Raw genomic sequence first — 72,089 nt, 5'->3', positions numbered from 1 at the left:
GCTAAACCTCGAAATGGTATTTATGATATTAATGTTCAAACAAGTAATAACATATATCATCTTTCTAAGCGTAACAAAGCCGGTATGAATGAAACGCATTTAAGGCGTTGCTGAGTTGGCCACATAAGTAAGGCATGCATAAAATGGCTCCAGCCCAAGGGGATTCTTGAATCCACTAGACAGGACTCCTTTGATGATTGCGAATCTTGCTTAGCTGGAAAACTCTCAAAGCACCCCTTCACCGATGTTGGTGAACGGATCAATGGTTTTCTAGAACTCATTCATATGATGTACATGGCCCTTTCAGAACCATGTCTAGAAACCATGACTAAAACCAGCTTGATAGAAAGATAAAAGTACTTCGATCAGATCGAGGTGGTGAATACCTCAGCATTGAATTTCGAAATCATCTGAATGAGTGTGGAATAGTTTCACAAACCTCTCCACCTAACACACCCCAACTTAATGGCATGAGTGAAAGGTGAAATCGAACTCTACTTGATATGGTTCGATCGATGATATGTAGAACTAACTTGCCTCACTCCTTTTGGATCATGCTTTTATGATCGCTACCCGCATTGTCAATTTGGCTCCGACTAAAAGGTAAACAAAACCGCCATATGAGATATGGCATGGGCGTAAACCCGATTTGGAATACCTTATAGTATGGGGATATGAAGCATACATCACAAGTGATTCTGATGATAAGCTCAATCCTCAAGGCGAAAAGGTTGTTTTTCCTCGGATACTATAAAAGAAGCGGATATTATTTCTACCATCCTGATGCAAATGTGATTTCCATCAAACGGAAAGGACACTTTCTCGATGAAGAACTTCTTAATCGAGAAACTGGAAATAATGTGGTTAATCTAAAAGAAATTCAAGAACCACAAACAACCGCTAATGTAGTTGGACTGTCTGATCAACAAGTAGTTGTTGCCAATGAATCAGACATAAAACACAAGCGTTTGCAGATCTAGTAGAACTCGCAAGAATCTAATAGATGTCTATGGCATCTGAAAGGTCCCTAAGTCTTATTAGTAGCTGAGTCTATTGACGAACCTGCTAACTACGAATCTGCAATCTTAGATTCAGAATCTGAGAAATGGCAAGAAGCCATGAACGTCGAGATGCAATCTATGCATGACAATCAAGTATGAGACTTGGTTGAGCTACCCCCAAATCTCGGGCAGTAGGGAGGAAATGGATTTTCAAGAGAAAAACTGATATGCATGGAAATATACACACCTATAAAGCATGGCTAGTTGCGAAGGGTTTCACTCAAACTCAAAGTATTGACTATGATGAGACTTTCTCGCCCGTTGTTATGATTAAATCAATCAGGATATTGCTTGCCATAATTGCGTACTGTGATTACGAAACATGGCAAATGGATGTCAAAACCACCTTTCTTAATAGACATCTCTCTGAAGATGTCTATATGGTTCGGCCTAAAGGTTTCGTCGATCCTAAATATCCAACTAAGGTGTGCAAACCCAATAAGTCCATTTATGGACTCAAGCAAGCATCTTGTAGCTGGAATCTTCATTTTGACTTGAAGATCAAAGAGTTTGGTTTTGTCAAGAATGAAGATGAGGCTTGTGTTTACAGAAAGGTTAGTGGGAGCACCATATCATTCCTCATCCTGTATGTGGATGATATACTAGTCATTGGAAATAACATCCCTATGCTTAACGAAGTTAAACACTATTTAGGATCTTGTTACGCAATGAAAGATCTTTAAGAAGCTACTTGCATTCTGGGAATGAAAATGTATAGTGATAGATCTAAGCGGCTTCTAGGGCTAAGTCAAAGAACGTACATAGACAAAATGATGACACGCTTCAAGATGAAAACTCCAAGAAAGAGATGTTCCTATGACTAAAGGAACCGTGTTGAACAAATCTCAATCTCCTTCAACGGACATTGAAATTAAGCAAATGAAAGTAATTCCACATGCTTCAGCGATTGTTTCAATCATGTATGCTATGTACTAGACTTAACGTCTTGTATGCTTTAAGCATGACCAGTCGTTTTTAGCACAGTCCTGGCATTGCCCATTGGACTGCAGTAAAGAACATTCTGAGGTACTTGAGAAGAACCAAAGATATGTTCTTGGGGTTTGAAGGAGTGGAAGAGGAGCTCACTGTAAGGTGTTACACTGATGCTGACTTCCAAAGTGACCGAGATGATTTTCGCTCACAATTAGGATTCGTATTCACTCTCAATGGAGGAGCTGTCTATTGGAAAAGCTCCAAACAGAGTGTGGTGGCAGATTCAGCCACCGAATCCGAATGTATAGTTGCATCAGATGTTGCGGAAGAATCTGCTTGGATGAAGTGGTTCATCAACGACCCCGATGTGGTTTAAGTGTTCAGAAACCAATCTAGGTGTTCTGTGATAACACAGGAATCATTGCTCAAACCAAGGAGCCCAGATCACAGGGTTAAGCACATTCTAAGAAAGTTCCACAATATACGGGAAATACTGGAACGAGGTGACATCTTAATAAGCAAAATAGACACAGATCAAAACTCAGCAGACCCGTTCACTAAACCGATGTCTTAGGACAAGCATGGGAATGCTATCGGTCTTAGATTGGATAACCATTTGCTTTGATTTAGTATTTGGATGTACGAACATTCAAACAGTTATACCTTTTGAATTCACCTTTGATTTACTGGCTAAATGCAAAGTTTGAATCTTACAACTGTGTTCGATTTTTGTACGTTTAATCCATGAATCTTGTATTCTAAATTATCCGTGGTCGGTCAGACTCGTGGGAACGACTCTGAATTAAGACTATTCTGACTTTGGACTCAAGGAGTTGACTTCCAGACTCACAAACCTCATTATGAATGACGTTGGATGTAACTCGCATCAAATCATCTTCATGGATCATGGTCATAAGATGTATTTGATTTAGGTATACTCATTTAGTATCCTCTAACCTGAGATACATACTAGAACTTTCGTTTACTAAAGACTATTCTTTGATCAGTGTCCAACGTTGTCGCGTAACTGCCAGTCATAAAGGCATTGGTTGGGAATGGTTCTGAAGTTCAATGGGAGTTGTATGTAGTCAAGATGGGATTCTGTACTCTTACATTATATGTAACAGTTAGACATCTGGGCGCCCTCGTTGATTCAAACCGGTGAAGTGTAAGGCCTTACCCAAACTTACTGTGTGTTTGATTGGACCACTTTGAATATGTGAACGAGAATGATAATGATTGAATGCCATGTGAGATTGAATCTGATCCATGTCTCATTGTTCAATTGATGTCTTTTACAGAAAGGATAGATGACAAGAATTGCCATAAGTCTACTGTCTTCGTGTAGCAAACCGTTGCTAAAAAGAAGATACCTTGGTTAATGACTTTAAAGTGTCATGCCCTGTTGGAGGCAACTATGTGTAGCTAGAACACCGCTGGCTGTCTGTGTTGAGATCTTATCAGAGACCGTCCAAGTGGGAGCTGTTGGATATTATGTCCGGTTCGATAAGTCAACGCTGTCGACCGGGTCTTGACCCGTAAGAGTTACACCTTGGGCAACGAACTAAAAATCCACATAACCCATTTAATTGGTAATTACGAACCATATACGAGACAGATCATAATTATTTTTATGATCATAAGCGGGTATTGAACTGAGAGACGGGGACATGGACCGAGTGGGACAAGAACACTCTTGCATCGCCACTTGTCGCGCACCTACATCGCAGCCAATGGCATCACATGCAAGGGATCTTCTCGCCACTTGTCATGCACCTATATTGTGGCCAATCAAAGCACATGCAATTTTGCATGTTTGACACTTAGCGAAAATGCATGGGCCTTCATGATCTATATAATGGGTCTTTGGGTCTTGCATTTTTGTGTGTGTGTGTAGGATGAACAAATGTAGAGAACACAAAATGCTCTCAACAACACCCAAACACAACCGGCCACCATGCCTGCCGCGGGCCGCCGCCGTCGCCGCTGTCGCCTCCGCCGTCCAGCCGCTGACCGATGTTGTCCGCCGCTGCCAGCCGGCCCTGCCGCCGTTGTTTGTCGCGGTCTACCGCTGCTTGGCGCCGCCTCGTTCGACGCGTTTCGTTGGTTCGTTTACTAGCACTTGTTCGTTGAACCTCGGTGTCTCGACCGGTTAGTCATTAACCGAGGTATATTTTTCTCATCCGTAGTTAAATATATTTTTTACTGTGCTCGTATTTGTATGTAACCGGATCCTGTCGGGTTTCGTTTTTTTAATCACATGTTTTTATTTCCGCTGCGTTTTTATTAATTAACTTGCTTAATTAACTATCTATTATTTATTGAACCGGGTTTTGATAAATAAACTTTTAACCGATCACCACGGAAACCCCCAACAAGTTTTTCATTGTGGCATTTTATCGAACATATGGTGTCCGTACAACATTTTAAGCATCATGTACATGGGTTCTATGCACAACCTACTAGTAAACCACATAACTCCTTCAATCGACTATTTTCACATGATTCACCCATCCTATAACATGATTATCTAACAATACTCTAGCATATACGCATTCATTTATCAAATTTATACATCTACAAAATCATCATTCATCAACCTACTACTAGAACAAGTGGATTTCATCACAAATATTTAATACAACCAAAATCAAGCATAAATCATCTTCAAAATGATGATTCTAACTCATATACAAGTTCAATTCATTCAATTATCACGGATTTATCAAAACCCATTTCATCAACTAGCATCAAATCACATAATCTAACTTACCTTATGTTGGAAACTCTTAGATGATTGAGAAATTGATCACATGCATTCGAATTTCATCCAAAAACACATCCAATTTGTTAAATTCTTGATGAATTAGAGAAGAAGGGTTTTTCCCCTCCCCTGCTCCTCTCCTGCGTCACACACCTACACACACCACACACTACACTTTTTTAATTTCTTGTCTAATTTTAATAATTTACACATCCAGCCCTTGTAGTCATTTATGTTGTCATTCTTGTATATTTTCTAACTTTTTAAACTTCCTTTATTTATTTATAACTTAACTAATCATTTAAAATATTTAAATGTTCAAATAATCTATTATGAAATTTTGGGGTGTTACAGTTATGGACAAGCCCATGGTATGGGTTAAGTGGCTATCATTGGTAGAATTCTGGCATAACACTAACTTCCATACTGCACTTGGAATGACCCCTTTCCAGGCTTTGTATGGATATCCCCCTCCGTTATTTGTTCCTTATGTTCCAAAAGATATGAGAGTGGCAGTTTTTGATGAAGTTTTGTTGGACAGGGAGGAAACTATTAAGTTGTTGAAGTTTGCTTTGTTAAGGGCATAGAATAGGATGAAAAAGTTGCTGACAATCACAGAAGTGAAAGGGAATTTAAGGTGGGAGATCATGTCTATGTTAAACTACACCCTTATGGTCAAACTACACTAAGGTCTTCTCATTTCAACAAGCTAGGACCTAAATACTTTGGGCCTTTTATGATAATAGAAAGGGTTGGTGCAGTTGCTTATAAGCTAGACTTACCAGATGATGCCCAAGTGCATCCAATATTTCATGTTTCTTTATTAAAGTTAGCCAGAGGAAATACTGTCCAATCTACCCCGTTACCTCAAAATCCAAGGTTTATGTCCAAACCTTTGCAAGTGCTTGATAGGAAGATGGTGAAATGGGGAAGTAGAGCTTCGGTCAAAGGAGTGGTTCAATAGGACAGTCTCCCTATTACAGAAGCAACGTGGGAAAATTTGGAAGACTTGCAAATTCGGTTTCCAGATTTTATTTTTGAGGTAAAAAATGTTATAGGGGAATGTATTGATATGTTGTAAAGTGTAAGAGGACTAAATGTGTAAATGTGCTATAATGCAGAGTCTAGGGACTTATGTGTCATTTAGAAATAGTGCGAGGTGGTTGTTAGTAAGGAAGTTTGTTAGGTAGTTAGGGCTAGTTAATCCACTGTATAAAGATTGTTAGCCAGTTAATGAGAAGTTAGTCGATTGTTGGATAATTCTTCTCTGTACTTTCTTCTTCATTTAGATTCATAACAGATTCTCGGTCAACTAAGTGTCCGATTTCATGGAAGAAAGTGTAAGATGATAAAGACGATGAACAGTTGCAATAAGTTATGTTAGTAGGGTTCAATGAAGATGGAATATTTGTTGTTGGTGATTATATGAGGCTTACACGATTGTTAGGGTGACTTGTTTTTCTTGACATAATGATAAGGCTGCAAAGATAGATGAACATTGTTTGGATGAATTGAGAGGGTGAGGTTCCATTCGTTGATGGTTAAAGATTGTTAGTTTTCTAGAATGGTTTTGCTGGTTTGGTTAATGTTTAGTGACCAAGGGCTCAAGCAACAAAGCGGCAAATTCTATTGTGTGTTTTATATTACCTGTGAATATGGGTCGGGTCCTAGTTTGAATGTTAGGATTTGGGTCTAATTGCTAGCAGTGAAAGACATTTTGGGAGTGTGCCAATCCTTTTATTCAAACTTGTGAAAGCCATCTTAGAAGTCTTCAAGGGACATAGTGTGATAATCAGATGTCTTCCTTCTATATTAAATGTGAATAATTTAAGTCTTGTAAGGTTGTAAGGTGCAAGTATTTTTAATAGGAGTAGGTTAGTTTGTCGTGCAAGAAAAAAAGAAATGTGGAGAAAGATTCAGGTAAAGATGGTTGTTTGTGTGAATCTGGAACTGCTTTTATGATCCAAACTAATATTGATTATAAAATTGTTTAGTGATACTGGTCCCGGTTTCAAACCGAACCTCTAATTTGATATAGGTTTGAGAACTCCTCCCATGAAACCTGTTGGAACCGGTTAAAATCGAATCGAGCCGATAAAAACCGATTTTGAACCGAAACCAGTTTCAAATCAAATTGACTATTTTTTGTTGTAACCTGGCTTCAAAACCAAGCCATTTTCCTTATACGCGATTTGACCTAATCTGAACTGGTTTGGTGAAAAAAAACCCAAAAATTTACACCTCTATAGATGGCAAGGTAATTTCACTTTGTGACCACAAATCTTATCCTATAGGAAATCTGGTGATAAAAGTAAATATACATAACAAGTAATGATGTAGAAATAAAGAGAGATTTGACATACTATTGAAGAGAAAATGAGTGTTTTTTAGGGTTGTTCAAAAAGCTCGCAGCTCAGAGTTTGCTCAGATTTAGCTTGTAAAAAGCTCGCTCGATATGGATCGGTTTGAAACTGATCTGAGCCGGGTCGGTTAGAAAGCGATCCTAGTTTGACTTCGTTCGTAACAAGCCAAATTGGCTCGGTCGTTAGCTTGGATTGTTTTACTTTTTAATATATCTTATTTTAAAATACATATAATGCATTATAGAAAATAGGTTAATATTTGCATGTGTTTAGGTGACCTTATATTGTATTTCATTATAACTAGTATTAAGCAACCCCACGTTGCGGCGGGGGCGAACACCAATGCCACACTACTACCAGCGACCACTAACACTAAAGTTGCAGCGTGTTAATGCGAAGAAATTAAACCAAAACGTAAAACATATAAAAAATAACTAAGTCGATATAGGACCCGAGCGTTACAACGAACCTGTCAAACGGGAAAAAATAGACGACGTAAAAATGTTTAACCCAGGGCCGTCTCCGAGAATGTAAAAAAAAAATTGGCCTTGTGCGAGATAAAAGATCGGGCCCTTCCCGCCACTCGCCATATAATATAAACTCTTTAATCAATCAATCGCATATTCATTGAGACTTGCGTCGGCGCATCCAAGTGTAACGCCCAGCGTCCCTAAACTTTAGGCTTTTGGCAGAATTAGTCCCTGCACTTTTATTGATTGTCAGTTTTGGTCCTTGTAGTTACATGATGTTAATACTATGATACTTTTGGTATGAATCTTATTGATGTTTGATGGATGGGTTTAGGAATGTGATTTATATGTGTTTAATGTCTAATCTTATGCATATTTGGTTGTTTATATGTGTGGAATTGGATAACTATGAGAAAATGATGTTTTGCAGGTTAAATACGAAGATTGGATGAGTTTTGGGGAATGTTAATGGATTGAAAATGAAGATATTAGAAGATGGCATGATAGAGGGTTGAATTACGAAGACGTGGGCGAAACCGGTGCGTAAAACGGAGCTAAAACGAAGAAGTTATGAAGAAAACAATTTTGGAAGAATCCGTCGACCGTAAGCTACGGTTCACCAACCGTAGGCTACGGTTAGGTGCTGATGTTGGTCAGAATTCTGAAACTGTAAGCTACGGTTCCCAAACCGTAGCCTACGGTTTGGGTTACGGAAAAACGTAAATTTGAGGGTTTTTATGATATATTAGGGTTGGTTAATGGGGGCAATGATTATCTCATCTTCCAAGTCGAACCCAGGCACCTTTAGGGCATCAAGATCGACGCTTTTTCACTCCAATCCATCATTCATCACACCGAATCATCAACCACGAACAGGAATTCATCATCAATCCAAGCTTTTGAAGATTCTTCGTGCGAGATGAGCGGCTAAACTTTTTGTGGTTTCCTCCGGATGGAGGGTTTTTGTAAGTTGATTGATATTATGTGTTGACACAATCGTTTTAACCGGGTGATCTAAGCATTCGATGCTTTTCACCATTGATTTGATTTATTGATTGTAAACAATTACGTTTATTTAAACCTTAATTTCGAAGCATTCAGTTCCCGAGAGTTCTAGTAATTGGGATATATTTGACATGGGGTTAGGGTTTGTAGATTGTAATTGATAATCATTCGATAACCTCCCGTTAAGTATTGACCGGAGTACTTAGTCGTTGGTTATCACAATTTATGAATTAAAATTAACACCTGTGTCTATGTAGGTAACGGTTAAACACATAATTGAAGTTAACTGCAGAACCTGAAATCTGGAGGAACCATCTTTCTTCTCATTGATTTAAAACACAATTTTTATTCGTTAATTTAGCTATTTCTCAAAATTAAACAAACCGATTTTCTCATTCAGTAATATTTAATCAATCATTTTCATTACGACACTTTCCACAGTCCTCCCTTGGTTCGATACCCTGCTTATTCTATACTAATAGTTTAAATAGGTTTTTGCATGTCGATCTTCATGACTTACAAAATCAAAGGCTTGAATTGAAAAATCTTGCTCAAAAGGAGGAGATGCGAGATAAAGCCGTTCAATCATTAACCACACAAATGGCCCAACTTGCAACCGATGTGAAGGAGCTGAAGCAGCAACAAGGGAAGCTGCCAAGTGATACTCAACCAAACCCCAAGAATCCACGGAGCACATTGATCAATGGGGTAAATCCAGTTCCTAATAATACTTGTTATGATAATGGTTTGTCTGCTTCGAATGTGATTGCAGGTCTAAATGAAGCGGTTGTGGAAGAAAGTGGAATCGATTTGGGGGAGCCGGTTGTCTCCATCAGAGTTAGGAAGTTCAAAATCCACAAGGCATTGCTGGACTATGGAGCAGGAGTGAGCGTGTTACCTGGTAGCTTGTATGACCAGTATGACTTTGGTCCGCTACAAGCGTGTGATAGCATGGCCATGTTCGCAGATGCGAGTTTGAAACGACCACGGGGGGTTGTGAAGAATGTGGTCATCCAACTTGGTGATTTTTACTACCCGGTTGATTTTATGGTTGTCGATTATGCACCATCGCTTACATACGAGCAGCCGCATGTAGTTTTGGGTCGCCCATTCCTATATACCGCGAACGCCCAGATTGATTGTCGAAGCGGAAACCATGAGCTATAAGAATCGTAAGTTGTACTTTAATGTGTTTTTAAAAACTAAATCTTACGATCCTGTTAATGATGCTTGTCATACAGTTGCTACTAATGAACATGATTCAAGTATGACAAAGGACAGGTTAGAGGCGAGTGGATATCGGGTGAAGAAGTCAAGTGTGAGAAGGCCATTTGGCGGAGGAAAACCACCTGATGGTGGGTTTGGATGGGGTAATGAAACTGTAGTTAACCCCAACCGAAGTGAAACGGTGACCCTCCCTAAAAACTGGATGGATATGTACGGAGAGACATGGGAGGGAAAACGTGCAGTTGAACCACCTTGAACATCAGGTACGGTCTGGCTGAAGACCTAAAACTTAGCGCTCTCGGGAGGCAGCCCGAGGATGTAGAGCAGTGTACCTTGTTTTGTGTTGTTTTGTTTTGGTGTTGTGTTTGTGTTTTGACAGGTTCTTGATTCTATCTTCACGGATGCAATAATTCAAGTGTGGGGATGTTTCGCAACATCCCCGGTGAGATATCAAAGAATCGATGGAATGCGTCTATTCTGGTTAAAGCACAACAACAACATCACTACAGACACATGATCAGGTGCATGTGTTTATCTATCTTACCATTTTTGGTGTGTTTTGTTATTTTTGGTGGTGTGAAACTTTGTTTTGTTTAGGGGGTGTGTTTTGTTTGTTTTGTTATGAGTTAGCCGCTCACCTAGGTTAGTTGGTTTGTTTTCCCGGGCTTATAGTTTAAAAGCACCATCCTTTGGGGACAATGTATCCCAAGTGTGGGGATGGGGGAGCCCAGGAAGGGATTCGTGGATAAAGCTTTGAAGAGATTGAAAGTGGTTGAAATCGATGAAAATGAAAAAAATTGAAAATTTTAAAAATTTTTCATCGCCTTAAACAAGCTAATTGAATACGAAAACCTGAAGTTTCAGTCACTAATAGGCTTCTTATCGGTAGTATACTAGATTAGTCCCTTGTCATGGTTGTCCCTTTAAGTTTCATGAGAGTAGGTTTGACAAGTATTTTTATATGAAATGAGTTGAAAAGAGATGTCTATCTAGGGGTAACATGTTTTTAATTGCATATGCTACATGTAGTTAACCTTTTTACCCTTTCTTGGTGAGATCTTGAGCCTGTAGACGGATAGGATACATTATATGGATTCATTTGTTGAGTACAGGCTACGTGTTATTCTGTGTTAGAACTTGTATGATTCGATACATGTTGAGACTGTGGGTTTGACATGTGCACATATATGATAAAGGCATTAGGATTTCCCTTTACACCTTTGTGTTTGTGTTTCTCTTGTGTTGGTCACCAAATCTCCCTTAGTAGCCCTGTTGAGCCTAATTACCTTTCGTTTGTTCGCCCATTGTCTATTGTGAAAAAAACCGACCGTGATGATATTGTTATGAAAGAAAAAAGAAGAAATTTGAAAAAGAAAAAAAATAGAAAAATATGTGAACAAAAAATGAGAAAAAAGAAGAAAAGGATAAAAATAGAAGTGTATGAATATCGTCTATGTTCTTGGGTAGAAACCAACCCAATAGTATAAGTTGTGTTTGAATAAAGTTATCACGGTTTGGTTATTGTTTGTGAGCCAATTAGAAAAGAAAAAAAAACTCAAAAATAATTTCCTACCTTTATCCTAAGCCCAAAACCTGAAAGTCCTTTTGATGTGTGCCATGTTAGATGATACAGTGGAGGTGTGATTGTCATACAAGCCTATGATTACAGGATTTCATGTTTGCTTTTTGAGTGTTTTATATACTAGCACATTACACGCTAGTCCAGATATTAACCTGAGAGGAGAGTTCATTGTGAGGGGTGTGTCACATGTTAGTTTTAGATAGACAAGTCTTAAGTTTTTTAAATTGCATCATTTTCTTGCCATACTGTCAATCTCGATTGTGTCAGTCTATGGGATGAGTATGACTTGGGACTTAACAGGTTGAATCGGATAAGGGGTTTAGAGGTTGTCACACCCCAACCGATGGCGGAATCATCGGGGCGCGGCACTGAGCGAAACAGATTGTTCAGAAGTTTCCACAACAACTATCATACAATTCAGTTATATAACACGTCCCATACCGTGTCCCAAATAATAACAAGTTATCATAGAAATCAACTAAACAATATGGGAACTGTTCCGACAACTCAAATTCTTAATTATTACAGACCGAAAGTAAATATTGTTTTAAGACTTCTAGACGACTAACTATAGATCTTACTGACTACAGGTGCCAGTACAAGATCTACAGATAATTATGACCCTGGAGCAGGTATATGGACACTGTCCTAAGGTCACTGGCTCCTAGAAGCTTATTATTGCCTCGCTTCCCTAGCACGCTAGTAGCTTAAACACCTGTCACATACGTTAAAATAAAAGTCAATACATATAATGTAAAGGTGAGTACACAAGTTTGATATAGCATATAGAGTTCGAATAGTTTACGCATAACCAAGCACGTACACAAGGGCAAACGATGCATGTAAATTATCAACATGGGACCATCGATACCAATGACTTCGGGTTGACTGTCCGAGACAGTTCGCAATACATGATTACCACCGTAATCCATGCAAGAAATTGTCCTTAGCAACCCCCGTGTGAACGGGTGCTGAGTCCAAACTATAGTACTATGTTGCTAAAGCAGGTAGATAGCACTCCACGTGTAAACATAATAAACAGCAATCATTTAGTCAAGTAATACATGCAAGTAGGTTAGCGTTCAAATAGTTTGTGTTGTTTGTGAATTTGATAGATTACGTATGTAACACCCAAAAGTGCTGAAAGCAAAAAGGGATCGAGTATACTCACAGTGATTGATCGTGGATTGAATGGAGCACTGAGAATAGGTTAGCCTGAATAGTTCGATAATACAACGATGAGTAACGCGGAAAAGTAAACAATGTACTTGGATCGAGTAGGCCATTCGATCGGACAGCAGTTCGATCGAGTGGGCTGTTCGATTGGTTTGAAAGTCCGTTCGAACATCCGTTCGATCGGCCGGCTGGCTCGATCGGCTGGTTCCTTCAAGTGGATTGTTTCTTCCTTTGATGTGAAGGATGTGTTTGTGTATGATGGTTTGTATTGCCTTTCAAGTTGGCCGATCGAACAGCTGTTCGATCGGTTAGCCCAACCGATCGGTTAGCATTGCATTGTTTTCAAATATGTCACTCGATCGGCTGGCATGCTCGATCGGGTGACATTCCAATGTTTCGAAAAGTCTAAGTGTTTTGAAGTATAGTATCTCATGATTCGAGCAGTAATGATTACAATCGAGTGGCGTAGTCGATCGAACAGTACCTCGTCAATACTACACTTCATGAGTTTGTGGGACTAAGTGCTAGTCGATCGGTTAGCCTAGCCGATCGGCTGGCATAGTCGTTCGGTTGGGCTGTTCGATCGAACAGCCTAGCCGTTCGGCCAGCTTCTCGATTCGGTTAACCTATCACTTAACACTTGGTTATTCCCGTTAATTGTTGATGTTTTAGAGATATTTTGACTACGAGTTGAACCACAAAACTGAAGTCTCCATTTAGCCCACTGACTCGAGCAGGAATCACCCAAACTCGGTCAGAGACGGTTTGAAACCCAAGTTTAACGTTTAGCCCGGAATCGGTATATCTCTCGGTTGAACCCGAATCTTGAACCATGTGTTTGTTTAGATTGATTTGTAAATCGGTTCAAGTCTCGTTTTCACCTTTTTGAGTGTAAAAGAGTTGAAAGATAGATGAAAACTCATCTTCCAATCCTTTTTCACCGTGAAATGTTAAGATCTTTGGAAGATTTTAGGTTATTTATGTGGAAATCGGTTAGATCTAGCTTATTCATGGTTGAATGAAGTCAAGAACATGAAGTTCTTGATGAACACCAAGAACACCATGATGACATCACTCAAGAACACCTAGATCTTGGTGATTTCATGGATGAAATTCAGATTTTGAAAGATAGAAAGATGGAGAATCGATTAATGAACAAAAACGTACAAGGATTAGAGTGAAATACTTACCGGTTTGAGAGAAATCTGAGATTTAGTGAGAAGAAGAGGCTGGTCGGTCAGAGCTTTTCCAAAAGTGGAAAGGTTGACAAAGACAGCCCTATTTATAGGCTTCCAAAAGAGGAAAGGGTCAGCTGATCGAACAGCATCCCTGATCGAGCAGCTGTCCGATCGAACAGCCTGTTCGATCGGCTAGCCTGTTCGATCAGGTTGCCCTGTTCGATCGGCTAGCCTGTTCGATCAGGTTGCCCTGTTCGAACGGCTTGCCTAGTTTTGAGTGTTTCGCGACGATTTCTGATATTTCGAGTTCGATGAACGATGATTTGAGAATGATAGTATTCCTAATCAAATTACTTTTAGTCCTAACTACTATATCTAACATACAAGCATCCTTACAACCATTTCGGGTTCGATTTCCATTGAGTTTGATTCACCTTTGAGTCTTGATTGATTTGATTGATTCACCACACACTTTAACATAAAAGTAAACATGCACAAGTAACACATAAGGCACACACACACGTATAAAAGCATTAAAATTATCCACACTTGAGTTCGATGATTGATTTGATTAGCTTGATTATTGATTGACTAGCTTTATTGCATTGTTACTTCCTATCATTCACAGTCGATCGTTGATTCACAGTTCGATTATCGTCCGATTAGTTTGATTATACAACACTTACTCCAAATAATACGAAAATCAAAATGAAACTAAAATGAAATTAATCTTTATTAATCTTTAATTCCAATAACAGTCAACACTTGACTTTGACTTTGACTTTTGGAAAACACGGGGTGTTACAGTCTCCCCTCCTTTAGGGAATTTCGTCCCGAAATTAGGCCGAGAACCGTACATCGCCGTGTGATTTTTACCAATTTGATGCTTCAGATCTATCTGAACAACTGCGGGTACTTGGCCTTCATGTCACTTTCAAGTTCCCAAGTGAACTCCGCGCCTCGTTTGCCTTCCCATCGTACTTTTACAATAGGAATGCGAGAGCGTCTGAGTTGCTTGGTCTGTCGGTCCATGATTTCGACAGGCTTTTCCACGAAGTGTAGTGTCTCATTGACCTGAAGATCGTCGAGTGGTATTATTGTGTCGTGGTCGGCAACGCATTTTCGAAGGTTTGAAATATGGAAAGTCGGGTGGACATTGCTGAGTTCCTCCGGTAATTCGAGTTTGTAGGCAACTTTACCGATCCTTTCCAGAATCTTAAAAGGTCCAACAAATCGAGGCGCAAGTTTCCCTCTTTTGCCGAATCGGGCTACTCCCTTCCAAGGTGATACCTTTAGGAGCACGTAGTCGCCAACTGCAAATTCGCGGGGCCTGCGTCGTTTATCGGCGTACATCTTTTGTCTGTCCCGGGCCTTTACCAAATTTTCCCTTATCTGGTGGATCTTGTCAGTCGTTTCTTGCAGAATCTCGGGCCCAGTCAATTGTGAATGACCGACCTCGTGCCATACAATAGGCGAGCGACATCTCCTACCATACAAGGCTTCGAAAGGTGCCATTTCGATGCTGGAGTGATAGCTATTATTGTACGAAAATTCGACCAATGGCAGGTGTTTGCTCCAACTACCACCAAAATCGATAACACACGCACGGAGCATGTCTTCAATAGTACGAATCGTTCTTTCCGTCTGCCCGTCGGTTTGCGGGTGGAATGCGGTACTCAAATTCAGCGTCGTACCAAGAGCTGCCTGAAAAGTTTCCCACAATCTCGATGTAAACCGAGCATCGCGGTCAGAAATGATGTCTCGAGGCGTACCATGATTCTTAATGATCTCGTCGGTGTAGATTTGGGCTAGCTTGGCCACCTTATAGTCTTCTCGTATTGGCAAAAAGTGGGCTGATTTGGTTAGACGGTCGACTATAACCCAAATACTGTCGTGACCTGATGGCGTGGTCGGAAGCTTAGTTATGAAATCCATAGCTATGCTTTCCCACTTCCATACGGGTATCGGCGGTTGTTCGAGTAAGCCTGAAGGTCGTTGGTGTTCAGCCTTGACTCTTGCACAAGTTAAACAGCTACCAACATATAGAGCAATATCCCTTTTCATCCCAGGCCACCAGTACTTGTAGCGAAGGTCCTGGTACATCTTGTCCGCACCGGGATGAATGGAATATCGGGATTTGTGGGCTTCGTTCATGATAATCTTTCGCAAATCTGTCCTCCTCGGAACCCAGATTCGGTCCAGATAATAGAATATCCCGTTGGCTTTGCTCACGAGCTGAGTTCCATCATGATAGATTCGTTCTTTCTTCAACGTACGCTCGTTAAAGCAAGCGTGTTGTGCTTCGCGGATGAGAGCTTCGAGGTTATACTGAGCCTGGATGTTTCGAATACCTATCACGTAATTCTTTCTGCTGAGGGCGTCTGCAACTACATTCGCCTTGCCTGGGTGATAACGGATCTCACAGTCGTAATCATTAAGAAGTTCTACCCATCGGCGTTGACGCATATTGAGTTCTCTTTGGTTAAAGATATGTTGTAGGCTCTTGTGATCGGTGAAGATCGTGCACTTTGTACCATACAGGTAGTGTCGCCAAATCTTTAAGGCAAAGACAACTGCGCCTAGCTCGAGATCATGGGTTGTATAGTTCTTCTCGTGGATTTTGAGCTGTCGAGATGCGTAAGCTATAACCTTGTCTCGTTGCATGAGAACACAGCCAAGTCCAAGGTTTGAAGCATCACAATAGACAACGAAGTCATCGCTTCCGTCCGGCAGTGTAAGAACTGGTGCATGGCACAGCATGTGTTTGAGGGTTTGGAAAGCAGTCTCCTGCGCGGTTCCCCACACAAAAGGCTTGTCTTTATGAGTAAGGGAGGTAAGCGGTACAGCAATCTTTGAGAATCCTTCGATGAATCGCCGGTAGTAACCAGCTAATCCGAGAAAAGAGCGAACTTCTGACGGATTCTTTGGCGTAACCCATCCCTTGACTGCCTCAATCTTTGCAGGATCAACGTGTATACCCCGACTATTCACAATGTGACCCAGAAATTGAACTTCCTCTAACCAGAACTCACACTTGGAGAATTTGGCGTAGAGTTGGTTTCCCTGAAGCAACTCGAGAACCAATCGCAAATGCTGCGCATGTTCGGCCCTCGATCTGGAATAGATCAGGACATCGTCGATGAATACAATGACGAAACGGTCTAAGAACGGTTTACACACGCGATTCATCAGATCCATGAAGACCGCGGGTGCGTTGGTCAAACCAAAAGGCATGACAACAAATTCGTAGTGGCCGTATCGGGTTCGAAAAGCGGTTTTGGGTATGTCTTCCTCTTGAATCCGCAACTGATGGTAGCCTGAACGTAGATCAATCTTGGAGAAACACTGAGCACCTTGTAGTTGGTCAAACAGATCATCGATTCTTGGTAAGGGGTATCGGTTCTTGATGGTCAGCTTGTTCAATTCCCGGTAATCGATGCACATTCGGAACGACCCGTCCTTCTTTTTGACGAAAAGGACTGGTGCGCCCCATGGAGAAGTGCTCGGGCGAATGAAGCCTTTTTCAAGTAACTCTTGAAGTTGGTTTGAGAGTTCTCGCATTTCAGATGGAGCGAGTCGATACGGAGCTTTGGCCACTGGGTTGGCTCCTGGAATAAGGTCGATTCGAAAGTCGATATCACGGCTTGGAGGTAATCCAGGAAGATCATCAGGGAACACCTGAGGAAATTCTCGGACAACAGGAACATCCTTGACTTCAACTTTCTTTTTCTTGTCCGTCTCTGCTACAACAATGTTGGCCAAGAAGGCTCGATATTCCTTGCGGAGATATTTGCGAGCTTGAAGACAGGACATGAGCTTGAGATCTTTTGCAGTAGTTTCACCATAAACACATAGAATATCACCACTAGCTAGCACAAAACGTATCATCTTATGGGCACACACAACTTCAGCATGGTTTTCACGAAGAAAGTCCATGCCTACTATGACATCGAAACTTCCGAGTTGCATTGGAATGAGATTAATCGGGAATACATGATTGTTGAGCTCGAGAGTACAATCACGGAGCACAGAATTGACAGCAATGGTTCTTCCGGTAGCGATTTCTACTTCGAAGGGTGTCGAAAGATAAGAGCGCTTACGTCTAAGAAGCTTCTCAAATTCAAATGACACAAAGCAGTTATCGGCTCCAGTATCAAACAAACATGATGCATATATACCATTCACAAGGAACGTACCATTGACCACGTTGTTATCAGCTTGAGCCTGGCGTGCATTGATGTTGAAGGTTCTGGCGTGAGCTGCTTGCTGTTGAGGCTGTTGTTGTTGTTGCTGGGGTTGTTGAGCTTCTTGTTTCACCACCCTGTTCGGGCACCGGTTTGCGAAGTGGTTAGGGTCACCACATGCAAAGCAGGTCCGAACATTGTTTGCCGGGGCCTGTGCAGCTTGAGGAGCTTGAGGAGCAGGTAGCAGGGCTTGGTTAACAGCAGCCTGAGCTTGCGTTTGACGGGGACCATAGCGGCAACTCGCAGTGAAATGCCCGTAAACGTTGCAGTGGGCACAGAATCGGCAGGCCACACCCACCGGGTGATGATAGGAACATGTAGCACAGAGTGGGTGGGGGCCGGTGTATGCACGCTTCGCCGGCGGCACATTGATCACTGGCGCAGTGCGCTGTGGTTGTTGCTGTTGTGGCGGTACTGACTGAAGAGGAGCAGCATTGGTTGCGGCGGCACAACCCTTGTTCTTCTTTCTTCTTCTCGAGGACTTGGAGGCTTGAGCAGTAGGGTTGTCGGTTGATGCGGTAGTAACTTGATGCAACGACTTGGATGGCTTATCCCAGACACCAGCCTTAACTCGCTTATCATTAATCTCAGCAGCGAGTAGGTAGGTTTCCTCGATTGATGCGGGTTTGGCAGCGAACACATAATCTGCAATACAATCCGGAAGAGCACGGATGTATTTCTTGATGGTCATTTCGGGAGTCTTGACCTGGTCTGGACAGATAATGCTCAGTTGTTTGAAACGGGCGGTGAGACCAGCATTGTCTCCCTCCTTTTGCTTGATACTCCAGAACTCATCCTCCAACTTTTGGCGTTCGTGGGGAGGACAGAACTCGTCCATCATGATCGCTTTCAATTCTTTCCACGTCAGCTCGTATGCAGCGTCGTTCCCGCGCTTGTTCCTTTCTGCGGTCCACCAGTCCAAAGCTCGCGACTGGAAGACGCCGGTAGCATTGAGAGTACGGAGGTGATCTGGGCATCCGCTTTGACGAAGGGTGACTTCTACCGAGTCAAACCAATGAAACAGAGCCGTAGGGCCATCTTCACCGGTAAACTCTTTTGGCCCACATGCCTTGAATTGTTTGAAGCTAAAAGTAGCTTTGTTGGAGTCTTTGGGCGTGAGGGTTCGGGATTCCTCAGATGACTTGCTTGCGTTCTCGAACACATCACTGACGGCTTTCGCCACGGTCTTAGAGATGATAGCAGCCAGACGTCGATCTCTTTTCTCCTGGCGGGTAAGGCGCGAGTGTGATCTAGGTTGTCCAGATGACGACATGGTCTGCAATAGACATCGTCACAGGCTCAACACAACGATTTCGAGTCTCACACGTTCTTAGATCTCTAAAGCTTAGAATCACGTCGCATCTCTCGTTACGTAACACATATATTCACATAAGCACATAATCATAGAGGCACATAAGCACAGAAGCAATTAGGGCACATAAGCACAGAAGCAATTTGGGCACATAAGCAATTAAGCAAATAGAGCACTTAATTTCCTAAACACGTACGCAATTTTATCACAGAGGTAGTTAATGTCACGTAATTCCTCCTAACAGTACTTAGTAGCACACTTAGTTTTCTGACTACCTCTAAGTTTTGAATATAGCGGTCACATACAACACATCGAGTAGCTTAGTATGGCGTAGCGTAGCATACTGGTTTCGTTTAGATCACATCAACAGGGATTGGAATCGAGATAGGATAGCAACAAAGGTCACGCAGATTGATAACAAATGGAGTAACCAACAAATCTTAAAACACGTAAACAGGTAAATCATATAAAATCAACAAAGCAACACTCAAAATCGGAGAATGGATTGTCTGCGGCTACTAGACTTTGACTAACCATGGCAATTTAACTATTCACAGTTGACTTGTCGTCACTTTCGACTCTAGGGGACATGTTTCTGCCTCGATTCTTGGGCATTATGCATGCGCATTCTAGGCCATACTCGTGAGTTCAGGTCGTTGGAGTCCGTCAATTGCCTTGGCGAGATAAAATAAGGTCGGAAAAACTGCCAAGGTTAGGGTTTCACCCCTAGCTCAGCAATTTCTTCCTTGTTTTAAGAAAATTTAGAGGAAAGTTTTCATCAAATTATGGGTTTCAGCCCTGATTTGGTATAATTTTCCCCGTTTGTTGATAGAAATTTGCACAAAATAATTGGCAAAAATTTGTAATTTAGGCAGGAATTTGCGGGTTTCACTCCTAATCCCGTCCAAATTACAAAATTTGGCTCGGAGTTCGGATGGAATGATAGAATAGAAGGAAACAACATAAAATAAGCACATAAACTTGGTCTCTTGGTTCCTAACTATAGTCTAGGTCTCTAAGACAGCGATCCGGACTAGATCGTGTCTAACCTAATTCCCTATAGTTATGGCTCTGATACCAATCTGTCACACCCCAACCGATGGCGGAATCATCGGGGCGCGGCACTGAGCGAAACAGATTGTTCAGAAGTTTCCACAACAACTATCATACAATTCAGTTATATAACACGTCCCATACCGTGTCCCAAATAATAACAAGTTATCATAGAAATCAACTAAACAATATGGGAACTGTTCCGACAACTCAAATTCTTAATTATTACAGACCGAAAGTAAATATTGTTTTAAGACTTCTAGACGACTAACTATAGATCTTACTGACTACAGGTGCCAGTACAAGATCTACAGATAATTATGACCCTGGAGCAGGTATATGGACACTGTCCTAAGGTCACTGGCTCCTAGAAGCTTATTATTGCCTCGCTTCCCTAGCACGCTAGTAGCTTAAACACCTGTCACATACGTTAAAATAAAAGTCAATACATATAATGTAAAGGTGAGTACACAAGTTTGATATAGCATATAGAGTTCGAATAGTTTACGCATAACCAAGCACGTACACAAGGGCAAACGATGCATGTAAATTATCAACATGGGACCATCGATACCAATGACTTCGGGTTGACTGTCCGAGACAGTTCGCAATACATGATTACCACCGTAATCCATGCAAGAAATTGTCCTTAGCAACCCCCGTGTGAACGGGTGCTGAGTCCAAACTATAGTACTATGTTGCTAAAGCAGGTAGATAGCACTCCACGTGTAAACATAATAAACAGCAATCATTTAGTCAAGTAATACATGCAAGTAGGTTAGCGTTCAAATAGTTTGTGTTGTTTGTGAATTTGATAGATTACGTATGTAACACCCAAAAGTGCTGAAAGCAAAAAGGGATCGAGTATACTCACAGTGATTGATCGTGGATTGAAGGGAGCACTGAGAATAGGTTAGCCTGAATAGTTCGATAATACAACGATGAGTAACGCGGAAAAGTAAACAATGTACTTGGATCGAGTAGGCCATTCGATCGGACAGCAGTTCGATCGAGTGGGCTGTTCGATTGGTTTGAAAGTCCGTTCGAACATCCGTTCGATCGGCCGGCTGGCTCGATCGGCTGGTTCCTTCAAGTGGATTGTTTCTTCCTTTGATGTGAAGGATGTGTTTGTGTATGATGGTTTGTATTGCCTTTCAAGTTGGCCGATCGAACAGCTGTTCGATCGGTTAGCCCAACCGATCGGTTAGCATTGCATTGTTTTCAAATATGTCACTCGATCGGCTGGCATGCTCGATCGGGTGACATTCCAATGTTTCGAAAAGTCTAAGTGTTTTGAAGTATAGTATCTCATGATTCGAGCAGTAATGATTACAATCGAGTGGCGTAGTCGATCGAACAGTACCTCGTCAATACTACACTTCATGAGTTTGTGGGACTAAGTGCTAGTCGATCGGTTAGCCTAGCCGATCGGCTGGCATAGTCGTTCGGTTGGGCTGTTCGATCGAACAGCCTAGCCGTTCGGCCAGCTTCTCGATTCGGTTAACCTATCACTTAACACTTGGTTATTCCCGTTAATTGTTGATGTTTTAGAGATATTTTGACTACGAGTTGAACCACAAAACTGAAGTCTCCATTTAGCCCACTGACTCGAGCAGGAATCACCCAAACTCGGTCAGAGACGGTTTGAAACCCAAGTTTAACGTTTAGCCCGGAATCGGTATATCTCTCGGTTGAACCCGAATCTTGAACCATGTGTTTGTTTAGATTGATTTGTAAATCGGTTCAAGTCTCGTTTTCACCTTTTTGAGTGTAAAAGAGTTGAAAGATAGATGAAAACTCATCTTCCAATCCTTTTTCACCGTGAAATGTTAAGATCTTTGGAAGATTTTAGGTTATTTATGTGGAAATCGGTTAGATCTAGCTTATTCATGGTTGAATGAAGTCAAGAACATGAAGTTCTTGATGAACACCAAGAACACCATGATGACATCACTCAAGAACACCTAGATCTTGGTGATTTCATGGATGAAATTCAGATTTTGAAAGATAGAAAGATGGAGAATCGATTAATGAACAAAAACGTACAAGGATTAGAGTGAAATACTTACCGGTTTGAGAGAAATCTGAGATTTAGTGAGAAGAAGAGGCTGGTCGGTCAGAGCTTTTCCAAAAGTGGAAAGGTTGACAAAGACAGCCCTATTTATAGGCTTCCAAAAGAGGAAAGGGTCAGCTGATCGAACAGCATCCCTGATCGAGCAGCTGTCCGATCGAACAGCCTGTTCGATCGGCTAGCCTGTTCGATCAGGTTGCCCTGTTCGATCGGCTAGCCTGTTCGATCAGGTTGCCCTGTTCGAACGGCTTGCCTAGTTTTGAGTGTTTCGCGACGATTTCTGATATTTCGAGTTCGATGAACGATGATTTGAGAATGATAGTATTCCTAATCAAATTACTTTTAGTCCTAACTACTATATCTAACATACAAGCATCCTTACAACCATTTCGGGTTCGATTTCCATTGAGTTTGATTCACCTTTGAGTCTTGATTGATTTGATTGATTCACCACACACTTTAACATAAAAGTAAACATGCACAAGTAACACATAAGGCACACACACACGTATAAAAGCATTAAAATTATCCACACTTGAGTTCGATGATTGATTTGATTAGCTTGATTATTGATTGACTAGCTTTATTGCATTGTTACTTCCTATCATTCACAGTCGATCGTTGATTCACAGTTCGATTATCGTCCGATTAGTTTGATTATACAACACTTACTCCAAATAATACGAAAATCAAAATGAAACTAAAATGAAATTAATCTTTATTAATCTTTAATTCCAATAACAGTCAACACTTGACTTTGACTTTGACTTTGGGAAAACACGGGGTGTTACAGAGGTATTGTTACTGTGGTGACTACTTCTAGTTGGTTTGCTTGAGGACAAGCAAAGGTAAGTGTGGGGATGTGATGGATGGGTTTAGGAATGTGATTTATATGTGTTTAATGTCTAATCTTATGCATATTTGGTTGTTTATATGTGTGGAATTGGATAACTATGAGAAAATGATGTTTTGCAGGTTAAATACGAAGATTGGATGAGTTTTGGGGAATGTTAATGGATTGAAAATGAAGATATTAGAAGATGGCATGATAGAGGGTTGAATTACGAAGACGTGGGCGAAACCGGTGCGTAAAACGGAGCTAAAACGAAGAAGTTATGAAGAAAACAATTTTGGAAGAATCCGCCGACCGTAAGCTACGGTTCACCAACCGTAGGCTACTAGGTGTTGATGTTGGTCAGAATTCTGAAACCGTAAGCTACGGTTCCCAAACCGTAGCCTATGGTTTGGGTTACAGAAAAACGCAAATTTGAGGGTTTTTATGATATATTAGGGTTGGTTAACGGGGGCAATGATTATCTCATCTTCCAAGTCGAACCCAGGCACCTCTAGGGCATCAAGATCGACGCTTTTTCACTCCAATCCATCATTCATCACACCAAATCATCAACCACGATCATGAATTCATCATCAATCCAAGCTTTTGAAGATTCTTCATGCGAGATGAGCGGCTAAACTTTTTGTGGTTTCCTCCGGATGGAGGGTTTTTGTAAGTTGATTGATATTATGTGTTGACACAATCTTTTTAACCTGGTGATCTAAGCATTCGATGCTTTTCACCATTGATTTGATTTATTGATTGTAAACAATTACGTTTATTTAAACCTTAATTTCAAAACATTCAGTTCTCGAGAGTTCTAGTAATTGGGATATATTTGACATGGGGTTAGGGTTTGTAGATTGTAATTGATAATCATTCGATAACCTCCCGTTATGTATTGACCGAAGTACTTAGTCGTTGGTTATCACAATTTATGAATTAAAATTAACACCTATGTTTATGTAGGTAACGGTTAAACACATAATTGAAGTTAACTGCAGAACCTGAAATCTGGAGGAACCATCTTTCTTCTCATTGATTTAAAACACAATTTTTATTCGTTAATTTAGCTATTTCTCAAAATCAAACAAACCGATTTTCTCATTTAGTAATATTTAATCAATCCTTTTCATTACGACACTTTCCACAATCCTCCCTTGGTTCGATACCCTGCTTATTTTATACTAATAGTTTAAATAGGTTTTTGCATGTCCATAACGACAGACATCAATGTTGATGCTTGAATCTTTATTCTAGACGCTTGACTCTTGACACTTAAACTATAAGACTTGATACTTAATCTAGGTACTTGACTCTTGATACCTAATCTAGACACCTGATTCTTGATACTATGGATTCTTTATGTGAATTCTTAATACTTGATACTTGGACTCTTGATTCTTGATGCTTGAGAAACTATGATTCTTGACTCTTGAAACTTATTTGGTGCTTGACTCCTTAGACTCGTGAAACTTGATTCTTGGTTGAACGAGAGACTGGAGCCTTGTCACTGGCGGAATCTATGAAACTTTGAGACTTTAGTGTTATGATGTAATCTAAATAATAAGATACTTTTTCCCAAACTATACGCAACGCTTAAAATAACTCACGAAACGAATCAAAATCGGGAACGCGGAAAAGGTGGATTGGCCAGAGTGGCCATCCGATCGGATGACCACCCGATCGGGTGACCACTCGAACGACCGACCACCCTATCCACCTTGCACCGCCTCAACACCCTTTCTCACTATAAATAGACCTGTCACATCACCAATTTGAGTGATGTGATAGCTCTGCTCGAACAGGCACGCGCGAACACCTTTCTCCCCCTTTTCTTGCTGATTTCGGTACGTTCAGGCTAGGTTCTTGTACTTTCTTAATCTACACATCATTCTCTACGTGATTCTCACTTGAAATCACACTTTTCACCATGAAATCTCTCGGATTTGAGTTCTTGAGAGTGATGTCATCATGGAGGTTTGTACAAACTGACATGTGATGTCATTCTAAGCAAGATCTAGCTCAGATCTAAGATAATTCATGTGTTTTACACTAAATCTAACCAAAATCTAAGCTAAACCTAGAATTTTTCCTATAAAACTTGAATTATCATCATCTTTTTCTCAAAACTTTTACTTTATTCAGAGGGAACCGGGTCTACACTAACTGTAGATCTGATGAATAGTCTAAAGTGGTGTTGATCTAAGTCCTTACCGGAAAAGACAAGCAAGGCACGAATTCCGACATAAACCCGTCAGAGACATGCGACTGACCGGACAAGGGTGGTTCTCACCTGTCAGAACGGTTGTGAACTGATAGGTTTACCATTGTCTCAATACGTGTCGTACCATCACCGTTAAACTTGAAAATTAGAATTTTCACGAAATTGGTAACCAAGAACAAGGGTCGCCCGATCGAGCGGCAACCCGATCGGACAGTCGTCCGATCGGACAACCACCCTATCAGGTGACACTCATTCTGAAATCCTTTAATCACTTGTTAACTTTTCCAAATTGGGAAGTCTTGATCGAATGATAACCCGATCGGACAGCCGTCCGATCGAGCCACCATCCGATTGAGGTGACCCTGGGTGCTAACCATTCGGAGCGAATGGCAATCCGATCGGATTACCATCCGATCGGACAGCCATCAGATCGGACAGCCATCCGATCCAGTGACTAGTTTAACACTTTATTCAATCTCGTTACTCTGCCCGACTCTTATCCTATTATAATCTAATCAGGCTAATTCTAAAAAGAGCTCCCTTTGATCCAATAGCAATTTATACTGTTAAGCAATCACTGTGAGTATACTCAATCCCCTTTTTACTTTAAACTTTTGAGGCGTAACATGTATTCTATGAAACTTGAACTTGAATCTTTGAAACTTATACTCTATCCTATGTGAACATGAAACTTGTGATTCTTGATTCTTGACTCTTTGTGCTATGTGGCGTTTAATCCAGAGTGTGTAGTTCCGCCTTAACAATAGTAGCGCTATAGGATATGCACCTCTCCCATTATTCTCGGGGGGTATTGTTAGGAGGATTCTAGTTTACCTTGAGTCTTGGGTAAACACTAAAGCATCGGGATACTTGGGCTATCACTGCGTGGACTGCGACACTAGCACGGCTGAAACTATTTTGTTACTTTACACATGGATATGAGTTGTTTTAAATCTATTATTCTATTATCAAATTTGTATACTCGCCAATACTTTTGTGTTGATATTTTAATACATGTTGCAGGCTGATAGGATGCTTTGGAACGCATGGAATCAAGCTAGGAGATGCTTAGAAACGTCACCTAGTTAACATAGAATCTTTTGAACAATTTAAACAATATTTGCTATGGTTTGTATTTGATACTTGTGTTGGTTGTGTTCGCTATTAGACAATGTTATGATGAATTTGATCGAATTTCTATCGAAACAAATAGTGTTATGGAATCTCATTAGCAATCTGAACGCTTAGTGCTCGCACCCCGATGTTTTCGCTATCGGTTTGGGTGTGACACCAAACGCGTCACGAAACACGATTAGTCAGCTTCTTTTAATATTTAATGGGTTTGATAAATGAGATTTAAATATGTAAATTCAAAAGGATACCATAAACTAAATAAAAGAAGAAACAAGGTACAAAAGTTAAATAATACAAAAAAAGCTTGTTAAAATCGTTTTTATTTCAAGTGAAATGGATATATAAATAGTTTATATAATTGTCTGAAGTTAGACTAATTTATACTACAACTTTAAAAGTAATAATGTGTTTGGCTTATTATTAAAGAAAGGCTCACTTTATGTGTTGAGATATAATTAAAGAAAGGCCCCTTTTATGTGTTGAAACTAGGTCATCTTCTTCGTTGAGAAACACAGGTTATAACTCTTTTCATAAATGTCGCTCCATTTACATATCCGTTCATCGGCCGAAAAAAAATCAAATCTTTGTGTTCTGTTTCAGTTTTCCGCCATTTCAACAACAACAACGATCTCAGTCTAGCGCGATGCTCTTCTTCCTTACGGGCCCTATTACGTTTTTTGCCCTGAGCCGCCGCCCACCCGGCACATGCTCATGGCCGGCCCTGGTTTAACCACACACGCATGTTGTGCCGTGTTTAAGCAACATGTACAACTTATAAATGCACACACTTGGCAACATGTACAACTTATAAATGCACACACTTGTTACTAAATAATAGTATATAAATAAATAAATTAGCATATAAAACCACTAAAGCAACATGTACAACTTATAAATACACACATGTATTGCAAAATAATAGTATATAAATTTGAAAATTATTTTGTATTGATTAAATTTGATTTTAGTTTGTAATGTAATATGTTAAACTTATTTGGGATATGTTTGTTTAAACTATTGAATGATATTTTAAACTACTGAATTTTGAAAGATATGTAATAAATTTTATTTTTACATTCGAGCCTACCCGAACTGAGCTAGCTCGATTAAAAACTAAGCCAAGCTCGAACTTCGATTTTCTGCTCGGTTTCAAATCCGAGTCGACCTGAACCAACTAGTTTATAATCAAGCCGATACTAGAGATGTTACATAAATATATATATATATATATATATATATATATATATATATATATATATATATATATATATATATATATATATATATATATATATATATATATATAGTGGAGGGTTCAAACGAGAAGAATTATTTTGTAAGAAGAAAAAAGAAGAAGTTTCAACCAATAAGAATGCTTCATTTTACTTCATTTAATATTTGTATTTAGTTTTAATATAAGGGTATATTGGTAAACTTACATAAATCATTAATTTGCATTATTCCCCTTTAATAACTAACTAAATTAAATTTGTAACTACTTTTCAAAATATATACTTTTTTTCCAAATTAAAAAAACAACTTAATTTAAAGTGTAAAATAAATTACTAGTTGTGTAGGATAAATTACGAGTTGTGTAGGATATATTTCAAGGTGTGTAGGATAAATTTCGACTGTGTAGGATCAAATTCTATAATATGTAGGGTATATGTAGGAAAATTTTAACATGTGTAGGTATTGTAGATTATATGTAGGATAATTAGTGATTAGTTAACTAATTAATTAAAAAGAGAAAAATTAATGATATGAGTTATAAATGAAATAGTATTTTACTAATATGCCCTTTCTTCTTTTTTTTTCTCACATTAAATTTCTTCTCAAATGAACATTCCCCTACATATATATATATATATATATATATATATATATATATATATATATATATATATATATATATATATTGTTGAAGGACGATGAATACTAATATTAAAGAGTAAATTACAAGTTTTGTCCTTTATGTTTACATCAAATTACAGGCGCTGTCCTTTTGGTCAAAAGTTTACAGGCGGTGTCCTTAACCTTTCAAAATCTTGCACGTTTTGTCCTTTAGGCCAAACTTGGTTAGAAATCTCAGTTAATTCTTGTCATTTGCAATGCACATAAGGATACAATGGTCTTTTCCCCTCTCGAACCCTTTTTATTTCCCCATTTATTACCCTAATTCCCTTTTGTCCAACCTCCACCTTAATCTCTCTCTGTCTCTGGCCACCAAGAACCACCACCAATATCCCCATTCTTCTCCAAGCATACAACAATCACCACCAACCCCCTTGTTCTCTAGCACTCGGAAACGAGACCTGAGGACAAACCGACAAAGATCAGAAACAAGAGAGTTGAACACATCTTTTCCAGCTTCAATTTACCTACATGGTCCACATATCCAAAAACCCCTTTGCCGGAAAGTGAGATTTGCAGTGGGGGAAAACAGTATTGGTGGGGGCATCGTTGGGAAGTCTAATTTGATGATTGAAACAGTTGGCTAGGGGAGATGAAATGCGTTTGGAGTGTGCTCTTAGCACTAATGTCGCTGCCGGAAAACCCACCCAGCCATCTGAAGGGTTGAAGTGTGCTGAAGGGTTAGCAAATAAAAAAGATACCAGTTTAGATCCAACGGTCAAAATCTTGAATGGCACTGAAGTAATTTCGCAAATCCCTGATTCTCCAAGATCAATTTTGTTTATAGCTCATGGGTGTAATGGTAGGGCTGCTAACTTTTGGGATAAATCTGAGCAAATGTTTAATTGGTTTGAATCTCATTTGAGATGATGATGATGATTTGAACTTGAGTAGCATTTGAGGAAGTTGTGAAAATTTTGATGGTAATCTTAATCTTTGTTGTATTATATGACTATGATATGATTTGTGTTTTCTTGTTAGGGTGCTAACCTATATGTACACTGAAATTATGTGAGAATCATGAAATTCTTTTCTTATGCCTGTTTAAAATTGTTGGTATGTTTCTTCTAATATATTCTTATTAATTGCTTTCTGTAGATAACTTTCATTTTTTTCCGATGAAAACTTCAAACATCAAGTGTACTACCGGTGACAATTTAAAAGGGGATTGATGTGGACGGTTGAAGCCGCCATTGGTGGTTGGAGCTGCAGGCAGGCGGCTTAAACCCTATAAATTTGAGGAAGATGATGGAGTTAGGGTTGTTCATGAGTTGAGCCGAGCCGAGCTAGGGCAAGCTCAGGCTCGGCTCGATTATAAACCGAGCTGGCTCGGCTCGGCTCAGATTTGAAACCGAGCTGAAAATCTAAGCTCGGGCTCGGCTTGGTTTTAAACCGAGCTGGCTCGGCTCGGCTTGGTTTGGCTCGATTTCAAAAATAAAAATTAATACATAGCTCTCAAAATTCAGTATTGTAAAATTTATTCAATATTTCAAAATAACATATTCAAAATAAGTTCAACCAAATACATTACAAGCCAAAATCACGTTCAACAACGCAAAATAAGTTTTATATTTCAAGTAAATACAATATTTGTTCATTAGCATGACAATCAACCTTTAAATATGTCATAGATATCAAACTACAAGTCTAAATACATGTAAATAATAATAACTTTTTTGTAATATATTAGATGTATATAAAAATAAAATATATTATAAGTAAAATAATTCGAGCTAAGCCGAGCCGAGCTACCAAGCGAGCCAAACCGAGCCAATTTGGCTCGTCACGAGCCGAGCCGAGCTAGACTCACTTTCTAACCGAGCCGAGCCGGCTCGGCTCACTTTCAAACCGAGCCATATCGAGCGAGCTTTTTCCGAGCTAAATCCGAGCAAGCTTCGAGCGAGCTCCAAGCCGCGAGCTTTTTGAACAGCCCTAGATGGAGTGAATGTTGAGTTTGAAAGTGTTGAGAGTGAAATTACCATTTTACCCTCATGTGCATTGCACATGACAGTTTTTAACTGAGATTTCTAACCAGGTTTGGCCTAAAGGACAAAACGTGCAAGATTTTGAAAGGTTAAGGACAACGCCTGTAAACTTTTGGCTAAAAGGACAGTGCCTGCAATTTGATGTAAACATAAAGGACAAAATTTGTTATTTACTCAATATTAAATTTATAGAAATATATTTTTTTTAATATTTTATTATTTTAATAATACAATACCTTATTATTATATTTACTTTTAACATATTTTCTGTTTTTTTTTTTTTTTTTAAATCACATTTCCTTTTGTCATTTACTTTTTGTTTTTCATAATTCTTTTTTTTTTTTCGTTTTTTAAATGATATTACCTTTATCAATTAATTTAATATTTCTTTAATAGCTTCCGTTTATTAATTAAAAAAAAACTTAAGTACGCAGTTGTGTTTATTTTCAATTGGTGATTCTAATATAAGTATTGTTAAAAATGAAGTTGTATTTAAACTAGAATATTTATTTGGTATTGTTTTACGGTACAATGATAAACTAAATCATTCTACTGTTTGGCTTTCGAAATAACATGTTTCATTTTCAAATATCGTTTGTTTAAAATTATCATTTGCTCCGTCTCACCGCAACGTGTACTCCAATAAAACCTAGCTAGAATTAAGGGCATGTTTGGGTAAGCTTATTGAAACAACTTATTGGCTCCTTGGAAAAGTCATGATTTTGTGACTTATTGGCTTTTCCCCCTCACATACACCCTCTTTGCCAAACATCATTTTAGAGATTATGACTTTTTAAAAAGCCAATAAGTCAATAAGTTGTTTCACAAAGCTTACCCAAACATGCCCTAAGTTTTTTTTTTCTTTCTATAAAGTTTTATTCAACAACACCATCTCTTCATCTTCCATCTCCCCTCTCCCAAACCTGTCAAAACCCTTAAAAAACCTTAAACCAGAAAACCCCAACTCCAACCTGCATCAATGGACTCAACTCTCTCACTCACACTCAAACCATCATTCCACCAAAAACCCACAATCTTCAACCCACCCACTTCAACCTTTACCAAATCAACCCACCCTTATCCCCTCTCAAAACCCTCCAAACTACCCACCCTCAAAATCACCGCCACCAAAACCACCACCACCCCCACCAACCCAATCATCCAAACCCTCAAACTCACCGCCCGCACCATCATATTCTCCGCCACCACCGCTGCCGTTATCTCCAATTTCCAAAAATACACCGCCATAGCCGAACCAATTACCCAAAGTACCACAACCACCGAAACCGAAACCGAAACCAAACCCGAAACCGTAACCGAAACCAAACCCGAAACTGTGTTGCCGGAGTTTCTAGAATCCAATTCAGAAGCTGTTGACGCTATGAAAACATTACTTGAAAAGAAACTAGAAGCAGGGGAGGATGAGGAAAGTTTGAAAATCTTGAAAAAACTCGTGTCGGCCCAGCCCGAAAACCTGGACTGGAAGTTCCTAATGGCGAGATTACTAAACGAAATGGGCGAAATTGAGCCGGCCCGCGAGGCCTTAGAACAGATTTTGACACAAAATCCTTTATCTTTCGAGGCGTTGTTCGAAAACGCGTTGATAATGGACAGTGTGGGAGAGGGTGAGGGGGTGATCAGGCGGTTGGAAAAGGCGTTAGCGATTGCGGAGGAGGAGAAGAAGGAGAAGGAGGCTAGAGATGTGAGGTTGATTATAGCGCAGTTTCAGTTTTTGCAGAAGAATGTTGATGAGGCTTTGAGGAGTTATGATGAGCTTTTGAATGAGGATCCGAATGATTTTCGACCGTATTTTGCTAAAGGGATGATTTATAGTTTGATTGATAAGGATGATGAGGCGAAGGTTTGGTTTGCTAAGTATCGAGAGCTTTCGCCTAAGAAGTATGATGTGGAAGGGTATATCCGCACGCCGTTGTCAAGAATGAAGCTTTTTGGGACTGATGAACAGAATTGATGAATGAAGAGAGTTGGAGTTAACTAAGATGAGCAGACGGTATGTTTTCTGTTATGATTGAATCGTTGTTAGCTACAGATTCAGCAAATGTTTGTTGTTAATTGCTATACTGCTAAATAAGCATGATGGTATCGTTTTTGATGGTTTGATCTCAACTTTGTAGCTCTAGCATTCTGTTGATTTATGCTTTAAATCTTAGTAACTCCTGTAGTTCCACCTAACAATAACTCAAATATGAAGGGTATTGGGTTTTAATCCAAAACCTTGATTAAAAATCTACCATAGTTATTAAATGCGCTAAGCACACTCAAGGGCCAAGGCGCATAGGCCTTGCCGGGGGCCTAGGCGCAAAGCGCAAAAAAAGCGAGGGCCTGATGAAAATTAAGCGCATAATGAAAAAAAGTTAAAAATATATTATGTGTTAGAAAAAGAATACTATTCTTCAAATAAAATAAACAAAAGCTATTATATAAAACTGTATATCATCTATTTAGAACCAAAAGTTCTAAAAATATTAGTGTAGAAAAGTAGTTTTCCTTATATAAAAGTAGAAATCTGGCTAGAATCTTGTCGGAATTTAGAGAATTTGGCCGGAAACTATCCGGAATCTAGGAATCTCGCCGGAATGTGCGCCTGGACCATCACCTGGAGAATTAAAGCGCAAATTCTTCGACTTAAAGCGCAACTGCCTCGCCTCGCCTGAAAAATGGGCCTAGGCGCAAGAGGCGATGGCTTTTAACAACTATGAAATCTACAAAATTCAATTTGTGCATTCATGACACGTATATTACACGTTTAGCCTTTCCCGCACCACTACCGTCTCCCTTGCTGGGCCCGCTTCTTGTGTTAGAGAAGACGACGAGAAGAGTTTAGGTTTTCTGTTTCATTTAAATTTCGGGTTTTGTACTTTGATCACGAAAAATGTATTGAGGTTTAATCAAGTATTTAAAGTTTCCTTTTTATGTATGGTCCGTATGGATCACCAAACGAGTTAAGTATAGGGTATTCAAGTATTCTGTCAATTTTCGCTTAAATGTGACTGCCTAGTTGAAACTTAATGCATAGATGGACGTAGTGTCGAGCTAAATTGATGAACCGGCCCCATATATATTCGTGTCAAAGGGGGACACACAAAAGTCATGTAACCCATTTTTCTAAATGAGTCAAATAGCTTAACGGGTTGTTGGGTTGAAACCGGTTCAGGCTAAGATTACTTTTTGGCTTATGAATCCAAAGAGGTTCAGACTAAGATTACAATGTTTGAAACAGTAAGGACTAATTATGTAAAAACATATGAAGTTCAGAGTACAAGTTATAACTTTATATGAATACACCTATCCATGATATCTGGTGCATAACCAACTACCAAACAGGATGATAAGGTATATATACCACTCCTTTTTTTCCTTCATCTTCCTCCAATTTCCATTCCTTATCTCATTCAACAACAATGGCCATTTCACCTTCTTCTCCAGACTTCCATTTACCTTCCATCAACAAAAATTTCACCTTCAATTCTTCAAAAACGTCACCGATACGTCTTTTTCTCTCTCACCTCTCTTCTTCCTCTTCAAGAACCCTGGTCCTCAACTCATCCAGCAGCAGTTACCCACCACCCGTTTTAGAAGATGACCCGTATCAAGATTCTTCTGAACCCGAACCCGAACCTGAGAATCTTAACGTTCTGATCTGCAATCTCTTTAAAGATTCGAAAACCGAAGAAATGGGAGTTGAAAGTTACCTGAAAGCTAAGAGGAACCCGGATTTTGTACCCGAAAGATCAACTTTGCATCATCTTATCAGGTACTCGATGCGTTTGGAGAATTGGAATTTAGTTTGGTCGATTTCTGAAGATGTTAGAAAGTTTAACGTCTACCCGGATGAGTCATACTGTTGTAGATTAATCGGTAGCTGCATTAGAGCTAGAAGATTCAAACTTGCTAATAATTTACTTCACGTTTTGAAATTTGAAAAGGAAGTTGCTGGTCTAACCTTCAATTCCGCCATGAAAACCTACAACAAGCTTCATATGTATAGTAGCGCTATTACTGTTTTTGAACTTATGAAATCTTCGGGTGTCGAATTAGACGCAGAATGTTATGCACACACAATGGAAGCTCATCTCAAAATGGGCAAGAACGAGAACGTCGTTTCACTGTTCCAAGAGTTACAGTCGAGTGAGATCGAATGGACGTCTTTTGGCACCCAAATTTATAGGCTTTTATGCGAGTCTTTGGGGAAGTCGGGTCGACCCGTTGAAGCTCTTGAATTTTTCAGGGAAATGACGAAAAAGGGCTTCTCGGAGGATCCGTCTTTTTACTCCTCATTGATCTCTTCATTTGTGAGTGTAAAAGATGTAGAATCAGCAGAAGAGCTTTTGCAAGAAGCCAAAGGTAAAAAGATGTTAAGGGACCCTTCGGTGTTCTTAAAGCTCGTATTGATGTACATCGATCTACGTTCACTCGAGAAGACACTTGCCATTGTTTCTTACATGAAAGAAATGAATATCCGAGTTTCAGACTGCATCTTTTGTGCTATTGTAAACGGTTATGCAAAGCAAAAAGGGCCGAGTTTTGCGGCCAACGTGTATGAAGATTTGGTCTCGCAAGGTTGCGTCCCAGGCCAAGTGACCTACGCGTCGGTCCTTAATGTGTACAGTAGAACGGGCCTCTACAAAAAAGCCGAGGGGGTATTTTGGGAAATGGAAAATAAAGGTTTCGACAAATGTGTTGTGGCATACTCTAGCATGATTGCAATGTACGGGAAAACAAATAGGATCCGAGACGCGATGAGACTCGTGGCTAAAATGAAAGAAAAGGGTGTAGAACCGAACGTGTGGATTTACAACTCTCTTCTCGATATGCACGGTAAAGTCTTGAACTTAAGGCAAGTAGAGAAGATATGGAAAGAGATGAAAAGAAGGAAAGTGAGCCCCGATAAAGTTAGTTACACGAGCGTTATAAGCGCGTATAGCAAGGCACGCGAGTTTGAAACATGTGTAAACTATTATAATGAGTATAGACTCAATGGTGGTGGGATTGATAGAGCGATGGGCGGGATCATGGTGGGTGTTTACTCGAAAATTAGTCGAGTTGATGAATTGGTTAAGCTTTTGCAAGATATGAAAGCCGAGGGTACACGTTTAGACACGAGGCTTTATCGGTCTTCGTTGAATGCTTTACGCGACGCCGGTGTGCAAATTCAGCCTATGTGGTTGGAAGAAAGCTTAGATCGGGTTTGAGTTTTGTACAAATATACGATTTTTGGTTTCTAATAACTTTTGTTTATAAGCTTAAACTGATTTAAAGGTTATTAATGATTCTTGGTGGCAATTCAATGGTGGCTAAGTTTTTGTGTGTCTAGATAGATAAAAGATGATAAGAAACCTTAGCTGATTCCTACCAATCACATATTTTTGTTTTGTTTTTTGTGGATTTCATTTATTACTCTTTTTTTTTCTATTATATGTGGATAGTGGTTTACTACTATCAATAATATCAAACAAAATGATTTATTAATTAATTTACAAAAAAAAAAAAATGTTTTTGAGTATAAATGATATCAAACAAAATGATTTTATTTATTAGTTTACAAAAAAAAAAAATGTTTTTGAGTATATTCTAGTTTTGCTCATTTGCAAGTTAAAAGATGCAGAAGGTGGTTTATTTACAATTTTAGTCCATCGTTAATTCACTATGAACTTCCATCGTTAATTCATTATGAACTTCAAATTATTGAAGAGGCAAACCTGATTTTTTCGTTAAATAATTATTATTTACATTAATCTAAACTTGCATTTCTTTTGAGTTTGTATATATTAAATAATATTGTTTTGTAAGTTAAAAAAAAGGAACAAACTAATGAAGTTAAAGATTTCAATTAGAATCATTTAAGGACATGTCTCTTCCAGACGTCTCTACGACCCTGAACGCAGTGGACCAGTGGTGATAAGTGTGGACGTGGCACGGGCATTGTTGGGCGTTTTAATGTTGGGTGTGGCAACAACCATGGAAAAGGGGCTAACGACTTAACATTTTTTAACCAATTAATTACATCATATTAGCTCACTTGTTTCCACACTCACAATACACTATTAGTTACACCCCTCTCATGAGGTGAGTTTGGATACTTTTCCTTAGGTGGTGCTGCGGTGTCGCCTCCTAGGTTGCGTTTTTTTTTTTTTTTTTTTTTTTTTTCACACACACCAAATCACTACGGATGTTCAAACACTCAATCACTATGGATATTCTAACACGCAAGTCATATGATGTCATTTAGTGAAGTCTTCATAACACTAAACGTAGCCCCTCCTCCCCCATCTCACAAAGCATAGGTTTCATCGTCAATATAAGTATTTTAACTTTGTTGAGTTTTTTTTTTTTTTTTAATATATCTATTTTAACCTTTGTTCATTACAAACCAAGAACTCATTATAATTCCTTTGATTTTGAATCAAATATGAATGAATACAATTTGGTTATTTGAATTAAAAATTAACCGTTATAAAAATTTCTTTACGAGTTTCTGTATTAAAAGCAATAAAATAGTTACCCCTAATTTTCAATGAGCTATAACTAAATTGGTATCGGAGAGAAAGAGAAGATTGTTTGAGGTTATGATGTTAAGTTCGAATCCGATCTCAATCGAGTTTTAACGTACATAACCTTTTGGCAGTGAGTTTTCCCTGAAACTGGTGATGGTGGGTTTGGGCTATCAAACACTGTCTGTGGCCACGAGCATATGGGGTTGCCTTTTGCAATGGGTTACCTAGGCAGCCGGACCTTTTTTTTTTGAATAACAAATTTGAATCACTGACGGACCACTAGAGTATCATCGTGCCACCAACTGAACCACGCTCCAATAATTGAAGGTAATTATTATGTCCATGATTACCAAATTTAATACTATAAATTGATGCTAACATGTACACCAGCTATTGTTTTCTTTTTTTGGTCGGTTTAATGTGTATTTTAATGACGAAAAGTTATATAGATACGCAACCGTTGTTTAAAATTTAAATTTCAATCACCAAATAATAAAAAAAGATAATATAAAACTTGATTTCCATCATTTACGTTTTAATATCGTGGCATAAACTATCGAAGATTTTAATTTATTTTATTTTATTCATATAAAAATGTCACATTGCGGATAACTATTGAAGATATTTCCATATACATCCCTGTCAGTGGCAAATCCGTAAGAAGTAAGAACCATCGTCACGACACCTCTCGGTTATAAAACCCCATTCCACTCTCACACTTGAACAACATCATCAACCTTTCTTTCTGATTTTGTTAAATTTCTACGTATTCATAGAGAAGATCGGAGCCGTTGATCGGAAGCCTATTTTTTTTCTCTTCGAAAGTTCGTTATCCTGAGTTTCCATTACTAAATTATTAATTCACTTTAATTTTAATTTTAGTTCCGGTATGTTGATAATTCATTATTGTTTGGACTGAATTTTTATGTGTGTTTATAGTTGTGAATTAGTAGTTGAATGTTAAAAAAATGTTGTGCTTGTGAAGCTGAAAGACTAGTAATTAATTTGGCAATTCTGATTTGAATTTAGGGTTTGGTTTAACTTGACCTGTTCTGTTCTGTTAGATTCTTATATTTTGTGCTACATACATGATGAATGAATGCTGTGTGAAGTGTGAGCTAAACAATTGTGTTGTGTTGGAGATGATAAACAAACATCATGATAAAACTTTGATTGGATGCTGCTGTTTTGATTAGGTCGCCTAATATGGTGTGATAGTATTAGGTTGCAACAAAGCTGGATTAGAGTGTATTTTTCTCACCAAAGTAAGGGTAGGAAGATAATAGGCGTGTGTTATGTTTCGACGTGTCGAGTCAATTTCATAAGTGTTCCTTTGGACTTAAGACGGTCGCCGTCTGCTTCTGGCTCACTGTTTGTGTGATCAGCCAATGGTAATTAGGCTTTTTCAGCCAATGATGAATAATTAAAACCGGAAAAGTGGTTATGTCAATGAACAAACTTCCCTTTACCCCTAACCGAAGCAAGCAATTCTCGTCTCTTTCGATTGTCCAGTTAGACTCGAGAGTCGTTATGATTCTTCAAGTATCAGTGTGGAGGAACGGCAGTTGAGGTAGGATTGCTCTTGATGGGCAGGAATATGAACTAGATATGCACTTCACTGGTGCTTTCTTCACATTCTTTAATCTTGTTTTTCCGTTGAGGACGTACTTGATTTTGTGATCTATTGGTTTTACCTTATTAGGTTATTCCACGTGTGGGTATCGTAATTAGGTGGATCATGTGGGCTTCTTCAAGAATCAACAAACCATGCACTGGATACCTCCATTTCTCTTGGAAGCGTGGAATTCTCTCACTCGTGAACCGTAGTTATATTAGACTTACTTGTTTTGACTTTTGGTGATGGCTCGTTGCAGCTTTTCAACATTGGTTGGATTATGTTGTTGCTGATTTCAACTCATGTGCTGCTGTGTGAGAGAAAGCCACATTCTCACTGGGTGGACCACTAGATATGTTTGCTATAGAATTTAGGATTTTTTGCCTAACATGTCCTTAAATGCAGGTTCTTTTTGCTCTAGCGCTGTAGTAGTTGTTAGTTTGATCCTAGTCTAAATGGAGGATCCAGTTAATCTCGGTACAAATTTGCACCTTCAAGGAAGCAACGCTGAATCTACAACACAAGCATTTGCTGTCACGGAGGAATCAAAGTTAGAAGAAGATCACCCTATACATGAAGACGATGAGCCTGTTGTTGCAGATACCGTGAACTCGGAAACTCTTGATGATGGATCCCTTAAGTACGGGTACTCTACTACTGTCTCTATGACTTGTATTTTGTTATTTGTAGTAATAGTAATATAATTATTACGGCCTTACGGGTCAATAAACTGTTTCCTTTTGTTTCTTGACAGATGTTCACACTACCGTCGGCGGTGCAGAATACGCGCCCCATGTTGTGACGAGATATTCAACTGTCGTCATTGTCATAATGAGGCAAAGGTGTGTATTAAAAATAAAATAAAATAAAATAACGTCACACATTGCTTAGATACTGAAAACGGTATTTGAACTTTGAAGTTATTGATAATATTTTATTGTTTTGCAGAATGACATCAATGTCGATCAAAAAGAGAGGCATACAATCCCTCGCCATGAAGTCCAACGGGTAGCTTACTTTCAAAAGTTATTTGCGTTTTCGAAAAGCCTTCGTTTTTGTTGTTCACACGAAGCATGTTTGATGTTGCTTTGCTTTCAGGTTATATGCTCTCTTTGTGGCACAGAACAAGAGGTGAGTGTTTTTAGAGTTGTTCTTTCTTCATGATGTGTTTTTTTTTAAAATCCTTTATCAACTGTTTTGCTGCTTTTCTTTTTAGGTTCGGCAAATGTGTGTGAACTGTGGCGTGTGCATGGGCAAATACTTTTGTGGAGTATGCAAGCTTTTTGATGATGACGTAAGTCCTTCACATTTCGTATTTGTGTTTTCTATGAAGTGGTTTTTCTGCTTTGGTGTAGAATTATGTAATGTTTTGCGCTCTTCTTTGCAGATATCGAAGAGACAGTATCACTGTGATGGTTGCGGTATTTGCAGGTATTATTTTCATGCTATTTACCGTTGGATATTCCTTAACGTGCGAAGCGTATGCGACCACCAAAATAATGTGCGTAATTATGCATATAACATGCGTAATTAGGTTTTACTCATGCGTGATTTGATTACGCATATAACATGCGTAATTAGGTTTTACTCATGCGTGATTTGTGTTTTTGTCCTGCGTGATTTTGTGTTTCAACCTATGCGTGAATGCGTTATTTTTTTCTGTTGACCACATGCGTAATTAAGGGTTACTCATGTGTGATTTCTGTGTTTTGTTCATGCGTGATTTTGTGTTTAACCTGTGTGTGATTAGGGTTTGAATTTTATAACATGTGTAACTTAGTCGCTTACGCTTCGCACGTTAAGGGGCTATTGTACGTTAACCTTCCCCCTGTATAATGTGTGCGTCTTTATCGCAATTTGCAAATAGCCTTCTTTCGGTAATTTTTAATGGTACGGTGAATCTAATGGAATCTCCACTGACTTGTATATGTATTTCTGTTTCGGATCAGAATTGGTGGGCAGGAGAACTTTTTTCATTGTGACAAATGTCGTAAGTCTTCTTCTCTACGATACAAAACAGTACAGGTGGCTTAATTGTCATGTGTGAGCGTCAGTAACTTTTGTTGTGATTCAGGATGTTGCTATGCCAATGTTCTGAGGGACAGTCACCCATGCGTTGAAGGAGCAATGCACCACGATTGTCCTGTATGCTTCGAGGTTTGTATCTTCACGTTACATACTTCCCACTTGCATGCATATTATGAGAACATAATACTAAATGTGGCACGGAAATTTGGTTATTTTGTAGTATTTGTTTGATTCGATGGATGACGTTACCGTCATGCCTTGTGGACATACCATTCATAAGAAGTGTTTTAAGGAAATGCAGCAGCACTTGCAGTAAGTGAATCCAAAATAGATTTTCAAGAAATTAAAGATGATTTTGTGAAGTCATTTTGTTTGTTATTGACTTACTTTCACAGATACGCATGCCCGTTGTGCTTTAAGTCGGTCTGTGATATGTCAAAGGTTTGGGAGAAACTTGACATGGAGATTGCAGCTACCCCAATGCCCGATTTTTATCAGAATAAATCGGTAGGCCATCTTTCTTTGGCATGCTTTCAGCTTGTTGATGCTGGAATTTTGGTTTTTATTTATGTTTTGGTTTTTGTTTATTTGAAGATATGGATTCTGTGCAACGACTGTGGAGCGAATTCTGAAGTTCCGTTCCATATTGTGGGTCATAAGTGTCCAAAGTGCAAGTCTTACAACACTCGTCAAACTCGTGGCTGAGCTTGGGTGGCGTTTTGTGCTTTCTGGTTTTGGTTTGAACTATGGGATCAATCTGATGAGTTCTTGTGGCTAGCGAGATTTTGTTATGGACTTTTCGCTCATTAGAGGCATTGTACAACCTGCGAATCTCGTGTTCCAGTGTTGTGTAGGAAACTTGATCTGTAATCGTAGATGTATCATGCTTTACTATTTTCTGGATTACAACATCAACACTTTGAGGACCTTCCTCTTAGTAAGCTTGAATTACAATATCGGGTAACCCTGTCATATATTTAATCCCGCCCAGATATGTTTGCAAATGAGATAATTGTCTTTTCAATATAGCCGCATCTCTTTTCGGAAGACGGCCGAGCCCCTCTGTTTTTTGTTCAGTTCTCAAGTCTCTAAACTTATGAAGTCTCGTTTCTGTAGTGGACCAATTCGTTAACATACCACCGAGCCATTTTTTATTAACATAATGACATTCGATTTTATAGTTTCGAGGGGCCCTCGAATTCGATCTATTAGCTTGAAAATTTAGTTTGAAAATATTTTTAGAATCCCTATTCCGTAACCAAAAACCAATTTTAAGTACAAAATAATAAACCGTGTGTTTAATGCAAAATCAAGAGAATACCTAAATAGTTAATACGATTTCTAGATGCTTTTTCGAACAACAAATTCACACTTTTTAGAACCGGTAAGTTATACATCCTATATAAAACAAGTTCTAAGTAGACAATAATAAGAAACCGTGTGTTTAATACAAAATCAAGCTTAATTAGAGAATAACAAAAATATATTAACAATTGCGGTTATCTTTTCTAGATGCTTTTTAGATTGGCCAAGTGAATTTCAAGGATTGTCTTTTATCTTCATAACCATTTTCAGGTTGTCCTTTATGTTCAAAATTGGCGCGTTTTATCCTTTATGTTTTCATATCATACACGTTTTGTCATTTATGCCTAACTCAGTTAGTTTTTCAGTTAAATTTGGTCATATGTTTTGCACATGAGGGCATTTTTGTCAATTCAAAGGTAAGTTCAACGACAGATTTACAGCTCAAAGCTTCTGCAACCTTTGAATTGACAAAAATGCCCTCATGTGCAAAACACATGACCAAATTTAACTGAAAAGACTAAATGGGTTAAGCCTAAAGGACAAAACGTGTATGATATGAAAAAATAAAGGACAAAACTCGTCAACTTTGAACATAAAGGAGAGCGCCTGAAAATGGGTATAAAGATAAAGGACAATCCTTGAAATTCACTCTTCATGAATATGAATATAGGAATAGACCCTCGAGTAGTACAAACACTTTGATGAAATACGAGCCCCACTTCACTTTTAAACCTGTCTAGATGCATTCTAGAATTGCTTATGTGGCACTGATGTACTTACGTGGCGCTAAGTTGCCGTTGAGGTGGCACAATATACGTGTAACATTTCAACAAAACTTAAACTTACTTGGCTAAGTCTAGCAATAAAAAATTTCAAATTATACCCATACATTACACAAGGCTTAGTAACTTCAATCGTCGACTTTGATTTGAACTTGAGAAAGTTGGACTTAGATGAACTCGAGTTTAGTAATACAACTAAAACTCGTTTGCAATCTTAGGTAGTGTTTGGTATGCAGGAATGCGAGGTGGAATGAAATGAACTATTACGAGGGAATGAAAAAAAATGTGTTTGGTTGGTCAACGTAATGGAATCACCCATTACATAAGTCATTCCATTCCCTCAAATTCATTCCATCCACTCCCCCTGTTTTTTTTCCATTCCATTCCCTCTCTCAGCCTACGTCACAAACACCGCCCATCACATCGACCATCTACCACCATCACCTGCCGTCGTCATCACCCGCCACCAACTTCCACCAACCACCACCACTGTCCTCCGCCGCCACCGTCATCGACTACTACCGCTGCCACCCGCCATCGCAAACCACCGCCACCCCGACCACTACAGCCACGCTCTGCCGACCACCACCACCATCCTCCGCTGCCACCAACCGCTACCGTCACCACCACCACCCATCGGCGTCGCCTCCCCCACCACCCGTCGCCACCACCATCGACCACCATCGACCACCATCGCCGCCACCCGCCACCACCGACCACCGCCACCCGCCACCACCGAACACCGCCAACCCCGACCATCGCCGCCGCCACCGCTAACACCCGTCACCCACCGACCACCGCCACCCATCACTGCCACTGCCACTAGCCACCACCGATCACCGCCACCACCCATCGCCGATTTAATTCACTCCTCTTTTCTTACCTACCAAATAACACAAGGTAATGATTTATTCCTTTCCTGCATGGTAACCAAACAAGACTGTGGAATGGAATGATCCATTTCATTTCTTTGTCCATTCCATTACCTCGTCCATTCCATTCCCTCATGTATTCCATTACGACATACCAAACAGACCCTTAGTTTCTAAGGCTACAAGGTGTGGTAGGGGCTTTATCACGCCACCTCAACTTAACGTCACATTGGGGGCTTTAAAGTCCCTCCCTTTAAATTGCATGTAATGGTTTAAGGCACTCCTATTAAACAAAATACAAAAAAAAAAGAGTAAACTGCAATTTTACCCCCTGAGGTTAGGGGTCATTGGCACCCTTACCCCCCCCCCCCAAGGAAATAATTGCAATTTTACCCCCCACTGTTTGAGGTTATGTCGCAACATTACCCCCTAAACTCAAATTTGTTGACTGGTCAATAAAAGCATGGGAGAGTGAAAGGGTAAATAGGTAATTTCACGTTAATTATTACCTTATATATTATAATAACCCTTAAACTAAAGATAATCTCACAATCTTACCCCCTAAGCTTCTTCACTTCCACTCCTTCTTCCATCCATCCACCTCCGGCGATCCATCCACCACCGGCTTCCACCTCCACCACCGGCTTCCACCTCCACCTCCACCACCGGCTTCCAACTAACCATGAGTGAATCGGAGAACCCCATCCTTCCACCTCCACCTCCGGCGACCACAATGGCGACCACACCTCCGCAGATGCACATGGTTTCCGGCGACAACAACCGATTTACCACCACAACCACCACTGCCACCCCCTGCCACCACTGCCACCGTCATTCTTGTGGGTTCTTCTTTTATGCTTAAATATCTGATTGTAGAACAATGAGAAAGATTGGAATCACAATCACCCAAAAAGCCCACACCTTTATTTCTTGATATAATATGTCATCTTCAATGGCACCAAAACTACATGTGGGCAGAACTAAATGCAGTGGAATTTCAAATTTCTGAAACTTTCTTACACACCCACATTAATTTTCAACTACCCACATCATATTTCATCTTTGTTTCCTTCCTTATAGTTTGATTCCTCCTGTTTGTTAAAAAAAAAACATATCTTGATTTCATATAGAATAGTGGAAAACAGAGCATAATGTGTGTTGACTGTTATCTGTTTTTAACGATACAGATGAATCTGTGAATGAGAGAGTTGATAGGGTTTGGGGATATGTGGTGGTTTTTTGGTGGTTGATCGGAAAGGTGATGATAGGTTTGCTTTTTGTACAAGAAACATGGTTAAACGATCGGAACTTGAGGTGGTTGTTGGCGGTGATGGGAAGTTTTGGTTGCCGGAAAATTTGGAATAGTGCATGTGCGTATGAACAAATTTGAAGGGTAATATAGTGGTGATGGGAAGTTTTGGTGGTTGATCAGGTGTTGTAGATTGTTGAAATTTTAAGTTGATTTGTTGTTCAGAAAAGTTGGCCTCTTGTACCCACCTGGTGGAGTTTGAAGAGTGGTGGTGGAGGTGGTGGGGGTGGGGGTGGGTGAAGAGGGGTGGTGGCTGGAGGTGGCAGTGGTGGTTGTGGTGTTGAATGGCGGTGGCAGTGGTGGCAGGGGGTAATATCATAGAGTGCACAAAACACTGGGGGTAATATGAAAGGGCATTATAGTCATTTCAAGTTATAGTCAACAGATTGGTCAACAAATTTGAGGCCGGGGGATAAGGTTGCAACATAACAGTGAACAGTGGGGGGTAAAATTGCAATTATTTTCTTAGGGGGGTAAGGGTGCCAATGACCCCTAACCTCAGGTGGTAAAATTGCAGTTTACTCAAAAAAAATAAAGATGAGATTTGATTGGTTGAAAAGAGTGGGCCCCACCTTCTATCTCCTTTAACCGGCGTTAGAACGGTGGAGGAAGGGCTATAGCGCCCCCTCTTAACTCCGGTGGGATGGTGATTGGCGCCCCGAGGCGCTATAAATATCGATGTGGCGGGGTGACGCTAAGCCACACCACATGGCCTAATAGTTTCGAACGAGAGTGATTCAGCCAAAGCGAACCCACTTTGGCATTTTGAAGATTTGGCCCTCATAACGTCGGATCTAGTCCTTGTCTCTGGCTATGTCCTTTTTCACTTTTTTAACTTACAACAACTACCACCACTATCAACCAAATGGTACATGCATTATTGTTTCTGCACCCTCTCACAACACCACAAAATCTATAAAAGGATCATCAACTTTTCAACTTTACTAGGGGGTGGTAAACTATACCATCTAATCTCCTGTTAAAATCGATTTCATTTCGTTTTAAATCCTATGTTTAAACTTGAACTCGACGTAGGCCTGGGTCATTTATTATTTATAGAGTAAATTACTTTTTCAGTTCTTGTGTTTTAGTAGTTTTAACCATTTGATTACAAAATCAAAATGTTTAACGACTTGAGTCCCTAGATGCTTTTTTATAACCTTTTGACTCCTTTTGAGTCCAATCTTTTAACCTTTTGAGTTCAATTTTTTTTTAACAAAATTGGACTCAAAACGTTATAAAATAAACAAAATTAGACTCAAAACAGTAAAAAATGAGCAGTTAGGGACGCAGGGCGTTAAACTTTCTAATTTTGGACTAAAGTGATTAAACAAGAACTCAAAAAGTAATTTATTCTTATTTATATTTATATGATAACATTATCTATATGTCTATGATTATAAATTTACTTTAACATAATATATAGGTTATATGATTAATAACTCAAACTTGAGCTCGTTAATTAAATAAGTTTCAATTTAAAGCTTGAGTTTGACTCGATTTAACCTTTTGATAGACCGATTTCAAGTAACTCATAAATTTATGATTCTTCTACACCACAATTTAAAGAACGTTACAGTTAAGGGGGGCAACTCTATTGTAACTAAATCGACCGACACAAACCCTTAATGAGTTTGGTGTCCCCTCAAGTAACTCATTCAAGCCATTATCTTTTAAGGATGGATGCCACTCAAATCACAAGTTACAAAAATATATATAAAAATTTGTGCAAATTTATTGTTTTCTTTTGAAGATGAGGCAAGCAACATCATATGGATGGGCCTAGAAAGATAAAGTAGCTTCGAGTCTTTACAAGAAAGATGCATTTGATGCAATGACAATGATGCACACATGGGTGAGGGGCCAACACTAACAAGCTCTTCATGGAAGGACCAATCATGGATATAAAAGGAAAAACACCATCAATGCATCAACCACTTGTACCTTACAACCCACAAATAAAGTCTCAAGATCCAAGATTTTCAAAAACCCATGTCAGAAATCACAAACTTGTACTATATACTATGCATTATGATGCTTGTACAATACAACTAGCAATGCAATTGTGATATACTAATGTTCAAAATGAGGACTTTCTTGCCAACATTATCAAGACTTGTACCCTACTACACCCAAATCAGTTCCATCAAGATCTCATGGTTTTCCAAACCCATGTCAGCATGCAAGAATCAGAGTTATGCAGAATAATAATGCATTTGAATGCGTGTAGACTACAACTACCAATGCAATGCAATGCAATTGTGAGACCATGGGTGAATAATGCCCCTACCCTTGGACGTTTTCCTCCATGTGGCAGTACAGTCAGCAAGGGGCATTATTGGGCGTTTTTCTAAAATGGGTGTAGTGGGGATGTGGGCATTATGTTAAAAGGGTGTAGAGAATTAAATTAAAAAAACCAACAAAAAAAGCTATTGGCCAAGAAAAAGGAAGATTAAATGTGATTGATGGTTGAAATTTGGAGAAGACGTTATTTAAAAAACGCCTAGGGGGGGAAAATTGCTCAATAATGCCCAATAATGCCCAAGGGGGTGGGGAGGGGGCTTGATTGGGCTTGTTTGATTGCTCAATAATGCCCAGTACGCATGATCTAATGTTGAGGTTCAAGATCAAGACTTGCAAAGAGGGCTCTATCAAAACAGGTCTTATCGTGTTTAACATGTCAACGATGACGCAATTATTACAATTTACAAGTATCAAACATAAATACGACTTGTTTAAGTACTTTATACCTCGTGTCCATAACACGGCTTTATATTTTATGTATCAACAAAAAGAAATGACGAATCATAGCTTCCTAACCATAATTACTTTTATTTTTAAAAAAAGTATAAAAATACACAGTGTATTTTTTCTTAAACAACTTTTATCGTGTCTTAACGAGGTCAGGAATTCTCAACCATACTAACAAATGGTGTAAAAAGGTCTATTTTAATTCCAGCAGTTACATCTCTAGATTTACCAAACCATGACAGAATACCAAGAATTCTCAAAGTTGTGATAAAATGATGAATTAGGATACTTGTACTGTACAAGTGTCAATGCAAGATGTAGACTTGCTTGACAAATTTGTAAAAAGATCAGTAGTAATAAATGATAATCAGAATCTTGATTCAGGCAATTATGTCTCAAGATTTTCCCAACCCAAATCAGAATTCCACTAATTCACCATCAATGCAAATGTGAAATTGAGGGTCAAGATCAAGACTTTATTACTAACATTGAGTAAAAATACCAATTTATATTCCATCAGAATCCGGATTCAAGCAGTTACATCTCAAGATCTTCCAAACCCATACCCGAACGCCAAGAAATAATACTATAAGATGCTTGTACCGAACGTACATTCGTACAACTACCAATGCAATTGTGACGTCGATGTTCAAGATAAAGACTTGCTTGTAACATTGCGTAAAACAATCGTTTACACCATGTGACCTTGATTCAGGCAATCACATCAAGATTTTCGAAACCCACATCAGAATGCCAATAAATTACAAAGTTGTACAAGATATAATGCATTAAGATGCTTGTACCGTCGTCGAGGTTCATGATCAAGATCAAGAGTTGCTTGCTAACATTATATGCAAAAAGATAATTTATATTCATTCAAAGACTTGATTTTGGAGGCTTATACATCAACTCCTTACAATGAGTCCAAGACATATAGGGTGGGGGGGGGGGGGGTGTAGGGTACCATTTCATTCTCATATTAAGACTCTTAACTAAAAGAAGCCTTAGAAATAGAGATATCATCAATGTCAAAATATTGCAGAAAAATAAAGACAAAACTAGCTGGTTTAGCAGTTACCAATCTGCCATTAACACCATGAAACACGAAACACATTCAACAACATATAAAGAGAGACCACACGCTTCAAAACATGATTATCCATGGCCGCCATAAAAAAAAAGAAAAAAAAAACACACAGCACTTATCAAACGGGTAATCAATCACGGTGTGGTTTCTCTGCATATGTCATTGAATTGAGTTTCAATATTCATAAGCGTAAGAGCAGATTAGACCGCTAACAAAAATGCAAAAATACCAGCCTAATTTTTAGTTTCGTTTATGCAGCGATGAACATCGAGGTCTCGTAAAGTTCCTCGCAGCCATCTGGTTTTTGCGTAATCTCAGTTTGTGAAGACGAACCCGCTTCAGTGTTCTTCTCCATCTCTTCCTCAATCAAAATCTCTTCGGCTCTGCAATTCCAACTGCAAAACGCTTTCTCGCCTCTAAACGACAAATAAAAGGATAAGCTTGCAGTCAAAAGCAAATACGCGTAAAGAATACAATTGTGGTTTGAAGTTCAGGGACCGGACCTGTACATGTAGATATCTTCGCCCTCGAGTTTCTTCTTGCAAGAGTAACAAAAGCTCAAGAAATTATCAGGGAGGTATGAATTCTCGACTTCAGCGGGTTTAATCGCATGTTCTTCACACGTCAACGATTTAGCGATAAACTCATCCTCGTGACGCTCTAAAATACAGTCACCGAAAATATGAGTTGTTTTCGGGTTAGGCCCGTGTTTTCTAACGCATGTATAATCCTCAGAAAGCTCAATCTCACTTGCCGAGAGTGAAGCCACTAAATCTTTTCCCGGGTTCAGATTTGTGGGGCGGGTTGTTAAATGGGTCGAGTTTGGCCCGAAATTTGCGGAATCCAAAGAATGAGACCAAAACTTGGTGAATGGTTCCTGAACTAAATGATTAATCAGTTTAGGATTGGATTTGTTTATGTTACTATTGGAGAAAACCGCGTAATTCTTAGGTAGCGAGTAAGAAAACGAGTCAGACGGGTCAAAACTAGCTGGTTTCAAACTCGGGTTGTTCAAGATTCTCATCTGGGGTCCAAAAAGAATGCTCTTACTGTCTGACGAACGGAGTATTTTCCCCGATGACGGTTTTGTTTCATCGTCAAGAGCTTCTATAATGCTTAACCCGACTTTGTTACAATCCCAACTCTTTTGAGCGGATTCGTTCGGTTTCGTGGAAGAAGCCCGAATTGGTAAATTCGCAAAGTTCGGTTTCGAAAAAACCTTGAAATCCAAAGGGGAGGTGGGGCTTCTTACGGAATCGGATTCTGAGTTTTTAGGGTTTAGCCCTACAAATAGACCAGGAACAGTGAAAAAGGAATTGGTTTTGTGTTTCGGTTTCAAGAAAGCATCGGAATTTGAATAACAAGACTCGTTAGAATACGATTCAGGAATCGTATTATGAGCATGACCCATGTTTTGTTGATCTTTCTGGTGTGATCTAGTTCTCTTCCTCAGCATTTTTCACAAAACCTGTTAAAAAAATACCAAAAAATAAATAAAAAAAAAAAAATCTTAACTTAATGTTCAAGAAAATCAAATAACCACCCTGTAAACCCTAATCTATAAATCGTCATCCAGTGCTATTATTCAACATAAATAGAACACAATCAAAAGCAGATTTCAAGAGCCCTACTAGAAGAGGATTAAAACCCTTGATTAAAATTTAAAATTTAAAAAAAATAATAATAATAATAATAATAAAGCATCATAGCACAATAATATCTAGTTCTAGCAATGTGCATTGTGCATAAACAGTAGCATCAGATAATCAACAGAAAAATAAAGATTAAATAGACTAACTACCAACCAGATGATTAAACATACAAACTACCCATAAAGTCCTGTAGATCAAATAGTCAAGAAAAAAGTCAAAATAGTCAAGAAAAAAGTCAAAATAGTCAAGAAACTGGGTTCCAACGTCCAACTTTGTGTTGAAAATCAGAAAATGCCCAAAATACCACTTAAAATTTTAACCCAAAAGGATCCACATAAACATCCAAAAGATTACCATTTTATTAACAGATTAAACCCCAAAAGAAGCATAATCATCAAATACTGATAGATGCATCAGTCAAGCTATAAAAGCTGATAAATCTATGACTAAATACACATCATACACACAGAAAGATGATGGCTGATGATCAGATTAGTGAAGGAAACAAAGGGGGAAACAAGACGAAGAACAAAGTGAAAGCATACTCTTAAAAAGCAAGCAAAATAGCCCAAAAATTGCATTGCAGAAAAGGAAGAAATTTGGGGAAAACCCACCTCAAAAAAGTAAAAAAAAAATCACAGAGATGATGTTATGTTTGAGAGGAGAAAGAAAGCCCAAAATGCATAAATTGTTTTCTCAACTCCCCACTCCCCCTCTCTATGGTTGTGTGTGAAACTTGTACAGTACTATTACTCTCTCTCTCTCTCTCTCTACTTTCTCTCTCACGCATCAAAATCAGAGAAGAATGAGCTTCTCAAATACACTTATTCTCTCTCTCTCTCTCTCTCTCTCTCTCTCTCTCTCTCTCTGTAGTGGGGTGATTTGTTGTATGTATCGTGTATGAGGATACGTATACTCGGATAATATATAAAGTAATTTGCAGGGGTTCAGTTTATATTTAAGTTGTTTTCTTAATAATAAAATAAAATAATAGTAGTTGTAAAATTATTGGTTGAAGTGTTGGGATTTTGCATTTACAAAATTGTAAATTTTGAAAATCATACCATCATTAAAGTTTCATGTCAACATTATGGTTTCACCCTTTAGATCGTTTTCTTGTTTTGTTTTATTATTATTAAGTTTACTAATCTACGACTATGACTGTATGACTAATATAAGGGTATGAGTTTAATTTCACTTGTATATAATTAGTTTTTCATTTGTCGAGTCATGCGATGGCGTCGAAACTTAATGTAAAGTAATTTGAATTTGTACCGTCAAATATTTGATCCGATTCGTTTTTGGACAAAACTTATGTCAAAACGTAGATCAACTAAAAAATATATAAAATAAACACGAAACGTATAGTATTTGACCTGAATCATTGCCAATAAAAAATTACGTCAAAACGTATTATATTTGGAACATCGTTTCAACGTAAGTTTTACATCAATCGACTCGTATCCTCGTTCTGATCAAAAGCGCTAGAACATCAGTTTGTAATTAGGAAAAAACTTCACTCCGTTAAGTTCTTTAACGACAGACAATATACAAACAAAAAGAAAAAAGTTGAACCACTGTTAGAAATAAATCTAGCTGTGATTATCATTGGTCAAAAACAATCAGGTTCGATTACTTAAATCTAATTTGCTAAAAAAGAATGATAAATAAACTGACAAATGGGTAAGTATTATAAAAATCCAGCATACTTTTATTTAGATTTTCTCAATCAAATTTTCACATATTGTTCAATTTGAACACACTTGTGAAATAACTTATATCTAGAGGATCATATACAAACAAATATCTTTGTATGAATTGTAAGAACTAATATTTTAATGACATTTGTCCTCAATTAAAAAATTGATTTAAGAGTATAGAGTAGGATCAAATACAAACTACATTTCGCATACAGACTGTAAGAACCATTTAAAAAGTGTCACGTGGCATCGAACCAATTATAGAGAAATGATAAAATAATATCCTAAATAATATCAGTTATATTGAATTTCCTATAAATATACTAACAAGCAATTAATTATTTATTTGGATCTTCCTTTTATTTTCAATTTGCTGATTAAGAAAAATGTTGATATTATTCAAATATGTGCTAAAATCAATTATCTTGATTAATTTGCATGTGCTAATATAATTCAAAAGTGCTACTTTTATGTATGTATTGTTTTGGTATGTGTTAATTTAACTTTTTTAAGTGCTATGATATGTTCTTACGGTTTGTAGGATAAATATGGTTTGTACTGGAACCAACCCCCGAGTATTTTCGACTTTTTATAGCTTTTTATTTATATCTAATTAAATACAATAATTAAATTATCCCTGGATTCATGCAAGAGTAATTCAAATTATAATCTCCTAATCTATTTTTCATCATCGAATCAGCACCGTAATCAACATCATCATCAGCATCATAATCAGCATCATCGTCAACACCGTAATCAGCACATCAGCACCCTAATCAGCACGGTAACACCACCATCAACACATTCGACGGTAACATCCCACACCACCAACGTCAGCACATCCCGTAATTAGCATAACACTATAATCAACACATTAACCAGCACAGTTTCATGTTTTTTTTTTGTAAACAACAGATAATATTACAAAACTAGCACAATTTACTCATTTTTAATTTTATAAACAACACATACTGTTACTGTTTTGGTCAAAAATCACACAAGGATAATGTAACCAAATCTGATTTTTGTGAGGTTAGATGCTTGGTTAAATGAACAAATGTATGAACAAGAAATGAATGAAAAAGGTGATGAACACAAGGAATTTATACGAGGAAAAAGCCCTTGATCTTTAGAAGATCTCCGGCATAAAAAACCTCGAGTGATGGAAACTACCGATCACCAACTATATTGCATAAAAAAGATTACAACTTTGGATGTTGATCAAGTGTGTTACAACTGATAGCTAAGAGTGTAGAGAGCTCTGGTTTGCGAGAGTGAATGTGTGTGTTTGTGAATGTGAATGTATGTCCATAACACTTGATCAACCCCTGAATAAATAAGCTAACAAAAAGTCCTATTTTTTAGGAAGATCATGTCCACTCTCATAACCGTTGTGAAAATAGCACATGTGGGGCATCTTGAACGAATATTCCCGAGATTCTAGTTGAGATTTAGTCCACTAAGTCCATTATCTGCGTACAAACATTAAAAACATGACAATTGTTAGAAAACATAAGAAATGTTAAGGATCCTGGATCCTCAGACTCCCTGCATAATCCGTTAAGAATCCGTGATCCATGCCCAGTCTCATGATAGATGATCCTTAGCATAAAATCCATGCCCTAACAATTGCCCCCAATATGGCAGTTGTGATAAGGATTCACAGCTGTCATATTTCCGTTAGAAGCGGACTAGCCGTTGCTGCTGGTAACTAGTCGTTACACTGCTTGTCGTCACTGATAAGACCTGCTATAATCATCATTGCAATATATAGAGTTAGAGATAACTCCTCAAATGTCTTTACAGACAAGAAGATCCTTTTGTTTGTGGAGAATGAATCCTTCTACACCGTTCGCTATTAACCTTCCTGCACTTTAATTTCTGCATAGACACTTTAACTGTTAGATAGCCCTATCCGGCCTGAGTGAATGGTCCACTGTTTTGCTGGTGAAATCCAAGCCAGATGATTCTGATACATAATGAATGGGTAATAACATTAGACTTTTTGTAGCTACATCTGTTGTTGTTTCTTCCCTCTTTATTTTTCATGTATGCTTTCTATTTTCAAAGGTATCATCGCCAACCAACTGGAAGTTATTGGACATCTGATGATAATGTTAAACTTTTTACAGAAAACTTGAAGTGTTCGGACAAATGTGGATCAATGATCCTTAACCAAAAAGGATTAGAGACAACTTGCAGCTTAGATAAAGTTAGAATATAACATACCAGAGAATCCAAGTTAGGATTCTATATCCTTGTAAATTATTACTGAATAAACAAATTGTGATAAGTAAAATTTCAATGATCCAGGATCCTTATTGTCAGAACTTGTATAACTTTAAAGCTTCAAGATCCTGTAAGAAAAACAAACTTGGGACCAAGCCAAATAATTAGGAATGAACCCATAATAACAGGGGATAAGCCCAAATAAACTGGGGACAAGCCCAACAAACTGGGGACAAGCCCAAATAAACTGGGGACAAGCCCAACAAACTAGGGACAAGCACAAATAAACTGGGGACAAGCCCAAATAAACGGGTGTAAACTGGGGTCAAGCCCAAAGAAACTTGTGTAAACTGGAGTATGGCCCAAACTGGCGACTATCCAAACGTGAGCGACATGAAAATGTCGAAACCTTAGCTAAAGTGAAAACGTTAGAAACCTTAGGAACGGATGTATGGTACGTCTACCATTATACTTAGGATCCTAAATTCAGCCAGTACAATGAAATTGTCAGCCCCTAAAGCGGGTACTGGTCCCATTGCCTTTAACTGCACTAGGATAATCGTGCGCAACTGGCAAAGCTGGTGACAGGCCCAAAACTGGGGACAGGCCCAAAAACTGGGGACAAGCCCAACAAACTGGGGACAAGCCCAAATAACTGGGGACAAGCCCAACAAACTGGGGACAAGCCCAAATAACTGGGGACAAGCCTAACAAACTGGGGACAAGCCCATAAACTTTGGAGAGTTGGCCACCCACTTTGATCTTCTGTAAAATGATAACAACTCTACAAAAGCTTAAACTTTATGAAAATAGATGTTAAAATGTTTAACATCTTTGACTTATGATAAGTAATAAGAATAAAATGAATGAAAATGAAAGTAATGTGTTACCAAAGATAGAATCATATATCCTTTGAGGATCCCGGATCCTTAATCAGAATACGGGTATCGCTGAGGATCCCTGATCCTTCTTACTTAAAGTATTTTTTGAGATGAACAACATTCCAAGCTCTTGGTAGGAGATCACTGTTTTGGTCAAAAATTACCGAAGCAATTAAGCGAGGTAGTGTGCTAAGAAAGTGTGTCGAAAATATGCTTGTTAAGTTGTTTGCAAAAACAGTTTTCAGGATACGGCTCAGGATATTGAGCTGTATCTACAATCAAACAATGAGCAAAAATGTAAAGGGTGACACGGGATGTATAAGGAAAGCCCTTGATCAATCTAGATCGTCGGCACAAAACCTCGGGATCTGACAATCGCAGCCGCCTTGTTCTTCTTATTGCTTCAAATGTCAGGATACAGTGCAGGATATGATGCGGATCGACTAAGTGTTACAATGCAATTCGAATACAAGTGTAAGTGTGTTGTGAGTGTTTGCAACTAGAGAGAAAGAGTGTACGAGAGATTGTGTGTGTCTTTTTCTGATCCGATCAATCCTATTTATAGTAAAATGAAACTAACTATTCTATAAATTCGGGATATATGGAATATTCCCTTTGTGAACGTTGTAGTCCACGTCTTCCTGCTTCAACGTCCATAATTCAACAGATTTGCCCGAGTCTCAAGGAGAAGAAGTCCACTTGAACGTTATAGACTTGTTCCAATAATCTGCACGTGAATTAATTAGTTACTACCAGGATACTGTATTAGGATGTTACCAATATATTGATCTGGTATCCTGATCACAACAAATGAAACACAGTCAACATATTATTCAGGATATATGAGCAGAAAACCACCCATAAAAATTGTCCCCAAAATATATCTGTTGGTATACCAACTCCAACGGATATATTTTAAAGCTTATCTCTTAAATCGAGGTTATGAAGTCGAAACGATGTTCGAGATAGCATTGTACAACTTCCAACGCGGTTTTCACTCGATGGATATCTATTACGCCCCTATATCTTCTCTCTTTCTGTTTGAAAACCAAATATCATCAACAGAATCACCAGGTAATTATTCACTCTTTCTTCTTTCCCTGCTAATCCCTTCATCTTTCTCCTAATGGCTACTAGAACCCGTTCTCAAACCGGCGAATCGACGGAGACCTTCGTCCAGCAAAACCTTCTCAAGAACCCCGAGAAGGAGATATGTGCCTTCGATAACGCAGACATCGCAACATTGAGAGCCTCCGGCGCCTTTCCAGATAGCGCGATTATTAGACCATTCGACCGGTCAATTCGATCGCACGTTTCTTCTGCCGATTGGGTTTGTTTTTCGGCATATCCTTTCTCGCTAGGCCTTTGTCACACCCCAACCGATGGCGGAATCATCGGGGCGCGGCACTGAGCGAAACAGATTGTTCAAAGAAAATTTCATAACAACTATTATTACCGAATAGTTTAAATATCACGTCCCATACCGTGACCCATAAGATAAATTTAGTTATTACAGACATAGATGTTCTTCAAACAAAAACATGTTCCGACAACTCAGATTTAAACATATAAATATAAATTGTCTTGGTTTCTAGACTCTTTCCTAGCCTCGATTTCACAGCAGAGAAAGCAAGTAAGCATCCTAAACACCTGTCACATACATTAAAATAAAGTCAATACATATAATGTAAAGGTGAGCATACAAGTTTGATAATAGCATATAGAGTTCGAATAGTTTACGCATAACCAGCACGTACACAGAGGGAAATGATGCACGTTAATTATCGACATGGACCTATCAATACCAACGACTGCGGGTTGACTGTCCGAGACAGTTCGCAATACACGATCACCACCGTAAATCATGCAAGTAATTGTCCTTAACAACCCCCGTGGGATCGGGTGCTGAGTCCAAACTATAGTACTACGTTGCTAAGGCAGGTAGACAGCATTCCACGTGTAAACATAACAACAAGCATACATTTATTCACGTAATACACGCAATCGGTTAGCGTTCAAATAGTTTGAATAGTGTGTTCGATTGTGATTTTGATAAGTAACGTATGTAACACCCAAAAGTGCTAAAGCAAAAAGGGTTCGAGTATACTCACAGTGATTGATTATGGATTGAAGGGAGCGCTAAGAGTAGGGTTAGCCTGAACAGTTCGATAGCACAACAATGAGTAACGTGGAAATAAGACAAGTGTGAATGGATCGAATAGGCTGGTCGATCGAACGGCAGGTTCGATCGAACGGCCTGTTCGATCGGCTGGTATATCCGATTGGACAGTCCTGTTCGATCGGCCGGTAGGCTCGATCGGCGGGCCATTCGAGTGGATTGTTTCTTCCTCTGGTGTGTTTGTGTTTGAGGATTTGAACTTTTGAAGTTTTCGTTGTAGTATATGAGAACACTGAAGTGTTCTTACCTTTCAGGTCGATCGATCGAACGGTCCGTTCGATCGGCCGGCTTAATCGATCGGCTGGGAACTTTTGAAGTGGTTCTCAACAGGATGTCGCTCGATCGATCAGGCTGTTCGATCGGCTGGCATTCCCTACTACGAACGAGTTGTGAAAACGATTAAGTGTTGAAGCATAGTATCTCATGATCCGAACAGTAATGTTTACCAATCGAGTAGCATATTCAATCGAACATTACTTCGTCAATAGCATACTTCATAAAATTTGAAAAGTGTGGAACCATGTGCTAGCCGATCGGCTGGCCCGGCCGATCGGCTGGTATGTCCGATCGGCTGGGCTGTTTGAACAGCCTAGCCGTTCGGCCAGCATCTCTGACCTGGTCGGCCTTTCCTCTAACACTTGGCTGTTTGATCACTCGTTGCCATTTCGAGGTAGTTTGATAACGAGTTGAACTATGTTATCCTCCATTCCTACTCGTTTCTTCGACTCGGACAGGAATCACCCAAATCCGGCCGGTGAACGGTTCGGAACGTCAGTTTAGAGTTTAACCCATCGTCGGTGAACCTTGTATATAGAATCCGAATCTTGAACCTCTTAACTGTTAGAATGATTAGTTAGCCAGTTCAAGCTCCGTTTCTACCGGTTTTAGGGTTTCGAGTGTAAAGGTTGAAGAATGTTGGAAATTATTCATAAAAATGTTAAGATTTGTAAGAATCTTAGTTTGTTTATGTGGAAATCGGTCAGATCTAAGCTATTCATGGTTGAATGAGGCTAAATTTTGGTGTTCTTGAAGAACACCATGATGACATCACCCAAGAACACTTAGATCTTGGTGATTTCACGGTTAGAAATCGAGTTTTGAAAGATAGAAAGGTGTAGAATCACGCAATGATCAAAAAACGTACAAAAACTAGAGTGAGAACTTACCGGAGTTGAGAGAAATCTGAGAAAAGGAGAAGAAGAAGGCTGGTTCGGTCAGAGCTTTCCAAAAATGGAAAGTGTGACAATGACAGCCCTATTTATAGGCTCCAAAAGAGGAAAGTGGCAGCCGATCGGCTAGGAGCTCCGATCGAATGGGCTGCTCGATCGACTAGGAACATGCTAGCCGATCGGCTGGCCTGTTCGATCAGGATGCCTCCTGTTCGATCCGCGACCCACTTCGAGTATTTCGCGACGACTTTCGACGTTTCGATTTCGATGGACGATGATACGAATACGATAGAGTTCCTAGTCAAATTACTTTCAGTCCCAACTACTATATCTAACATACAATATTCTATAAGTCACGTTTCGATGTCGGTTTCGATTGAGTTCGATTGCTTTTCGAGTTTCGATTTGATTTTTGATTGATTCACTTGAATACCACACCAGACATATAAGTAAACACGCACAAGTAACACATAGGGCACACACACATGTATAACAATACCAGAGTTCACATAATTCGAGTCTCGAGCTTGATTCATGAATCGATTAACTTGATTATTGATTGATTAACTTTATCGCATTGTTACTTCCTACTATTCACAGTCGTAATTTGGTCGCATTGATTAAACATTCGATCATTTCATTTATACAACACTTACTACACATAATACAAAAGCAAAAAGAACATTAACAGTCAAAGAAGTCAAAGTTGACTTGGACTTTGACTTTGATTTTGACATTCGAAAACACGGGGTGTTACAGCCCCCTTATTTAGGGAATTTCGTCCCGAAATTAAGTCGAAGGCTACACAACGCCGTGATTTACCAATTTGATGCTTCAGATCTATTTATTTAAACAACTGCGGATACTTGGCCTTCATGTCGCTTTCGAGTTCCCAAGTGAACTCCGCGCCTCGTTTGCCTTCCCATCGGACTTTCACGATCGGGATGCGAGAGCGCCTGAGTTGCTTGGTTTGGCGATCCATGATTTCGACAGGCTTTTCCACGAAGTGTAATGTTTCGTTGACTTGAAGATCGTCGAGTGGTACGATTAGATCATGATCAGCAAGGCATTTTCGGAGGTTAGAGACGTGGAAAGTTGGGTGGACGTTACTGAGTTCCTCCGGTAGTTCGAGTCTATAGGCGACTTTTCTGATTCTTTCCAGAATCCTAAAAGGTCCAACATATCGAGGCGCTAGTTTCCCTTTCTTGCCGAATCAGACTACACCCTTCCAAGGTGATACCTTTAGGAGTACGTAGTCACCAACTTCAAATTCAAGGGGCTTGCATCTTTTATCGGCGTAACTTTTCTGTCTGTTCCGAGCTTTCACCAAGTTGTCTCGAATCTGGTGGATTTTGTCAGTCGTTTCTTGTAGAATCTCGGGACCGGTTAGTTGCGAGTGACCGATCTCATGCCACACAATAGGCGATCGACATCTTCTACCATACAAGGCCTCGAAAGGTGCCATTTGGATGCTGGCATGATAGCTGTTATTGTACGAGAATTCCACCAATGGCCGGTGTTTGTTCCAACTACCACCAAAATCTATGACACACGCTCGGAGCATGTCTTCAAGAGTACGAATCGTTCTTTCAGTCTGTCCATCGGTTTGAGGATGGAATGCAGTACTCAGATTAAGCGACGTACCAAGGGCCGCTTGAAACGTTTCCCACAATCGCGAAGTGAACCGAGCGTCACGATCTGAAATGATGTCACGAGGCGTACCATGATTACGAATGATCTCGTCGGTGTAGATTTGGGCTAGTCGTTCCACTTTATAGTCTTCTCGTATCGGCAAAAAGTGGGCTGATTTCGTTAGACGATCGACTATGACCCAAATACTGTCGTGACCTGATGGCGTGGGCGGGAGTTTTGTTATGAAATCCATAGCTATACTCTCCCACTTCCATATAGGTATCGGCGGTTGTTCGAGTAAGCCAGAAGGTCTTTGATGTTCAGCCTTGACTCTTGCGCAAGTTAAACAACTTCCAACGTAGAGGGCGATATCTCGTTTCATGCCCGGCCACCAGTACTTGTAGCGTAGCTCCTGGTACATCTTATCTGCGCCGGGATGAATAGAATATCGGGACTTGTGGGCTTCATTCATGATAATCTTTCACAATTCGGTCCGCTTAGGGATCCAAATTCGATCCAGATAATAGAATATCCCATCGGATTTGCTTACCAACTGAGCTCCATCGTGATAGATTCTCTCTTTCTTCAATGTACGCTCGTTAAAGCAAGCATGTTGAGCTTCGCGGATAAGGGTCTCTAGGTTGTGCTGGGCTTGGATGTTTCGGATACTGAGCACGTAACTCTTTCTGCTGAGCGCGTCAGCAACCACATTCGCCTTGCCTGGGTGATAACGAATCTCACAGTCGTAATCGTTGAGAAGTTCTACCCATCGGCGTTGACGCATATTAAGCTCTCTCTGATTAAAGATGTGTTGTAAACTCCTGTGATCAGTGTAGATTGTACACCTAGTGCCATACAGGTAGTGTCGCCAAATCTTCAATGCAAAGACAACTGCGCCTAGCTCGAGGTCATGGGTTGTATAGTTCTTCTCGTGGATCTTGAGCTGACGAGATGCGTAGGCTATAACCTTGTCTCGCTGCATGAGGACACAGCCGAGACCAAGGTTAGCAGCATCACAGTAGACAATGAAGTTGTCGCTTCCGTCGGGCAGCGTAAGAATTGGAGCGTTGCACAGCATATGCTTGAGGGTTTGGAAGGCAGTCTCTTGTGCGTTTCCCCACACAAAAGGCCTGTCCTTATGCATAAGAGCGGTAAGTGGCACAACGATCTTGAAGAATCCTTCAATGAATCGTCGATAATAGCCCGTGAGTCCGAGAAAAGAACGAACTTCTGACGGGTTCTTAGGTGTAATCCAGCTTTTGACAGCTTCAATCTTCGCAGGATCGACATGGATACCCTGACTATTCACGATGTGACCCAGAAACTGAACCTCCTCCAATCAGAATTCGCACTTGGAGAACTTGGCATAGACTTGGTTCCCCTAAAGTAACTCGAGAACCAAACGTAGATGTTGCGCGTGTTCGGCTTTCGTTTTGGAATAAATCAAGACATCGTCGATGAACACGATGACGAAACGGTCAAGGTAAGGCTTACATACGCGATTCATCAGGTCCATAAAGACTGTGGGTGCGTTGGTTAGACCAAAGGGCATAACAACAAATTCGTAATGGCCATAACGGGTTCGAAAAGCGGTTTTAGGAATGTCTTCCTCTTGAATCCGTAGCTGATGATATCCTGAACGCAGATCGATTTTCGAGAAACATGATGCACCTTGTAGCTGATCAAGCAAATCGTCAATTCGGGGCAAGGGGTATCGATTCTTGATGGTTAACTTATTCAATTCCCGATAATCGATACACATCCGGAACGATCCATCCTTCTTTTTGACGAAGAGGACTGGCGCGCCCCAAGGAGAGGTGCTTGGGCGAATAAAGCCTTTTTCGAGTAATTCCTGGAGTTGGTTCGAGAGTTCCCTCATTTCGGAAGGTGCGAGTCGGTAGGGGGCTTTGGCAACGGGGTTAGCAACAGGAATGAGGTCGATGCGGAAGTCGATATCACGACTTGGTGGTAGTCCGGGAAGATCGTCAGGGAACACCTGAGGAAATTCACGAACCACTGGTACGTCTTTGACTTCAACTTTCTTTTTCTTTTCCTTCTCCGCTACTACAATGTTGGCCAAGAAGGCTCGGTATTCCTTGCGGAGATACTTGCTGGCTTGAATACAAGACATGAGCTTGAGACCTTTCGACGCCGTTTCACCGTACACACACAATAGATCACCATTCGCGAGAGAGAATCGAATCATCTTTTCGAAGCATACAACTTCGGCATGGTTTTCATGTAGAAAGTCCATGCCTATTATGACGTCAAAGCTTCCGAGTTGCATTGGAATAAGGTCGATTGGAAAGATGTGATTGTTGAGTTCGAGAGTACAATCACGGAGTACTGAATTAACGGCAATAGTTCTTCCCGTAGCGACTACGACTTCGAATGACGAGGATAGATAAGAGCGCTTACGACTAAGGAGCTTCTCGAATTCAAACGACACAAAGCAGTTATCGGCTCCAGTATCAAACAAACATGAAGCATAAATACCATTCACAAGGAACGTACCATTAACCACGTTGTTATCCGCCTGAGCCTGACGGGCATTGATGTTGAAGGTTCGGACATGGGCTGCTTACTGCTGTTGCTGAGGCTGCTGTTGTGGTTGTTGCTGCTGGGGCTCTTGCTTAACCACCCTGTTCGGGCACCTGTTTGCAAAGTGGTTAGGGTCACCACATGCAAAGCAGACTCGATCATTGACTGCAGGTGCTTGAGTTGCTTGTTGGCCTTGAGGGGCGGGAAGTAGAGCTTGGTTGACAGTAGCTTGAACCGGGGCTTGACAGGGACCATAGCGACAGTTTGCAGTGAAATGGCCGTAAAGGCTGCAGTGAGCGCAAAAACGACAGGCTAGACCCACTGGATGATGATACGAGCATGTCGGGCAGAGTGGGTGAGGGCCTGTGTATGCACGCTTTGCTGGCGGTGCATTGATCACTGGAGCTGAGCGATGCTGTTGCTGCTGTTGAGCTGGTACGACTTGTAGAGGAGTGGCAGTTGTTGCGGCAGCACAGCTCTTCTTGCTGGAGCTGTTATTGTTGTTCCTCTTCTTTCTTCTCGATGACTTGGAGGATTGAGCAGATGAGTCGGTGGGTGCTGTAGTGGCTTGGTGTAGAGACTTGGTTTGCTTATCCCAAAAACCAGACTTTACTCGCTTGTCATTTATCTCAGCAGCGAGTAGGTAGGTTTCTTCGATCGTTGCTGGCTTGGCGGCGTGAACAAAGCCGGCTACACAGTCGGGCAGGGCTCGAATGTACTTCTTGATGGCTTGATCTGAGGTCTTGACTTGATCGGGACATATGATGCTAAGCTGCTTGAAGCGAGCAGTGAGAGCAGCGTTGTCTCCATCCTTCTGCTTGATTCCCCAGAACTCGTCCTCCAGCTTTTGGCGTTCATGAGGAGGGCAGAATTCGTCGATCATGATTGCCTTCAACTCCTCCCATGTTAGCTCGTAGGCTGCATCATTTCCGCGCTTGTTTCGTTCGGCCGTCCACCAGTCTAGTGCACGGGACTGGAAGACGCCTGTAGCATTGAGAGTGCGGAGATGTTTAGGACATCCGCTCTGGCGCAGAGTGACTTCGACTGAGTCGAACCAGTGAAACATGGCTGTAGGACCATCTTCGCCAGTGAACTCTTTTGGTCCGCATGCTTTGAACTGCTTGAAGCTGAAAGCAGCCTTGCTTGAATCCTTAGGGTTTTCAGCTCGGGATTCTTCAGACGTTTTGCTGGCATTTTCATACACCTCACTCACGGCTTTCGCCACTTGCTTGGAGATGATAGCAGCGAGGCGTCGGTCTCTCTTTTCTTGGCGAGTAAGTGGGGTTCGGTGTCCGGACGACGACATGGTCTGCATTAGACATCGTCACGAGACTCAATACAACGAAATCGAATCTCACCTCACACGTCTACTACTATCTAAAGCTTAGAATCACGTCGAAACACATATCACGTAAACACATAAGCACATAACCACAGATACACGTAAGCACAGAGGCACATAAGCACAGAGTCACATAACCACAAAAGCACGTAACTACTTAATCACAGAGGCAGTCAGAAAACAGAGACCTATCTTTCAAAGCTCGCGTGTCATTCGGATAACGTATCGGATAGCATCGTATAATATAGCCTAACTTAGTCGTATAGCATATCATATCGTAATGTCGTCTAGATTGCAGCAACTGGAGATCGATTAGGGATGGAATAACAGTGCGAGTCGTGTGTGTCGATTGAAATGATAGCAAAATCGAATAACATCCCAAAATATAAGCACAAAACAGAGAAAGCACAAAAAAAATATAAAAATCAACGAGTCATCAGAGTACGCGGTTGCGGTTCTCAGAATCGAAACACATAAAATCGAGAGATAGATCGTCTGCGGCTACTAGACATCGACTACCCAAGGCAGCTCGACTATTCACAGTATACTTGTCGTCACTTTCGGCGTTAAGGGTCGTGTTTCTGCCTCGATTCTTGGACATTCAACACACATTCCTTAGGTCATACTTGTGAGTTCAGGTCGTTGGAGTCCGTCGAATGCCTTGGTGAGATAAATAAAGTCCAGAACAAACTGCCAAGGTTAGGGTTTCACCCCTTGGCTTAGCAATTTCTTCCTTGTTTTAGCAAAAATTGAGGAAGTTGAGCAGATAATTCGGTCGAGAGTTTGTGGTTTCCACACCTATTCCTGATGAATAATCTCCTCATTTGCTAATAAATCGCAGCCGGAACAAATAATTTAGTCGAGAGTTTTGAGGCTTTCACACCTAATCTTGACCAAATTACTCGTTCGGCGTCAGATGGTGAGGTGATAGCTGTGTAGTGCAAAGCAAGAAGTATGAGGCATATAGGCTTGGTCTGTTGGTTCCTAATTATAGTCTAGGTCTCTAAGACAGCGACCCGAACTAGGTCGTGTCTAGCCTAATTCCCTATAGTTATGGCTCTGATACCAATCTGTCACACCCCAACCGATGGCGGAATCATCGGGGCGCGGCACTGAGCGAAACATATTGTTCAAAGAAAATTCCATAACAACTATTATTACCGAATAGTTTAAATATCACGTCCCATACCGTGACCCATAAGATAAATTTAGTTATTACAGACATAGATGTTCTTCAAACAAAAACATGTTCCGACAACTCAGATTTAAACATATAAATATAAATTGTCTTGGTTTCTAGACTCTTTCCTAGCCTCGATTTCACAGCAGAGAAAGCAAGTAAGCATCCTAAACACCTGTCACATATGTTAAAATAAAGTCAATACATATAATGTAAAGGTGAGCATACAAGTTTGATAATAGCATATAGAGTTCGAATAGTTTACGCATAACCAGCACGTACACAGAAGGGAATGATGCACGTTAATTATCGACATGGACCTTTCAATACCAACGACTGCGGGTTGACTGTCCGAGACAGTTCGCAATACACGATCACCACCGTAAATCATGCAAGTAATTGTCCTTAACAACCCCCGTGGGAACGGGTGCTGAGTCCAAACTATAGTACTACGTTGCTAAGGCAGGTAGACAGCATTCCACGTGTAAACATAACAACAAGCATACATTTATTCACGTAATACATGCAATCGGTTAGCGTTCAAATAGTTTGAATAGTGTGTTCGATTGTGATTTTGATAAGTAACGTATGTTACACCCAAAAGTGCTAAAGCAAAAAGGGTTCGAGTATACTCACAGTGATTGATTATGGATTGAAGGGAGCGCTGAGAGTAGGGTTAGCCTGAACAGTTCGACAGCACAATAATGAGTAACGTGGAAACAAGACAAGTGTGAATGGATCGAATAGGCTGGTCGATCGAACGGCAGGTTCGATCGAACGGCCTGTTCGATCGGCTGGTATATCCGATTGGACAGTCCTGTTCGATCGGCCGGTAGGCTCGATCGGCTGGGCCATTCGAGTGGATTGTTTCTTCCTCTGGTGTGTTTGTGTTTGAGGATTTGAACTTTTGAAGTTTTCGTTGTAGTATATGAGAACACTGAAGTGTTCTTACCTTTCAGGTCGATAGATCGAATGGTCCGTTCGATCGGCCGGCTTAATCGATCGGCTGGGAACTTTTGAAGTGGTTCTCAACAGGATGTCGCTCGATCGAACAGGCTGTTCGATCGGCTGGCATTCCCTACTACGAACGAGTTGTGAAAATGATTAAGTGTTGAAGCATAGCATCTCATGATCCGAACAGTAATGTTTACCAATCGAGTAGCGTATTCGATCGAACATTACTTCGTCAATAGCATACTTCATAAAATTTGAAAAGTGTGGAACCATGTGCTAGCCGATCGGCTGGCCCGACCGATCGGCTGGTATGTCCGATCGGCTGGGCTGTTTGAACAGCCTAGCCGTTCGGCCAGCATCTCTGACCTGGTCGGCCTTTCGTCTAACACTTGGCTGTTTGATCACTCGTTGCCATTTCGAGGTAGTTTGATAACGAGTTGATCTATGTTATCCTCCGTTCCTACTCGTTTCTTCGACTCGGACAGGAATCACCCAAATCCGGCCGGTGAACGGTTCGGAACGTCAGTTTAGAGTTTAACCCATCGTCGGTGAACCTTGTATATAGAATCCGAATCTTGAACCTCTTAACTGTTAGAATGATTAGTTAGCCGGTTCAAGCTCCGTTTCTACCGGTTTTAGGGTTTCGAGTGTAAAGGTTGAAGAATGTTGGAAATTATTCATAAAAATGTTAAGATTTGTAAGAATCTTAGTTTGTTATGTGGAAATCGGTCAGATCTAAGCTATTCATGGTTGAATGAGGCCAAAGTTTGGTGTTCTTGAAGAACACCATGATGACATCACCCAAGAACACTTAGATCTTGGTGATTTCACGGTTAGAAATCGAGTTTTGAAAGATAGAAAGGTGTAGAATCACGCAATGATCAAAAAACGTACAAGAATTAGAGTGAGAACTTACCGGAGTTGAGAGAAATCTGAGAAAAGGTGAAGAAGAAGGCTGGTTCGGTCAGATCTTTCCAAAAATGGAAAGTGTGACAATGACAGCCCTATTTATAGGCTCCAAAAGAGGAAAGTGGCAGCCGATCGGCCAGGAGCTCTGATCGAATGGGCTGCTCGATCGGCTAGGAACATGCTAGCCGATCGGCTGGCTTGTTCGATCAGGATGCCTCCTGTTCGATCCGCGACCCACTTCGAGTATTTCGCGACGACTTTCGACGTTTCGATTTCGATGGATGATGATACGAATACGATAGAGTTCCTAGTCAAATTACTTTCAGTCCCAACTACTATATCTAACATACGATCTTCTATAAGTCACGTTTCGATGTCGGTTTCGATTGAGTTCGATTGCTTTTCGAGTTTCGATTCGATTTTCGATTGATTCACTTGAATACCACACCAAACATATAAGTAAACACGCACAAGTAACACATAGGGCACACACACACGTATAACAATACCAGAGTTCACATAATTCGAGTCTCGAGCTTGATTGATGAATCGATTAACTTGATTATTGATTGATTAACTTTATCGCATTGTTACTTCCTACTATTCACAGTCGTAATTCGGTCGCATTGATTAAACATTCGATCAATTCATTTATACAACACTTACTCCACATAATACAAAAGCAAAAAGAACATTAACAGTCAAAGAAGTCAAAGTTGACTTGGACTTTGACTTTGACTTTGACATTCGAAAACACGGGGTGTTACAGCCTTCGGTATCCTTTTCCTGATAAAAAATATTTGATTTTTTGGTATATATATATATTTTTCAAAAATAATGAAGCATATAAAAGTTATTTTAGTTTAAAAAACTTTGTAGAATTAGTATTTAATGAGAAATGACTAAATAACTAAAATACCCTTAACTTTATAGTACAAATTATTAATTGTATGGGTTTATTTGTAATAAATACCAACCCTTGATTTAAACTATCAATAACTCAGATCTGTTCTTACGGTTCTTACAGTTAGCACTGTTTGTACAGGATCTCAACTCATCATCATCATCATCATCATACTCAGTAAATCCCACCAATAGCAAAGCTAAGATATGGTCTATGGAGGGTAAGATGTAGACAGACTTACCTCTACCCCGTAAGAACAGAAAGGCTGTTTGTGCAGGATCTCAACTAATAACTTATAATAGCATGTTTATTTGCTTATTTGGCACCCATATAAAATTAAGTATGATGCGAAGGACGATATTTGTGTTATAACTAGTATAATTCTCCCGCGCTACACGACGGGGAGTCGGTTGGTAACAGTTCGTTTAGTTATAATATTGCTATGACACTGGCAATCGGAATAGCAATCTAAAGAGGAAATCCAAAAAGAAAATGTCATAACATACCCAAATAAACGCTGACCGCTTTTACCAACATATACCTGAGAGTAAAAAAAATATTAGTTCAGTTTATATAAACAATATGCCAGTCTTTCAAGACTGTCATTTTCCTCAATTCAAGTATATTCCACAAATTACATACTGAAGTCTGAAGATCTATGCATATGAACCACATATGAGTAAGAAATCAGTTGTGCATAAAATCCATTTAGAAGCACAAAAGGATGGCTTTCTGCTACCCTTGAATGAATAGAGGTGTCAAAACGTGTGAGCCCTGGTGATGGGTTAAAAGAGTAGATTTGGTTGGGTTGACCCGTAAATCCTTTTTTCCAGTTCTGTTCTTTTTATAATAATATAAAGAGCAACCCGTGCAAACCACATATAATAGACTTCTTTTGTTTGACAACAACTAAAACAACAAAGTTGAGACACTACAACAGTTCCATCTTAAATGCATTAAGAAACATGTAAGTAATGTCACTGGCTCATACTTCCTTATTGTAAAAGCAGCTATGTAGCACATAGCCTGAAATGTGCAAGTGTAGTGTGGGTCTGGAAGAGTAGTTTAACCACAAAGAAAGCACAAACCTTCTTCCAGTCTTTTCCACACTTCGTATAAGCTCTATAGATGCGCTCAACTTCCTCATCAGTCCATGGAGATCCTAACATATCAGAAAGCTGACTCTTCTACACAAAAGACTTTAGTATCAGACATGGTCACTTTAATGAACATTTGTATATTACTTTAGTCAGTAAAAAAACCCTAAAACCTGATGGTAACACAATATATAGAACATGTAACTTCTCATTCAGCTTGTTGCCTCTTCTGCACATGAGATATTATCTCTAATGCGACCCATCCGATCCCACTCCTCTGTACTTCCCTTTAAACCCTTTCCAACCTGAACCGATTTCCAACGAAGATCTCCTCCATAACTTCCATTTTGACCCACTCTTATTAACTTTATCCTAACCATTCAAACAAACCCTAATTAGCACAATCCAATTACCATAAAAACAACAAATCAAGCACTTAATTGACAATTCAAACATTAAAAGTTTAAAACCATCTTCAAACAATCAAAACATTTAAAATTACCTGATCATTCTTCATTGGACTACCATCGGTTCTTATCTCCACCAAGGGTTCATGAGCAACTTATTAGGGCAAACAAACCCTAACAACCACACCATCACAACATCATCATCGTCACACTGTAGCAATACGTATAAATTAAAACAATTGTATGAAGTGGAATCAACATTAAAAGCTTCAGCACATGCTACTTGACATATATTCTTTGTGAAAAATGAATTGTGAAAAATGAAGAGAGGGAAAGATGGTTACCTTAATTATGTCTCTACACAGAGGTCTGAGCAGAAATTCCTTCGTTCAGTCTACAAAGGGTTTCCGTTTTGCTTGCGATGACAGCGTTGTGATCTTGAGAAGATTAATTTAGGGTTCTGCAATTCTTCACTGAAGTAGGTACAAACATTGCGAAGGATGGGAAATCGAAAACGTGAAGCAAGCAAAGATGAGTGATTGTTGTACTAAAAGTAGCAATGGTGATGGTTGATATTTGCTGGTCACCGTAGAGTGGAAGGTGAGAGAATGATGAGCGGACGCGAAAAGAGGTCTCACCGTTGGATCCAAAAGGAACGGCTAGGATTGTTTACTGTTCCTAAGGAACGACGTGAATTGTTATTATATATAATATACATTTAAGCTAGACATTTGGTTTTCTCCTCTTGTTTGCTATTAGTGTTATGTTATTTTTTTTCTTGTATTTGGGTCCTTTGAGAGTATTCACATCCATTCCATCATATTTTCATCCTAAATTACACTAAAAAAATCACTACATTTTTTCTCTCATTTTCAAATAAATAATATTTTTTTATACCTTTATCGTTACCTTTTCTCTCTCCTCCACTCACAACCACTTTTAAAATATATTAAAAATTATAATGCTCTAATAATTGTAAATATATTTTTGTAACATATTCTCATATTTATTGGGGTTTCTCCTGAATTGGTATATAGATATTATTGTCTAGTGGAGATGAATATGGTTGGGTAATTTTGCTAGTGACACGATAATACTCCAGTGGTCCGGCAGTAATCTAAATTTTCCGTTAAGAAAATAATAAAATAATTAAATACAATCAAAATAACATTGGTTTTGCTATTTAAATAGCCATACAGTTCTTACTAAAAAAATACATAGACCATTTACCAACTATAAATTAGTAACATTGTTTGGCATTAAGGTGTTATACCCCATGCATGGGGAGTTTTTCAAAAAAAAAAAAAGGTTAATTTTTCATTTGTAACCCAAAGGTTTTCTTCCTTTTCATATTAGCCTCTTAGATTTTTTTACTCTTAATCCAAACTTTTCATCTTTTCAAAATTAACCCATCAAATTTTTTTTTTCAACTTTGGTCCCCAAACTTTTAATTTTCACAATTTTTTCGGTTTACGTTTTGTTCTAAATTTTGCGAGTTTACATGCCGCAATGTGCGTGTGAGATTCCACGTTTTTTCGTAAATTTTTTCCTGTTTTACAGGTCCGTTGCAACGCGTTTTTTTTCTTCCTGTTTGACAGGTTCGTCGTAACCCGCTGGTCCTAATCGACTTTGTTATTCTTTTCTACATTTTACGCTTATGCTTCTGGCTAATTTCTTAGCATTGACACGCCAAAACGGGTGTGCGGTTCAACGATTTATGTCTGCTTTTCGATCTGTGTTATTTTTCCTTTTTTATTTATTTTGTTTTTACAAGCTTTTCCGATGTTGGTGATCGCTGGCAGTGGTGTGACATTCGTGCTACTTGGCACACTTTTAGGTAATTTTATTAAGTTTTATACTAATAGTTTCTTTCAAGTTTAGCCCTATACTTCATTTACTTACAAAACTATTTTTTACGAGCATATTTTTATGGACGCCTTAGTATAAATTCGATTTGCTCTACGTTTCGACGTAAACGTTTTTAGGAAACGAGTTAGGTCAAATATAATACATTTTCGTTAAAAATCATTTTTAACGTGCATAGTTTATGTACGTTTCGGTATAAAATCGAGTTAGTCTACGTTTAAATGTAAACTTCTTTGGGTAACGAGCCAGACCATATATATAATATGTTTTCGTATAATTTGTTTTGAACCGAGTGAAGTCAAATTGTGGTTTCCTTTTTCCTTTTTTTTCAAAATCTCTAATTCATCTCTTTTGATTACATGTGTCAGTTTTTCCTTTATACCCGTTACGTATTAATTTGCATTTGCTTATAATATATATATGAGATCTGTTGGTATTTAGAGCTTAAACAATAAATACTGTAAGATAGATGAACCAAGTTTTGAATCATTCTTCTTCAATATCTCAGGTTGTTGTTGGTAAGGTATGAGGCCGATAATGATGCAGATCTTCCCACCGTCTATCAGTTTCGTAAGTTAATTTCTAACCTTTAGGTTAATGATCGATGGTGGTTCTCTTCCTCGATTGCACAACCAGTAGCATATGGGTT

At 39.4% G+C, this 72,089-nt stretch overlaps 5 protein-coding genes and 1 long non-coding RNA gene across 11 annotated transcripts; 5 read left to right on the top strand and 1 right to left on the bottom strand.

Moving 5' to 3' along the window:
* Positions 1 to 1,877: 1,877 nt before the first annotated feature.
* On the top strand, positions 1,878 to 2,370 carry LOC118488792 (secreted RxLR effector protein 161-like). The gene is made up of 2 exons (XM_035986145.1): positions 1,878 to 1,946; positions 2,041 to 2,370. Exons 1-2 carry the CDS (start codon positions 1,878 to 1,880, stop codon positions 2,368 to 2,370), a joined length of 399 nt encoding a protein of 132 aa, XP_035842038.1.
* Positions 2,371 to 28,809: 26,439 nt separating this feature from the next.
* LOC118489103 lies at positions 28,810 to 30,089 on the top strand. The gene is made up of 2 exons (XR_004886231.1): positions 28,810 to 29,472; positions 29,648 to 30,089. It is a non-coding gene; the product is annotated as an uncharacterized LOC118489103 (long non-coding RNA).
* A 1,311-nt stretch (positions 30,090 to 31,400) lies between these two features.
* On the top strand, positions 31,401 to 32,674 carry LOC110921321 (protein SLOW GREEN 1, chloroplastic). Its single transcript, XM_022165616.2, has one exon. It carries the CDS (start codon positions 31,514 to 31,516, stop codon positions 32,504 to 32,506), a length of 993 nt encoding a protein of 330 aa, XP_022021308.1. The 5' UTR covers positions 31,401 to 31,513; the 3' UTR covers positions 32,507 to 32,674.
* Positions 32,675 to 33,674: 1,000 nt separating this feature from the next.
* LOC110920976 (pentatricopeptide repeat-containing protein At5g13770, chloroplastic-like) lies at positions 33,675 to 35,843 on the top strand. Its single transcript, XM_022165232.2, has one exon. It carries the CDS (start codon positions 33,957 to 33,959, stop codon positions 35,745 to 35,747), a length of 1,791 nt encoding a protein of 596 aa, XP_022020924.1. The 5' UTR covers positions 33,675 to 33,956; the 3' UTR covers positions 35,748 to 35,843.
* Positions 35,844 to 36,679: 836 nt separating this feature from the next.
* Positions 36,680 to 41,716, top strand: LOC110921538 (probable E3 ubiquitin-protein ligase RZFP34). Of its 5 annotated transcripts, XM_035986714.1 has the most exons (12): positions 37,750 to 37,873; positions 39,070 to 39,310; positions 39,419 to 39,506; positions 39,613 to 39,672; positions 39,763 to 39,795; positions 39,881 to 39,958; positions 40,052 to 40,095; positions 40,614 to 40,654; positions 40,739 to 40,821; positions 40,913 to 41,004; positions 41,088 to 41,199; positions 41,287 to 41,716. In XM_035986714.1, the coding sequence occupies exons 2-12, from the start codon at positions 39,120 to 39,122 to the stop codon at positions 41,395 to 41,397; spliced, it is 933 nt and encodes a 310-aa protein (XP_035842607.1). In that variant the 5' UTR covers positions 37,750 to 37,873; positions 39,070 to 39,119; the 3' UTR covers positions 41,398 to 41,716. The 5 variants fall into 5 exon arrangements, with proteins under 5 accessions (XP_022021568.1, XP_022021566.1, XP_035842606.1 ...); XM_022165876.2 differs by having other exon boundaries at positions 36,680 to 39,310; XM_035986713.1 differs by having other exon boundaries at positions 37,746 to 37,873; positions 39,613 to 39,795.
* A 6,847-nt stretch (positions 41,717 to 48,563) lies between these two features.
* On the bottom strand, positions 48,564 to 51,311 carry LOC110921065 (FCS-Like Zinc finger 10). 2 transcript variants are annotated; one of them, XM_022165329.2, is made up of 3 exons: positions 51,065 to 51,311; positions 49,302 to 50,266; positions 48,564 to 49,214 (listed from the first exon to the last, which is right to left on the bottom strand). In XM_022165329.2, exons 2-3 carry the CDS (start codon positions 50,252 to 50,254, stop codon positions 49,049 to 49,051), a joined length of 1,119 nt encoding a protein of 372 aa, XP_022021021.1. In that variant the 5' UTR covers positions 50,255 to 50,266; positions 51,065 to 51,311; the 3' UTR covers positions 48,564 to 49,048. The 2 variants fall into 2 exon arrangements, with proteins under 2 accessions (XP_022021021.1, XP_022021022.1); XM_022165330.2 differs by lacking the exon at positions 51,065 to 51,311 and adding an exon at positions 50,996 to 51,013.
* Between the last annotated feature and the right edge of the window lie 20,778 nt (positions 51,312 to 72,089).

The sequence above is a fragment of the Helianthus annuus genome, chromosome 17 (genome assembly GCF_002127325.2).
Source record: "Helianthus annuus cultivar XRQ/B chromosome 17, HanXRQr2.0-SUNRISE, whole genome shotgun sequence".
Taxonomy (NCBI): Eukaryota; Viridiplantae; Streptophyta; class Magnoliopsida; order Asterales; family Asteraceae; genus Helianthus; species Helianthus annuus.
The sequence above is the reverse complement of the archived record's forward strand: the minus strand, read 5'-3'. Positions and strand labels throughout refer to the sequence as shown.

Excerpts from the sequence above, each read along its gene's own strand:
- LOC110921065 (XM_022165329.2), bottom strand. The coding sequence starts at position 50,254 with ATGCTGAGGAAGAGAACTAGATCACACCAGAAAGATCAACAAAACATG. Across the intron at positions 49,215-49,301 it reads GAAGATATCTACATGTACAG|AGGCGAGAAAGCGTTTTGCA; the intron begins GTCCGGTCCCTG and ends TTTGTCGTTTAG.
- LOC110920976 (XM_022165232.2), top strand. The coding sequence starts at position 33,957 with ATGGCCATTTCACCTTCTTCTCCAGACTTCCATTTACCTTCCATCAAC.
- LOC110921538 (XM_022165874.2), top strand. The coding sequence starts at position 39,120 with ATGGAGGATCCAGTTAATCTCGGTACAAATTTGCACCTTCAAGGAAGC. Across the intron at positions 40,096-40,613 it reads GATGGTTGCGGTATTTGCAG|AATTGGTGGGCAGGAGAACT; the intron begins GTATTATTTTCA and ends GTTTCGGATCAG. Across the intron at positions 40,822-40,912 it reads ATTGTCCTGTATGCTTCGAG|TATTTGTTTGATTCGATGGA; the intron begins GTTTGTATCTTC and ends GTTATTTTGTAG.
- LOC118488792 (XM_035986145.1), top strand. The coding sequence starts at position 1,878 with ATGACTAAAGGAACCGTGTTGAACAAATCTCAATCTCCTTCAACGGAC. Across the intron at positions 1,947-2,040 it reads TTGAAATTAAGCAAATGAAA|CACAGTCCTGGCATTGCCCA; the intron begins GTAATTCCACAT and ends AGTCGTTTTTAG.
- LOC110921321 (XM_022165616.2), top strand. The coding sequence starts at position 31,514 with ATGGACTCAACTCTCTCACTCACACTCAAACCATCATTCCACCAAAAA.